General features: G+C 35.8%; 1 protein-coding gene across 1 annotated transcript; it reads right to left on the bottom strand.

The window, feature by feature from the left end:
* Nucleotides 1-34,345: 34,345 nt before the first annotated feature.
* SPACA1 (sperm acrosome associated 1) lies at nt 34,346-52,982 on the bottom strand (the record flags this gene model as incomplete). Its single annotated transcript, XM_081295007.1, has 7 exons — nt 34,346-34,502; nt 35,067-35,187; nt 39,482-39,617; nt 40,386-40,492; nt 41,217-41,318; nt 46,337-46,393; nt 52,658-52,982. 7 exons carry the CDS (start codon nt 52,980-52,982, stop codon nt 34,346-34,348), a joined length of 1,005 nt encoding a protein of 334 aa, XP_081151133.1.
* Nucleotides 52,983-72,089: the final 19,107 nt, after the last annotated feature.

Raw genomic sequence — 72,089 nt, 5'->3', positions numbered from 1 at the left:
TTACTACCCCTCATCTTTTCAAATAGTTAATTCACCAAATGGATTAATGTACAGATTAGTTTATGGTTATTATAATCTAATCATCACAACTATGAACATTCCTGCATTGTCTGTCATAGTTTGTTGGGGGACATCTCATATTTTATCTTCAAATGACAGATTCTTTAGCTCTTGCTACTTTTAAGCCCTGCAGGGAGAGTCAGGGGCTAGAGGACATGAAGCTAGGTGTTGTAGAGAGCAAAGTACAATGATTCACTCTCCCAATAGATGCATAATGATATCTAATAGCAGATGTCGGGGTGACTGGTGAGCAGTTGACCAAAGTGGCACAAGAAAAGTAAGGGAAGTCAGCGGACTAAATTTGGGACTATGAGTGTCTGAAGTTAGAAATGAGCATGGGAATGAAAGCAGTAAGAAAAATCAAGGGAAGAGAGAGGCTAGGACCTGATTGGTCCCTTCTACTTGGCTTCCTCTTTCCCTCTACACTGCTTCAACCTTCAAAACCAGTTGTAAGACTGTTTAGCTCAAAGAGACATCTCAGCACATTCCAAAAGTCAGAATTCCAAGGCCAACATTTTTATTTCACAGATAAAAGATTTAGCCTGCAGGGAGATTTAGCCTGAATGAGAGGGTCAAGGAAATCAGTAATGCAATATCCGTCCTTGTGTGGACAGAACAGTGTCTGGAAGTCTGAGGGACACTGATAATGGCCTGTAGAGGAGGCAAGTGGTTAGGAGAGATATGGGGATGGGGGTGGGGGGATAAAAGTGACAGAAACTGAAGTTGAACTTGTATTCTGTTAATTAACCAAACTGTGCATGGACTCATAACAGATTCTTAAGTCAGCCACAAACATTGTTCCTGGAAAACTATGAAAACACCAGGGTCAGAGCAGCACTGTTGTAGAGCAGCCAGGCAAGGGCTCATGTACGTGGAGCAGAAGGAGCCCCAAGAGATGGGTGGGAAGCAGGAGGCAAGGGATGGCCAAAGTGATGTGGAGGCACAGAGACATTGACCCCAAATTCCCCTTCTCCTCATTTTTTAACCTTCCAGTTCCTAATTACAAAGTATTTCAATGGGATTTCCAAACTGTAATCCAATAATTCCAATATTCCTGCACAAAGAAATATTTTAATGGGGAAAGTATTTAAAAGGGAAATATTTAAAAGGGAAAAGTCAAAGATGAAACTCTTTTACTTTATGTATTTCTATTATTTGAACTGTTATCATTTACATTTATATCTACTAAATTTAAATATGTAGACTAGATTTCATTTTCTCTCCTCTCAAGCATAGTGATTATGTAGCCTTCTACAGTACCTTCTAGCATACCACCAACTATTGATGTGAGGCTCATTTTTTAAAATAATGAATAATAACCAGAAAATGAGTTCAACTTGTTTTTGCCTTCATGTGAACATTACTGCAGTACATTTTAACATATTAATCACAAAGAAAAATCTAATTATTTAGTATTTGCCAGAAGCAACCAAAAGCATTTATGATCCTATTTTTCAAATCTCTCTTCGTTTTTTGTTCTATCTATATTTTTGTCAGGATTTTAAAGGAGTCAGACTTACATAGGTGCTTTTTAAATGATGCATAATTATGGTTCCCACATATTCTTATATTTTTTCTGGAGAAAAATCTACCAAGTTTGCAAAAAAATATTTCCTATATTGTTTACTTTGTATTGATTTATATGAGAACTATACTCTTCAAGGATTTAAAAAAATACAGTGTTTCTGCATTGAGATATACTTTTTTATTTGTTGTTTTTAGACATACATGACTGTAGAGTGTATTTCATCAATACATTATGATGATGTCTTTATATGTGGTCATTTACAATGTTCATATTCATATAGAAAAAAATGATAAGAATCACAGAAAAATATTCAAATGAATAATAAATTTTCAATGTCCTTTAAAAAGAATACCTAAATATGATGCATGGGTCACAAATAAAAATCAATGAGAATTATCAGGAGACATTAAAAAGAAAATTCATAAGCCAAATTAATGACAATATTTTCAATAATTCTTATCAGATATTTAAACATAATTCAATTTTATTGTATGTTTTTCAAGGTCCCTAATACTATGGAGACCACAGAAAGTATAACATATATATTTTTTTTGCTCCTAATACTTACTATATCTTTAGAGAAACAAACCTAACAAGAAATAAGTCAAAGAACACATAACACTGAATTCCATGCTATTAGGTCTATTCATCAACATAAGATTAAATGACTTTCAGAGACAGTTTAAAAAAAAAGACATAAAAATAATAATTTTCTCCTAAGAAACTGAATAAACCCTCAGAACTCTTCCAATAGATCTCCAGTCTTGTGTTCCAGAGGCACATCTGCTGGGTTGTTGTCTGCATCAACTGTGCATCCCATTTTTATCTCCTCTTCAATTTTTAAATGAGAAACATAAAATAAAAGAATCACAATAACATTAAAAATAAGAAATTTAAGTGCTATTATAGATCTAAGGTTGATTAACAAAGAAGTTCCATTAGAATTAATTTTAGTTCCATGTAACAGATTCAAAGTAACAATATTTTTCTAAAAATAGAAGTTTGTTTCACTCTAAACCTAAATCCCAAAGATTTAAGAGCTTATGAATCTGCTCTATATGATTTTCAGAGGCCCAGGCTATCTCCAGTTTGCAGCCTACCATCTCCATGGGGGACTCTGTCCCCATGGTTCAAGCAGTCACAAGTCTAGGGAATCTCAAGGGGTTTGAGAAAGAGATCCCACCTCCTGGTGGGTAGATTGACAAATAATTTAGGTATCTTTAATCTTCGACACTGTAAAGAAGGCTAATATTGAAATTAGTTGAGACTTGTAGGCATTATTTATGAAAACCCAAGACTTTTTAAAAGTTTTACTTGGAGCAAGAAGACAAAGGAAGACACTATTTGATTGATTTGGATTAATGGCATGAATTAGTATGAATGACAGAAAGAAAGTAAAATATTTCAAATCCTATTTTGCTTCCATCTTCCCTGTCAAGAAGAAATGCTAATTTTGGAGGCAAAATTAACAGTGATTTGAGGGAACTGCAGCCCAAGTTAAGCAAACAGACACAGAGAGGAAGAATTTAACTGCTTTGAATGACATTTCCCCTATCTTGAATTACTCAACTTTTAAGGCTTTGTATGCAACCAACCAACATTTATTTAGCACATTATATGTGTTAAATAGACACTAGGGGTTTGTTAGAGAGAGAGGGAGAAAGAGAAAGGGAGGAGAGGAAGTGTGTTGTCTCAGACCTCAGGGATCTTACAGGTTAATAGATACAGAGAGAACATGCAAATTTCCTAAGCAGTCAGTATATTTGATGTCTGAGGATCACACATAATAGAAACCAGGCTTAGCTGGATTGTTTAGAGATCAAGTTGATCCCAACAGAAATAGAAATTATATGGTCCACTTAGGAGAATGAAATTTCATAGTAATAAGTAGGTTTTAAAAGCACAAATACAGGATATAAAAAAATTACTAAATAACTACCTGTGTGGGAAAGGGTAAAGGGTTTTAGCTTATTTCAAGTGCAGTTTGATTCATGAAATAATAGAAGCAGAAAAAACAAGGAATGAATTCCTAAATTACATTTAGATGTAAATAGAATCTGGAAATGGAAGAAGACTTTCCTCCTCTTCTTGAATATGATCAGAACAGCCATAACATAGTATTCAATTTCAAAGCCTCACATTAAGTTCATTGCCCATATCCTGGACAGATCTTTTGGAGGTGAACATAGGAAAAGATGATAAGTTCAGAAAAGCACTACTTAAGAAGGGGATAATCTTTTTAGTCTGGGGGAAAGACACTTTCCATCAGCCATGTTTATTATCTTCAAAGCTTAAAAATTTTTATGAATTTGACTAACATTAGGAGGAACTTTCTAATATTTAGAGCTATTTGATAAATAAATGTATTATTTTTTTATTTTTTTATTGTTGGTCATTCAAAACATTACATAGTTCTTAATATATCATATTTCACAGTTTGATTCAAGTGGGTTATGAACTCCCATTTTTACTCCGTATACAGATTGCTGTATCACATCAGTTACACTTCCATTGATTTACATATTGCCATTCTAGTGTCTGATGTATTCTGCTGTCTATCCTATTCTCTACTATCCCCCCTCCCCTCCCCTCCCCTCCCCTCCCCTCCCCTCCCCTCTTCTCTCTCTACCCCCTCTACTGTAAATCATTTCTTCCACTTATATTATTCTTCTCTTACCCCTCATTTACTCTTATATGCAATTTTGTATAACCCTGAGGATCACCTTCCATTTCCATGCGATTTCCCTTCTTTCTCCCTTTCCCTCCCACCTCTCATCCCTGTTTAATGTTGATCTTCTTCTCAAGCTCTTTGTCCCTACCCTGTCCTTGGTTACTCCCCTTATATCAAAAAAGTCATTTGGCATTTGTTTTCTAAGGATTGGATAGCTTCACTTACCATAATCTGCTCTAGTGCCATCCATTTCCCTCCAAATTCTATGATTTTGTCATTTTTTAATCCAGAGTAATACTCCATTGTGTATAAATGCCACATTTTTTTATCCATTCATCTATTGAAGGGCATCTAGGTTGGTTCCACAATGTTGCTATCGTGAATTGTGCTGCTATGAACATCGATGTAGCAGTGTCCCTGTAGCATGCTCTTATTAGGTCTTTAGGGAATAGACCGAGAAGGGGAATAGCTGGGTCAAATGGTGGTTCCATTCCCAGCTTTCCAAGAAATCTCCATACTGCTTTCCAAATTGGCTGCACCAATTTGCAGTCCCACCAACAATGAACAAGTGTACCCTTTTCCCCGCATCCTCGCCAGCACTTGTTGTTGTTGGTCTTCATAATGGCTGCCAATCTTACTGGAGTGAGATGGTATCTTAGGGTGGTTTTGATTTGCATTTCTCTGACTGCTAGCCATGGTGAGCATTTTTTCATGTACTTATTGATTCATTGTATGTCCTCCTCTGAGAAGTGTCTGTTCAGGTCCTTGGCCCATTTGTTGATTGGGTTATTTGTTATCTTATTGTCTAATTTTTTGAGTTCTTTGTATACTCTGGATATTAGGGCTCTATCTGAAGTGTGTGGAGTAAGATTTGTTCCCATGATGTAGGCTCCCTGTTTACCTCTCTTATTATTTCTTTTGCTGAGAAAAAACTTTTTAGTTTGAGTAAGTCCCAATTGTTGATTCTAGTTATTAACTCTTGTGCTATGGGTGTCCTATTGAGGAATTTGGAGCCCGACCCCACAGTATGTAGATCATAGCCAACTTTTTCTTCTACCAGATGCCGTGTCTCTGATTTAATATCAAGCTCCTTGATCCATTTTGAGTTAAGTTTTGTGCATGGCAAGAGAAAGGGATTCAGTTTCATTTTGATGCAAATGGATTTCCAATTTTCCCAGCACCATTTGTTGAAGATGCTATCCTTCCTCCATTGCATGCTTTTAGCCCCTTTATCAAATATAAGATAGTTGTAGTTTTGTGGATGGGTTACTGTGTCCTCTATTCTGTACCATTGGTCCACCCGCCTGTTTTGGTACAAGTACCATGCTGTTTTTGTTACTATTGCTCTGTAGTATAGTTTGAAGTCTGGTATTGCTATACCGCCTGATTCACACTTCCTGCTTAGCATTGTTTTTGCTATTCTGGTTCTTTTATTATTCCATATAAATTTCATGATTGTTTTATCTATTTCTACAAGAAATGCTGTTGGGATTTTGATTGGCAATGCATTGAATTTATAGAGAACTTTTGGTAATATCGCCATTTTGATGATGTTAGTTCTGCCTATCCATGAACAGGGTATATTTTTCCATCTTCTAAGGTCTTCTTCTATATCTCTCTTTAGGGTTCTGTAGTTTTCATTGTATAAGTCTTTCACCTCTTTTGTTAGGTTGATTCCCAAGTATTTTATTATTTTTGAGGATATTGTGAATGGAGTGGTTGTCCTCATTTCCATTTCAGAGGATTTGTCGCTGATACACAGGAATGCCTTTGATTTATGCGTGTTGATTTTATATCCTGCCACTTTGCTGAATTCATTTATTAGCTCTAATAGTTTCTTTGTAGACCCTTTTGGGTCTGCTAGGTATAAAATCATGTCATCTGCAAATAGTGATAATTTAAGTTCTTCTTTTCCTATTTTTATGCCTTTAATTTCTTTCGTCTGTCTAATTGCTCTGGCCAGTGTTTCGAGGACTATGTTGAACAGAAGTGGTGAGAGAGGGCATCCCTGTCTTGTTCCAGATTTTAGAGGGAATGCCTTCAATTTTTCTCCATTCAGAATGATGCTGGCCTGTGGCTTATCATAGATTGCTTTTACAATGTTGAGGTATGATCCTGTTATCCCTAATTTTTCTAGAGTTTTGAACATAAAGGGATGCTGTACTTTGTCGAATGCTTTTTCTGTGTCTATCGAGATGATCATATGGTTCTTATTTTTAAGTCTATTGATGTGGTGAATAACATTTATTGATTTCCGTATATTGAACCAGCCTTGCATCCCAGGGATGAATCCTACTTGATCATGGTGTATAATTTTTTTGATATGTTTTTGAATCCGATTCACCAGAATTTTATTGAGGATTTTTGCATCTAGGTTCATTAGAGATACTGGTCTGTAGTTTTCTTTCTTTGAAGTGTCTTTGTCTGGTTTAGGTATCAGGGTGATGTTGGCCTCGTAGAATGTATTTGGAAGTTCTCCCTCTTTTTCTATTTCCTGAAATAGCTTGAAAAGTATTGGTGTTAGTTCCTCTTTAAAGGTTTTGTAAAACTCTGCTGTATACCCATCCGGTCCTGGGCTTTTCTTAGTTGGTAATCTTTTGATGGTTTCTTCTATTTCCTCTATTGTTATTGGTCTGTTTAGATTGTCTATATCCTCCTGACTCAATCTGGGCAGATCATATGACTTAAGAAATTTATGTATGCCTTCACTATCTTCTATTTTATTGGAGTATAAGGATTCAAAATAATTTCTGATTATCTTCTGTATTTCTGACGTGTCTGTTGTGATATTGCCTTTTTCATCCCGTATGCTAGTAATTTGAGTTCTCTCTCTTCTTCTCTTTGTTAGCATGGCTAAGGGTCTGTTGATTTTATTTATTTTTTCAAAGAACCAACTTTTAGTTTTGTCAATTTTTTCAATTGTTTCTTTTGTTAAGATTTCATTAATTTCAGCTCTGATTTTAATTATTTCTTGCCTTCTACTTCTTTTGCTGTTGTTTTGCTCTTCTTTTTCTAGGATTTTGAGATGAAGTATGAGATCATTTATTTGTTGGTTTTTTCTTTTTTAAAGGAATGAACTCCAAGCAATGAATTTTCCTCTTAGAACTGCTTTCAATGTGTCCCATAGATTCCGATATGTTGTGTCTGTGTTTTCATTTAAGTCTAAGAAGTTTTTAATTTCCTCCTTGATGTCTTTTAAAACCCATTGATCATTCAGTAACCTATTGTTCATTCTCCACGTGGTGCATGATTTTTCCTTCCTTCTTTTATCGTTGATTTTCAGTTTCATTCCATTATGATCAGATAAGATGCATGGTATTATCTCTACTCCTTTATATTGTCTAAGAGTTGCCCTGTGACATAATACATGATGTATTTTTGAGAAGGATCCATGTGCTGCTGAGAAAAAAGTGTAACTGCTTGATGTTGGGTGGTATATTCTATATATGTCAATTATGTCTAGGTTGTTAATTGTGTTATTGAGTTCTATAGTTTCCTTATTCAACTTTTGTTTGGAAGATCTGTCCAGTGGTGAGAGAGGTGTGTTGAAGTCTCCCATGATTATTGTATGGTGGTCTATTAGACTCTTGAACTTGAGAAGAGTTTGCTTGATGAACATAGCAGCACCGTTGTTTGGGGCATATATATTTATGATTGTTATGTCTTGTTGTTGTATGGTTCCCTTGAGCAGTATGTAGTGTCCCTCTTTATCCCTTTTGATTAACTTTGGCTTGAAATGTATTTTATTTGATATGAGTATATACACTCCTGCTTGTTTTCGCAGTCCATATGAGTGATATGATTTTTCCCAACCTTTCACCTTCAGTCTATGTATATCTTTTCCTATCAAATGCATCTCCTGTAGGCAGCATATTGTTGGGTCTTGTTTTGTGATCCATTCAACTAGCCTGTGTCTCTTAATTGGTGAGTTTAAGCCATTAACATTTAGGGTTATTATTGAGATATGGTTTGTTCTTCCAGCCATATTTGTTTATTAATGTTACTAAACCTGATTTGTTTTTCTCTTTGATTACTTTCCCCCGTTTACTGTCCTACTTCCCACTGTTGGTTTTCATTGTCATTTTCCATTTCCTCTTCCTGTAATGTTTTGCCAAGGATTTTTTGAAGAGATTGTTTTCTAGCTGCAAATTCTTTTAACTTTTGTTTATCGTGGAAGGTTTTAATTTCATCTTCTATCCTGAAGCTTAATTTTGCCGGATACACGATTCTTGGTTGGAACCCATTTTCTTTCAGTGTTTGAAATATGTTATTCCAGGATCTTCTAGCTTTCAGAGTCTGTATTGAGAGATCAGCTGTTATCCTGATTGGTTTACCCCTAAATGTAATCTGCTTCCTTTCTCTTGTAGCTTTTAAAATTCTCTCCTTATTCTGTATGTTGGGCATCTTCATTATAATGTGTCTAGGTATGGATCTCTTATGATTTTGCACATTCGGCGTCCTGTAGGCTTCTAGGATTTGGGATTCTGTCTCATTCTTCAAGTCTGGGAAGTTTTCTCGTATTATTTCATTGAATAGATTGTTTATTCCTTTGGTTTGGAGCTCTGTGCCTTCCTGTATCCCAATGACTCTTAAGTTTGGTCTTTTAATGTTATCCCATATTTCTTGGATGTTCTGCTCATGGTTTCTTAGCAGTCTTGCTGAGCTGTCTATGTTCTTTTCAAGTTGAAATACTTTGTCTTCATTGTCTGATGTTCTATCTTCTAAGCGATCTACTCTGCTGATAGTATTCTCAATTGAGTTTTTAAGTTGGTTTATCGCTTCCTACATTTCTAGGATTTCTATTTGTTTGCTTTTTATTACCTCTATCTCTCTGTGTAATTGATCTTTTGCTTCCTGGATTTGTTTATGTAGTTCCTTGTCAAAGTGATCTTTCATTGTCTGATTTTGCTGTCTCATGTCTTCCTTGAGACTCCAGATCATCTGAAGCATGTATATCCTGAACTCTTTATGTGACATTCCATCTGTTGCAGCTATTACCTCTTCTAAAGTTGAGTTGACCTGCACTGCTTGTAGTCCTTTCTTTCCTTGTCTTTTCATACTGCTCGCGTTTCTTTCTGCTTGGTGAAACTGTTGTGTTTTTGAAATTTTCCCCCTATTTATTTATATTGCTCTTGTATAGTTGGGAAATCTCCCTTGCAGGGCGGGTAGTGGTTGTGCTCCTCCTCTAATTAGGGTGATCTGTCTACCATGCTGGTCGGTCACAGGTCTGCCCACCCTGCGGGCGCGGGTGGCGGCTCTGCTCTGCCCCCACTCCAATTGTGGTGACGTTTGACGTGTCTACCACGCTGGCAGGCCTCTAGGCCTGTTCCGCCGGTGGGTCACAGGTCTGCCTGCCTTGCGGGCTCAGGCGGCAGTTCTGCTCAGCCCCCACTCCAAATGGGGCTACCTGACTGCCTCTCCAACAGGTTGCTGGGCCTTTTCCGGACACGGGCGGCGGCTCTGCTCCACCCCCACTCCAACCAGTGTGACATGACTGCCTCGGTGCTACGTGTCCACCATGCTGGCAGGCTACCGGACCTGTCCTGCCAGTGGGTCGCAGGTCTGCCTACCTTGCAGGCTCAGACGGCGGTTCTACACAGCCCCTACTCCAAATGGGGTGACTGGGCTACCGCGCCTTTGGGTCGCTGGTCCTGTTCCAGGCGTAGGCGGCTACTCTCTTCGGCCCCAGCTGCAGTTGGGGTGTCGTGATACCACGCCGGCAGGTCACTTGGCCTGTTCTGGGCACAGGCGGCAGCTCCCCTCTGCCCCTCTGGCCCCCACTGCACCCAGCAGGACCCGGACCAAGAAGCAGTTACCGCGGGGTCCCCGTCCCTGGGCCAAAGCCGCTCTGGGAGCCAGAACCCAGCTTCTCCGAGCCCGGTGCACACTCCGCTAGTAGCAGGCTCCAAGGAGCAATCTCCGTGGGTTCCCCAGCCCTAGGCTAAAGCAGCTCCGGGAGCCAGAGCCCGGCCGCTCCAAGCTCTCCGAGCTTGGTGCACGCTCTGCTGGGAGCAGGCTCAAAGACGCAGACCCCACGTGTTCCCCAGCCCTGGGCCAAAACTGTTCTGGGGGTCAGAACCCAGCCGCTTCGAGCTCGATGCACGCTCCTCTAGGAGCTGGCTTCAATACGCAGTCTCCACGGGTTCCCCAGCCCTGGGCCAAAGCAGCTGCGGGAACCAGAACCCGGCCGCTCAGAGCTCGGTGCACGCTTTGCTAGGAGCGAGCCCCAAGGAGTATTCTCCACAGGTTCTCTAGCCCTGAGCCTGAGTGATCTGTCTGCGAGACGCAGGCAAATGCCAGCCTGAAATCACCTGTTCCATAGCTGAATGAGCTGAGATCAGTAGAAAACAGGGATGATTCCATCAGCTCTCCAAGATGGCGGCCGCTGTCCTCCTCCGTGGTCCGACTGGTGTCGAGAACCGAACTGGACCGCTTCTCTCCTCCGTCTCAAAGCCAGAACTCAGCACTAAGCACAGCCATTACGCCGCTGGCAGGAGCCCCCAGAATCCACATCGCTGCACCCCCGCTCCGGCACCTCGCCGCTTCCCAGCGTGCGCTGCAGACTCCAGCCGCAGGGCTATCCGCCCATCAGGCAATTCGACCCTCCGTGCGGAGAAATCGCCCGAGTCCGAGCCCCCGCAGCCGAACCTCGCGCGATGGAAATCCCTCTACTAGATTCTTGAGCACCTCGATTTCGCAGGAATTTCCCAACAAGACAGCCTTCAGCTGTTTCACCTCGTCTTTCTCCCGCACAGTGATGCGGCGCACGGGGGTGATGCACTCCCTTCGCCGCCATCTTCAAACTCCCCTAAATGTATTATTTATTTAAAAAATCTATAGGTTTTAAGTCTCCTGATTAGTTCTCTTGTTGGTTAAACCAGAATAAATTTGACAAGGAGAGAAACAGAGACTAGAAAAAAAATTGTAGAGATAAAACATTTAAAAATTGGTGCACTTCATAAGAACTGCAATGCAGATTGTCAATGCTGAAGACTAGATCAGTGAATCTAAAAACATAAGAATAGAAGCTATTGTAGGGAAAGTGATAAATGAAAACAAACTAACAGTCTATTGATGACCTCTAAGTCAATATCAAAGAGCAAAATATAAATGTAATTGTAATGGAAAAGAGAGAAGGAAGATGGGAATAGAAAAAAAATACTTAAATCAATAATGGCTAAAAATTTTCCAAATGTCTTAAAAAATAGTAAATTCAATCATCATAAGGCCAATGAATGTCAAGCTAAGAAACATGAGAAAGACCATATTATCATAATCATATTTCTAAAAATCAGTGACTTAAACTGACTGGAAAAAAGACACTATGCACAGAGGAAAAAGACAATAGAAGTCTTACTAGGAGCTACTTGAATCAGGAGATGATACAGCAAGACTTTAAGTTTTGAAAAAAAACCAAAAACCCTACTGACTGAGAATTTTACACATACTGAAAAATGTCTTTCAAAAAATGAAAGCAAAATATTTTTTCAGACAAAATCTGAGCAAATACATTGAAACTGAAAACTATGTGTTATCAAAAATTTGGATCTACATAGTAGAATTATAAATGAATGAGTAAATATGAAAATTTCTGCATGTACACTAACATATATAGAAGTAAAATATAACAATAAAAGCACAAAGGATGGGAGGGGAGGTAGAAGTATATTGTTGTAAGGTTCTTAAATTATATTCCTAGTGATATAAAATTACTTGAACATACATTATGCTAAGTTGAATATGTATATCATAAACCCTAAAGCAACAACTCAAAATATTAAAACAGACAGAAATGGATAATTGGCAATTAAGAGATGAAATAAGCTCTGTCTATTTCCCATCTGCCTTGAATGGAGCAGCTTTTCTCCATCAGGCCCTTCTGCCATGATATTCAGCCTTATCACAGGCCCACAGCAGTGGAAATGGCAATCATGGTCTGAACCAATGAAACCATGAGCACAAAATAACACAGAAACTAGTGCTGAGAAGTATGGCTGTTGTTGTGATTAACCTGACCAGAATGAAGAAATGTTGATTTATAAACAGAGCTTAATGGACAATTCTGGTGTGAGCTCAAAAGACCAGAAGGCCAGTAGGGATGCAGACAATAAAGATTACTGATGAGGTTTCAGAGGGAAATGGGGCCCCTGTTGGGAACTGGACTAGATGCCATTATGTTACTTTTGGGTCTACATTTTGCCCATGTACTAAGACTTTGTGTGAGGCTGAATTTAAAAGTGTTGCACTAATTAATCTGATCAAAGAAATTTCAAGGCAGCACAATATTCAGGTGGTGGCGTGGGTATTGCTACTGGATTTTAGCCAGATTTACTGTGAGAATTGGATCTGAAAGAAGAGAAGATTTTTAAAACTTGTAGTTTGATCAGAGAATCACAGGTAAAATCAGGACCAAGGAAGTTGTGGTTGTTGAAAAGATTACTGTCACTAAAGAGAAGCTAAGTGCTTTGCATAAAGACAATAGGAAAAATGTCTTCAGTAATCAACAAGATGACACCCTCTTCAGATTCAAGGGTATAAAAATGGAAGCTCGTTTAAGAGAACTTGGGGGCAGCCTGCTCACCCCAGGAGGCCTGGAAAGTTGTTTTCTCAAGATTATTTCAGCATGTTCAGCTTCCCAGGCACTTAGAGGCCTCTGTAGTTATGGTTCAAAAAGGTCTGGCTGCTGTCTGAGCTGGCAGCATACTTTGGTGTCATCCACATGCTGTCTATCTAGCAATGAGGGATTCTGGAGTTAGGGGATCACAGAGGCTTCCACTAAGATTTCAAAGGAAGGCCCCAGAAGCCAGACAAAGTGTAGCAGGGACAGAATCCCTGTGGACAGCCCCCAAGAGGGAAATGCATGAAACTATGAGAAGGAATCCAAAGTTTCAGTGGAATATCTACTGAGGAAAGTTGCTGGCTGCAGACTGAACCAGTCTAAGAGTCAAGCCATGTGAGCTCTAACCAGCAAAGCCATGGTAGAGTTGGAGGGCTGCCCAAGCCCTTTAGGATGCACATCTCATTGTCATGTGCCCCAGAAACTGTGATGTAGAGCTATAGGACTTGTTTGTCCAGCTGGATTTCAGTCTTCTAATCCTACCTTTTTCTATGCCCCTATTTCTCCCTTTTGAAATAGGAATATTTACTCAGTGTCAATATATGTTGGATATATGTAACTTGAATTTGATTTTTACAGGGGCTTACAGCTAAGAGTTTGCCTTGTATCTGAGATGAGATTTTGGACTTGGACTTTTGGGAAATGCTGGAACTGGTTAAGACTGTGGGGACTCTTGGAGATGGACTAAATGTATTTCACATTGTGAGATGGGCCTGTGGTTGAAGATGGGAGCAGAATGTTATGGATTGGCTATGAGATAACGCGCCCCCCCCAAAATCTCATATGACAATGCAGGTACAGAGGTGAAATGATTAGATTATGAGAACAGTAACCTAATCATTGGATTGATCCATTTGATGGATTAATAATTTGAATGGATTGCTAGGTGGTAACTATAAGCAGATAGGGTGTAGCTGGAGGAAGCAGGCCACTAGAGGTATTCCCTTGTGGACTACATTTTGTCCTTGGCTCTTTGTGCATGCAAACACGAGAGAGTCCACTCTCTCTTCTCTTTTCTCCTCCTCCTCGTCCTCCTCCTCCTCCTCCTCCTCTTCTTCTTCTTCTTCTTCTTCTTCTTCTTCTTCTTCTTTTTCTTTCTCTCTCTCTCTCTCCCCCCCCCTCTCTCTCTCTCTCTCTATCTCCTGGCTGCCTGAGCAGACCAGCTTTCTTCCACCCTGGCTTTATGCCATAATTCTCTGTCTCACCTCAGGTCCACAGCAATACAATCAGACAACCATGGGCTGAAACAATCAAATCATGAACCCCCAAATAAACTTTTCATTCTCTAACTTGTTCTAATCAGGTATTTTGGTCTCATTGATGAATGGCTGATGAACACAAATTTAAAAGTGAAATGAAAGCCCTGCTTATATAATAAGATGTTGCTTAGACTTTATTTGACCATGAACCATTGAGTTCAGAGGTTATTATTATGGTTTCTAATTTTAAACTAGAGTCTGCTTGTTTTATTCTTTATATATGTTTAAAAGGCTTACTTTGATTAAATCAAATAAGAGTTCTAAGTGGGGAAAAAAAGTAAAATAAAATCATAAGAAAAAGTGTTTACTTGATCCAAAAATACCCAGGAAATTAAAAACTTATTAGGTAAAACAAACAAACAAACAAAAACAAATAGCAAGATGGTAGATACAAACCCAACCATAAAATAATTATATTAAATTTAAATGGAATAAAACTCTGATTAAATTAAGGTGATTGATTTAAACTTCGATTAAAAGTCAGAAATCATAACATTAGATAAAAATAAGGTACAGCTATGGGTTGTCTGTAAGAAGTCAACTTATAAAGAGAGATAGAATCAATATAAAAGGGTAGAAAACCATAAAGACACTAATCAAAGCAAAATAGAAATGACTATATTGATATCATCCAAATTAGATTTCAAGAAAAAGACTTATAACTGAGTTAAAGATATTTCATAATGATTAAGGTGTCTATTCACCAAAAGAATATAGCAATTTTGGCCTAAAGCCATGGTAATCAGTTGTAGTTCAAGCAACTGGGGTGACTGAGGCAAAGGATCAGAAATTTGAGACTAGCCTGACCAACTTATTAAAAAATAAAAGAAATAAAAGAAAAAAGAACTCGGGGTGTAACTCATTGGTAGAGTACCTCTGTGTTCAATCTCCAGTAACAGGGAGAGAGAAAAAAAAAGAGGAAGAGAAAGAGAAAAAAATAGAATATAACAATCTCAACTAAGTATAAACCTAATAACAAGAAACTTATATAACAGAAAACTTTACCAACAAAATTAGACATTTTGACACTCTACTCTCAGAATGTATAGAATAGGCAGACAGAAATTTTATTATAATTACAAAAGACCTCAAAAAAACTATCAATGAACCTGACTTAGTCTTTGATTTTTGAATATTAAAACAACTTTGCATTCCTGGGATATGGATTTCTCATGATGTTGATTCCTTTGTATAATTCCTAGATTTGATTTGCTAAACCAAATTTTCTTAAGAATTTCTACTCTACCTGAAAATAGAAATGTATAGATTCTTCTCAAGTGTATGTGGAATACTCACCAAGATAGAACATATTCTGGGGAATAATACAAGTTTCAGTAATTTCAAATGTATTGAAATGTAGGTCAATAAATAAAATTAAACTAAAAATAACAGAAAATACCTTTAAAATACCCCCAAATGTTTGGAAATTAAGCCACATACTTCTAAATAACTCTTAGGTCAAGGAAAACATAAGAAAAGAATTTTAAAATACTGTTTAATTGAATAAAAATTAAAAACAAATGTATTAAAGTTCATGGAATATAGATAAAACAGTGCTCAGAAATAAATGTACACTATTAAATTCTTACATTAGAAAAGAAGACAGACCAAGCTCAAGGAAATAAACTTCTTCCAAAACTAAAATGAAAAGAGCAAATTAACCCCATTGTAAGCAGAAGGAAGAATATAATAAAGGCTAGAAAAAAATCGGTGAATAGAAAACCAAAAAGTAATACAGGAAGTCAGCAAAGATAGAAGATAGATCTTTGGAAAGATAACAGAAATTGCTAATCCTCCAGTTAGAATTGAAAGGGGGGAGAGGGAAGGAGGGAGGAATAGAGAAATTACTAATGTCAGGAATCAAGGAGGGATGTCACTAAAGATTATACAGACATTAAAAGAATAATAAGATGTTATAAACACTCTTGTGTCCATGAAATCAAGACTTCTGAAATAAATAAATACTTAAATTACATGAGCTACAAAAGCTCACTGAAGAAACAGGTAACTTGAATAACTCTCTACATATTGAATAACTTGAATTCATAGTTTAAAAACCTTCCTGTAGAGAAAACTTGAGGTTCAGATGGCTTCCCCAACCAGTCCTATGGAAAGTAGGTTAATGATTGTAGGAACCTGGGGAGATTGTAGGAGACGGACTGTGAACGGTCTAAACCAGAAAAATCTCAAAAATGACTTCTAAAACATAACACTGAAGTTTCACTGCTTTTTTTTTTTTAAGTTTAAATTGAGTTAATTTGGCAGCATCATGGTTCCCAACCTTACCCAGCCACCTGGTTGCTTTGCCAAGTGCATTTTCAAAACCACTAGGCAATATGCTGAATAGTTTAGCAATTATAACTTTAAAATGTAGGTTATAGAGAAACAGAAATACTTTAGACTACAGCTGAGATACAGTATCCCAAGAACATATGTGAGATTCCCAGATGGCCCAGTCCCAAAGGAACATATGTAGACCTACACTTATTATGAACCGTCAGAAAGCCTTAAAGATTAATCAGTTTTCAGACACAGGGAGGGAGGGAGAAAGAGAGGCAGAGAGTGTACTGAGCTCTAACTGTTCAATATGCCCCTTTAAAGCCCTATTTTCTGTATCTTAATGATTACATGAGGATCAAAATTATTTTGCAGATTGTGTTACACTCACTATGTGACTTTAAGGAACTAAAGTTTTTTTGTTTAAGTGGGAGATTGAAGGGAATATTTTCTCTAAAGTTTTGTGTTGAAAGGACTCTGAATTTAAATTCAAGGAATATATAAGCAGATGAGTAAGAAAGACACTTCCGTGATCTTTCTTGATTTACCTTTTCTGATGTAAATATCTTCCCTTATCTCTTGTTTTTTCAGGACTTCCTAAAATTCTTTTTATTTTCATTATTCATCACAGTTTCAGTGATATATAACCTGTAGAAAATCCACTCTCTGAAATCTGAAATTAAAGTTATAAACGTCCATTTTACCAAAAATCTGGTTGAATGATGAGTCTTTGTTTTCTTAATTGATTCATTTTTCATATCTTAGCTACTCAAATAGATTTCATGTTTCTTATATTTCCGCATCATTTAGCACAATGCAGGGAACTGAATTAATTTAATTTAAAAAATCTTTTCCCCACATTTCAACATTTCTGAAATAGAGGTATATCTTACAATTCATATGTTTGTTTCATTTATTGTGATATTTTTAATTTTTTAGAAAAATCTTCAGCATTCTCTCTCTCTCTCTCTCTCTCTCTCTCTCTCTCTCTCTCTCTCTCTCAAAGTACCTGGGGATTGAACCCAGGGTGCTTGAAACAGGGCCTCGCTAAATTGCTTTGGGTCTCCCTAAATTGCTGAGGCTGTCTTGAATTTTCGATTCTTCTGTTTCAGCCTTCCCTGTTGCTGGGGTTATAGGATGTGCCACCATGCCCACCTAATGTAATATTTCTAACATTTTCTGTGAAATCTAACAAAATTGGTGAACATCTTAGAATCGAATAAAGAGTATTTTCTGACTATATTTGCCATTCTCAGCAGAAAATGTACAGTTCATCCTATATAGAGTCAAAAACTTTATATTCATGTTCTTTGCTAAGAAGACATTAGTAGGAATGACATATAAAAATAGTAGTAGCAAACAGGCACATTCCCATTGTACTAAGCAAGTTTTCTTCTCCATTCCTAACTTTCCATCTTTTCTGTACCTGGTGTCACTAAATGCCATAGCCAGACTATGTCTGATTTTTTTTCTGTGGGGTTGGAAACCCCCAGATGATTGCCTGTCCAATTACCCACCCCAGTGATTATACAAGGGGGGACAAACTGAGAAGTTATTTTCTTGGCAAATTAAAATATTCTAAGGCTGTCATAAATAATAAGTAAAAAAGATACAGAGCTCATATTTCACAAATTTCTGATATCCTCCTGAGTACCATAATATGTCATAAATATATGTTGTCAGTGACACTAGTGTGGGCTAACTATATTACTTCAGGACTAGAAGGATCTTAATCAAAACTGAATATGCAGTGAATGAATCTCATGTTTATAAAGCCAGGGTATTTGCAACAATGACTTGTCATGTCCAATGCAACAACTTAAGGACAGCAGATTTTGAGTCCATCAAACTGTCTCTGTGTGTATTTAATTACACTTTGCATGCTATATAACTGGAAAACTTTATACAAGACAGAACAAAATCATACAAATGCCTGGGGAAAAATGTTATTCAATATTAAAAAGAAATCAGGTTTGTCTAATTATCCATCATGTTGCCAGAATCACACTGTGCAAATATATACTTAAGAATTCAAAGTTTATTTCTTACTCTTCCCTGTCAGGTCTTTTTTTTTTTTTAACACTTCAGTTTTATTTAATATCCAAACAAATTCCACTGAAGTCTGTAGGCTAACCCAGAGTATAACCTACTGTGATACTTCCCAGAGTATCTCGAGGAAAAACAAATAAACTAACTGAGGAAGACTCGGAGATTTGCCCTAAAAACCTCCACCAAAGTGTTTTATGACTCAAAGAATAATTTTTTCCACTATCTGTATTTTCCCCTTCATACGAAGCCCCAGTGGCATTTTTTGAGCAGTCCTGTGTGGATGCCTCATTCCTACTCTTTGCATTTGTAATGGGCAAAAATGTCAAGAAGCAATGCATAAAAAACAAAACAACAACAACAACAACAACAAAAAACCTCACCAGCGGAGACTGAATAGTTAGCAATACCCAATTTGCAGATGACTCCCATCCTGCTTTCTATGTAATTAGGACCTGTTACTTTTTTCTCTAGCTTTTCCCCCTTATGTTCCTCCCCTTGGTAGCGTTAGAGAGGGGAATAAGACAGAGGGCTGTCTTCTGAGTATCCAATTAAGTACAGTATGTTGCATTTTGAAGATATTCCTGTCTGCTTTTATCCAAAGTAAACATTAATCCAATTTAAGGAAATGAACAGTTACGTAATTTTTTTAAAAAAACAGGTGTAACTGTTGAGATAATAAATGCCTTATAGGGATTTTTCTACCTGGAATGTTTTGGAAATAACTCATTGAAATACTAATGGATTCCGAGGAAATGAAAAGAGGGAAAAGAGCAGAGGAGATTTCCAGGTACCCCGTGGGGCCAGATGAAAACAATTTACTAGTCCTCTGATGAGAAAGGCAGCAGCTTCTGTAGACATGGCAGGATATAGCTGGAGGCAGAGACCGACTCCAACACAGGGGCAGAGGAAGGATAGACATATCAGAAATAGAAGCCTTCAGGGAACCGTCATCACCCCCATAGAAACGGGGGTTAGCACGGTCACCTCTTGGTCGGGGATCTGGTGGGACCTCTGCTCCAGGATGAGAAATGGACACACTGAGTAATGGAACATCTATGGAAACAAGAATTTGAAATGGAAAACTGAAGCTTAAGGTAGCTGGCAGGTTGTCCTTGGTGGTGACAGGAGAATGAAAGCTTCCATAGTGTCAATGGCTTTCATGGATGGGGAGTCCCCTGTTTTAAGGCTGCTTGTTTTAACATTGTCTTAGGAGGGAAAGTTATTAAGGAAAAATTAAACAGCTTTTGAATTTTTCACCCATTTTTTTCTGAGAAATATTTGGCATTTTCAGAAGGTTACAGTCATGTGAAGATTTCATGCCTAATTTTTCACCATTACTAGAAATGAGGCTCCTTTTCCTGTTTCCATTTCCCTTTTTGCCTGTGACCCTACACACCTGAAAAAGAAAAAGAGTCCCCAGAATATCCTGGCAGGGGTTGAAGATGGTTGATAAAGAGGAAGTATAGTGGCCAAAATAGTGTGTGAAGGCTGTGGTCTATTTAACCTGGGACCTTAAAAGTACAGTGGAAAATGCTTGGACCCAAGAATCTACCTGCTTTTGTTTTTCTTCATGCTCAGAGTAGAGCTCTTGCTAGAAATGGTGATGCACAAAAGCTAAGCTATGCAACAAACCTAAGTGCCCTCCAAAAGATGAATGGATAAAGAAAATGTGATATATATACATAATGAAATATTACTCAGCCATAAAAAATAAACTTATGAATTTTGCTGATAAATGGATGAATCTGAGACTATCATGCTAGATGAAATAAGCCAATTTCAAAAAAATAAAGATGAAATGTTCTCTCAGATATATAGATGTCAACACACAGCAAGGGGGAAAAGGGAAGAATAGAAATTCAGTGGAGTAGACAAAGGGGAATGAAGGGAAGGGAGGAAAAATAGGGAAAGACAGTAGAATGAAACAGACATAACTTTCCTATGTTCATATGTGAATACGCAACCAGCGAAACTCCACATCATGTACAACCATAATAAGGGAATATTAATTACAATAAGTTATACTCCATGTGTGTATAATATGCCAAAATACACTCTACTATCATGTATGTCTAAAAAACACAAATAAAAAGAAAAAAATTGTGATGCAGAGACACATGGATGCGAGTAGACTGGACCATGTATGTGTCACTGACTATAAGTAGTTGCTAGTCTTTAGCATCAGAGAACTTCAAGGAAAACCCAGGCACAGACTAAATATCCCATCCCATCAGGCTTGCTTTTTTGTCATTATCTTGTCTTCCTTCTCCAGAGTGGAACCATTGAGCTCTTCCTCTATCCATTCTACCTTTCTCCTGTGTCTCCCATCTGACTCAGCCCTTGCCACTGAATTTAAGACAAGAAGAATTTTGCAACCTAAACGTTTACCTCTCCATGGGCTAATGGCTCACCCAGGGACACTTCAGTGTGGGGCCACTCTGTGAAATCCCTGGACCGACACAGTCTCCCACATTAGATCTCCTCTCCTTCCTTTGGCGCCAAGTCACAGAGCTGGATCCAACTGAGACAGATATTTAGTTTGTACCCAAAAGCTGATTAAGAGGGTTTTTTTTTTAAAAAAAAAGGAAAATAATTCAAGAGCTATTCTCATTCTTCCCTAGTACTCAAAACTCTGTGAGTGGGTGAATGAAGACAGGTCCTAGGGAGGCTGACTACTTGGCTGTCCACTAATTCTCAAGCCTATTCACAGAAACACGTTTCCCAAGCATCATTCTGATATGACACTTTGGTCTTTTCTTTGTTTATGTCCCACCTATTTCTAAAAATAATTTGAGTTGGTCATAAAAATGTTAATTACAAAAAACTGACAAAATGGAAACCAAAAGAGAGTCCTGGGCTACAAGGTGCAAAGCAAATACAAAAGCCTCTACCATGGCTGAGAAAGAATATAAAATCCAGCTTTAAGTTTCCCAGCAGCAAAGACAAAGAAAGAAATATAATAGTTGGAAGAAAAAGGCATACCAAATCTTCATAAGAGATAAAGTTGATCTTCCTGTCATACAGAGGAAAATTTTGTTCCTAGACATTGACTAAGAGGCAGGGAGTGGGTCAACAGATAATATCCTTAGCCAAAGCTTTGCAGAAAGGTTGAAGGGGCTCAGAAAATCATTCGCATAGTAACTTTTGGTAAAAATTCTGCAGAAGGCAAGAAGAAAAGAGCATTGAAGTAGAGTAGACGTAACTCCAACATTAGTGCCAAGTGAAATTTGACCAGGTAAAAAGGAGAGAACATGGATCATCTTGAAGCAAAAATATAAGATTCTGAAAGACAATTTTATTTTTATATCCTAGGAAGCACCAAGAGTGTGACAATATTGGACTAGGACATAGAGAGCATAAGGAAAGAGAGTAGCGAGGACCAGGACGCACATCTTAGGTCCCCTGTCCTTTGGTAGACTCTCTCCAAGTGTGTGTAAACCATGAACAGTGGTGTCTGTGACTCTTCCAGTAGATTTTTCTTCACTACTTCTAAGTCTTTGCTCAAATCTAAAGCCAACTCTGAGCAGCATGAGTCTTCTCGTGGGCTCCGCTCAGTGCCAAATGGAGACATTCTTTGATTTGTATTCCCCAATTTTTCAGATAAATTCCTGGTTTTCTTTGGTCTCTATGTCAAAAGATTGATGAGAAAGAGGACAACTGTTAATAAAATTGAGTTCCCTAGGGACACAGACAGCCACTCTAACAGCACAGCAGGGATTCTCAAAGACAACCTGACTTGAGATGCTGAACTTGACATAAATGGCTCCAGTGTGACTTGTCTCTTGAGATGATTTGAACCAGACATTGGAAGCTGGGGAGCACTGGTCTGAAAATCAGACAACGTGTTTTATGTGGCTACAAGTTACAAGACCATCTTCACTAATGACCTAACAGAATGGACACGGCTTGTGTCAGAATTTTTATGAGGGAAATGGACTACCTTTAACAGCATCCTCTGTGTGGTTTTGTGATTAAAGTTAGTTCTGGATACGCCCAGTATCATTAAGAATCTGAAAAGCACATCCATTAGAAAAAAATAGGAAATACATCATCAGATTAGATCCCATCCTCATTAAGGCTTCCTCTCTGCTTATACTTAATTTTACAGAAACCAAGAAGGATGCAAGACTGTGAGCTCAGTCACAAAGAAGGCAATTTCAGCACTCCCATGAAAGTATTCCTGGGTTATCCTGAGCTTTCCTTTTCCATTCCTTTTGTGAGCTTTCATTTTCAATATAAAAATCCTGGGCTAGAATTGAAAATTCAATAACAGCATGCAATCATCTAAAAAGGCTTGAAATTGTGACTGGTGAACGATGGCTCTGACTACTTCTCCAGGGTGAAATTCCCACAAAACACTTATTGATGAATCAATTGCCCAAATGCCAGTTACCATTACAAGATGTTACCAAGAGATATGCTAATTCCTCTCCAGAACACTAGTGCTTTATGTCCACTGCTAATCATGGAAGGGAAAGCTGTGCAAATTTCTTAGATAAAAATAATCCCAAAGCTAGACATATAATAATCCTTGCCCTATAAATTCCATTCTAACAGTCACTTGTGTTCATGATAATAGAGCTTGAAGACATATTTCAACCTGTCAAAGAGAATTCCAAACCACATGCATAAATATGAACTAAATATTCTGAGCTGTTTCCTGAATATGTCAGAAACCTTTGAAGCAGAATTAATACTTTTAGAACTGCTGTGTCTGAATACAATGGTGCAGACTTAATGTAATGACTGGTGCTTGAGTAATCTGAAGAAATGATTGTGTCCTCCAAATTTATCCAAAGGTTGAGAAAAGTTTTGCAATAGGAAACTCCATTTTAGCAGATAACATCTGTTAATAAAAGCCTAATTCAAACCATGCTTATATCCATAGGCTAAAAATAAATACAAATGTCTTTGTCTAGTCTTAAGTATACTTGGACAGAGAAAGCCGCTCTCTGCATCATATTATTTGAGGGTTGTTTTCTTTTAAATTATTCACTATCTGAAATTGCCGAGAACTAAAACATGATATCCAGGAAATTCTTACGGATACATATCCTTGGGAGAGTGAACATTTATAAAGTATTAACATATGAGCATAAATTAGTTTGCAGAATAGTTACACTTTCATCTTTGGGTTCTTAACAATGTTATTGCCTGCATTGGCTTCTAAGTGATTGTGTTTTGTGTGGGTCTGTGTGTAGAAGCTAGGAACTCCTCAAAGACTTCGAATGTCTTTATTTATCCCCTTGTCCTCTGTTCCTATCTCCTCTTGACCCCCTAGAGTGTGACAAAATGGAAAGCAAGTGGTGCTTAAGGGGTAGCTATTGAGCAAAAGAACTAATAAATAAATGTAGCAATAGAATTTGTTGGTTCAAAAATTTAGGGGTAAAACTATGAGAGAGGTTTTTTTTCTTTTTATAATTGAAAATATCAACTTTATTTTAAAATAAATTATTTCAGTATAAAATTATCCCTCAATGAAAGGTTAGGTTGTAATGGAAAATAACTTATTGGAATGATCACAGAAGAGTTTATGAAGTTTTATTCTAGTCATATGTGGTCCCTCCTGCCACTCTTCATCCATTCTACAATCCCCAGATATCTCCATTGTATACCATCTCTGCATTGAACATTTCCAGAAGGAAAACAAGAACTACATTTAGTCATTGCTTTGTACTTTAATATGATAGCTAGCCCTGTTTCTGGAAATATTACTTTTCTTAGGATAATCACAGTTATCTCTAGACTTACAGAGGTAGAGCCAAAAAAATCCTTTAATATATGATTACTGGTTTGTTGTTGTCATAATGAAAAGAAAAAAATTTCTCTGGGATGTTTCAGTGTCCATATTACGGTCCAAGCCATCCAAAGATAAACTCTTAAGTTTGTTGCCACTGTGGTTATACAAACTGTTTTGACATGTTTCTAAGTGAATATACTACCGAGGTGAAACCAATGTATGTCTGGTTGAGGAAGGACAAGAAACTGTACTGCGAACTAGGATGGTTTAAATCTATGTAAGTAGTGGAATGTGTTTAAACAGTAAGAAATGTGCTGGCAGTGGTTAGAATAAATGATAGTTCAGAAGCAGGGAAGATTGAAGATTGGCATAACTTAGTGGATCCACTCTCTTTGCTCTTTGATTTCTTGTTTCTGAATATATCATGTTAGCCTCAACCTTAAGTAAAATCGAGGTGACCATAGCATTTCATATCTGTGCAGGACAATTACAGGGGATAGCTGGATTCTTTCCTGAGATAAAGAAAATATATTTCCCAGAAGTTTTTCAAACTTTATGTGCTTACTCCTGAACCAATCTCATACTTTGGAATATTCCATGCCCCCAAATTGAGGTCATCCACAGTCCTGGGGATTCCTGACATGAAATAGGCATCAAGGAGACAGCTCTCATTTACAACCACACCATCAGTGTGCCAGCACAATATAGCAAACTATTAAAAAGGTTACAGTACTTTCCTATGCAACTTCCCCCGGATTATAAATCTCTGCTTGCCCTCTTGAATGGAGGAACCACAGCAAAGGAAAGCTCAGTGGTTATATTGGATTAGGGATTAGGGTGAAGAGGTCACTTGACCTCAGAAGTTGTAGCCTTCCAAGTGTCTGCAGTGACCAAAGGAAATCCACCAGTTCCAGGGAAAGATACTTCACGTTGCAGAGAAGGAGATGACAGTCTGACTCCAGCCAAAGCCTGAATGAAATCCTTTGTTTAGACAGAAAAGAAAAAAGGAAAAGGATGAAGGATGAACTATCTCAAGAAATGTGTGAACCAATCAGCAGTAACAAGGAATTATTAATATTTATTACATTGGGGCTGATATTGATATGTGAAGTTTTGATAGAAAGGCAAAGTCTGACGTTTTTTTAATCAAAATTTTAACTGAGCTGTCACTCTTCCCTGTTTCACTGATGGTACTTCTTTTCAAGGCCTGCACAGCTTTGCCTCAAACTCCCCAACCACTTGATTAGAGGATTCCAGCCCTTGACAAGGCTTCCCTCATTGATTATTTCTGGAACCCACAAGGAATGCTTACAAGTTCCATAAGTTGTCCTGGCTGCCCCCTATGTCCTCCTGGCCCCTCACCTGCTCCCCTGTCTTCTCATACTGCTACCCTCTTGTTCTCACCACTTCCTTTAAGTGTGAACACAGAATATTATTTTTAGAGAAAATTTATATAATTTTTGTTTAAAATATTTTTTATATTCTTATGTAATCATACAAGCCTGGATGGAATATATTCCAATATTCCAAAGCCTAGACAAAATCAGACAGTTATATTGACCCAATTCTTACTGTCAACCTAGGAATCACAAAAGGGAATTCAAGTATACAAAAGTTTTTAAAAATTATATGAGGCTAGACCATGGTCCCCAGCTTATGCCCCACAGGGTTCCATATGGTGTCTCTCTATACAGGTCATTTTCTTTTTCCCAATGCCAGCTCCAGCCTGACCTTATCTCTACTACCTGGTCCAAGCTCCGTCACAACCCTCAGAGTCTCCTCTCTTCCCCCCAGGTTCAGAACTGCTTCTGCTAGGATATAGCTCTTCTCAAAAGGGAACAAATTTGTGACTGAGCTATGAAACTCATTGCCTCTTATACTTACCACTTCACAAATTTTGGGCTTTATTTTTGTTTAGTCATAAAACTAAAATAGATGTTTTCCCAATACAAAAGGAGGTGGGGGGACAATTTTCTCTAAAAATAAAACTCTAACAGAAGTTTGAGAATTTTATTCCCAACCTGTCGAAGATCATAGGGGGTGTGTGTGTGTGGGGTTAGCACCTTGCCAAATGAGGTAGAAATAATACATTATTGACATTACCATAAATGTTATCATTACCATTGTTGAAACAAAAAAAATAGTTGATCCTGTATATCAGATTTAAATAAAATGATGGTGTACTTCTCCCAGTATTCTCCTTTCTGGAAAGAAAAACCTCTGTGGGAGGGAATGTTGAATTTGTGATGATATTATGGAGTTCATAAGGGCAATTTTTCCCCTAACAAAAACATTAAAGCATGCTGTAAACCCTGCTTGATCATAGAGTGGTCAGAGTTTTTTTGGTTCGACCAACACAGCAGAGGAATTGGGACCCAGTTGCTTTCTAAGGGAAATCAGCACCACTTGAAACCAAAGACTTTTGTTTAAAATTGTTACCTTGAAAACCTTTTGTCACCCAGCCTCATCTGACCTCTCTATTTTGCCCTTTAAATTATTAAGCAATCAAAGACAGTGGAATGAAACCAAATAGTTTTCCTATGTACTTATATGAATCCCATCATCATGAATAATTACATCCATAAGAATAGGATCTTAGGGCTGGGGATGTGGCTCAAGCGGTAGCGCGCTCGCCTGGCATGCATGCGGCCAGGGTTCGATTCTCAGCACCACATACAAACAAAGATGTTGTGTCCGCCAATAACTAAAAAATAAATATTAAAATTAAAAAAAAGAAGAATAGGATCTTAACTAGAATAAGATATATTCCAACCACGCTTGTATGATTATATAAAAATGAATTCTACTGTCATGTATAATAAAAACAACCTATTTAAAAAAGAATATTTTATCTGACTAAACCAAAGAAACAAGTAAAAATAATAAGAAAAATTAAAATCTTTTCCCATACTCTTTAATATATATATCTTTGTGAGACATCTTTTTCAAGTGTAGAAAATGGATACCAATAAATAGTACTATTATGGTCTTTAGACTAATTGTAACATTATGTTGTTTATAGATGGAGATTCATTTAGAAATGTTAGTCTAAAGACCATTATAATACTATTTATTTGTATGGATTTTTTAAATTGTAATTTTATTTCTCAAATAGATAATTTTTATATATTAGTAACATTTGTATGTTGTAATTGATATTTTATCTTGTAATATTTTCAAAGGTACAGCACACTTACATGTTTAATGAATTGTCTATTGACAGTAAATCTTTGTAAAAACTTAAATAAATAAGCAATTATTTCTGTACCTCATGTTTCTTTTACTTTTTTAATGAAATGAGCTTGGAGCTGGTTTTGCCAATTTCATTCATGTGATTGTGTTTATTAATGACATAAGTGACATCTTAGCCATCAGTAGTAAGTTATTTTCTCATGCTCCTAGGTTCCATTTCCCTTGTTGAGAAGGTCCTTTCTTTGTATTTACGTAACTCCTTCCACATACACCCTGACCTTTCTCTGTGGGGCTTTGCATCCCAACCTAGTCCCTCACAGCAAGGGTCACAGACCCCTGACTATTCACATAATCCCTTCTTTATTTTTTGTGATATCCTCCCACCCTCCTCCTGCTTCCATGGTCACCTCACACTGCTTATTGTAACTATTCAGAGAGCTGAGAGTGTCAACATAGCCAGCAGACAGTGTGTCTGTAGCAATACAGCATCCAGAGCCATGACCTTCAGACTTTTGAAGTAATGAGAGGGTTTTACTTCATTTTTATTAAAATGCTACAGAACGGCTTTCATTAGGTCTCTCACCCAATTTCTAACCTTAGCTGCACATTTGGCACACAATCTCATTGGGTTCAATGTATTTGCCTTTTAAATTCTGTCTTCTCATTTCAAAACATCACCCTTACTTAAGTTCAAAATTTTTATTCATTTTATTGCCATCTTAAATGTAGCATCCTCCTACATTGTGTTGGGTAAGAAGGGAACTGAGCTTAAAGTCAGAAAATCAGGGTTAAATAATATTGTGAGGGTTAAAATAATATTGTGAGGGTGAGTTGTTCAATTCACCTCCAAATCTGTTTCCCCATCTTCAGAAGAAGGCTAGTACTGACCTCATGCAGACATGGTAAAGATTCAATGAAATCGTTAGCCAAACATATAAACTCCTCAGGTCTGTTGATTATACTTGGGCATATCTCATATGGCACTAGAAAGGTTTGTCAAAGCACTTTTTAGGTTAAAAATTTAATATGTGTTCAAGCAATAGCACATCCAACTCTTCAGCTGTCTCAGAGTTTGTAACACTCCTCCCACCAAGTCTTCATGTACCATTCAGTTCTTCTTGCTCATACAGTTTGTGCTACAAATTCCAACCGTGTTCAAATCTAAAAGCACCGTCATCATCATTTGTGAGGATCATAATATTTATACATCCACTATGTGCCAGGTATTGAGCTTGGTGCAGTTGGAGTCAAGGAGTTTATATTTTAGGTGGAAACATAAGCAAAGAAACATAAATGCAATGTCAGAAACCAGTGGAGAAGATTAAGGGCAGTAGAGATTGCTGTGGGGTTTGGTGATTGGGGAACAGAGTGCCAATTCCCCCTCCATCCCCAATACCAAAATTTCCCCTTCTTCCTTTCAGTATTAAGACTTCTCAGCTCCCTGGCATGTAGGTGTGGGCGTGTACATACTGCCCAACCAGACATGTTCTGGGCCAAGTGTAACTTTCAAATTGTATCCTTTGGAGAAAGCTGCTTTTTTCTCAGCTTTCTCTTTTACTCTACTGCAGTGAAATGTGGACCTGCACATTTTGCCAATATTGGTGTTCTCACTACGAAAACAGAGTGTCAGGATAGATTATCTGAGTTCTCTCTTAAGTAAGAGTAGCTAGCCTACCTATCCCAGACTGCCTGCCTACCTGTAGACCATTACACAGTAGAAAATAGGTCTCTGTCTTATATGAGTCTCTAAATACTTTGGTCTCTTTAGTGTAGTGGCTTGGTCTGTACAGTGGTAAAAGGGAAACTTCACGAAGAAATACCTTGAAGCATGTGTTATAATCTGACTCTAATCAATGTAGAGTATAGATACATTAATAAGCAGAATAAGTAAATTAGGGTAATAGAAATAAGTACTATGAGACGAGTAATGTTAAACTGCCCTAGTAATAAGTTAGAAGTAAGCATAAGAAATAGCAGGATAATCATATAACTGTAAGACATAGAATATAAGCTACAGGAAATAAGATATAAAACAATGTGAGGTGATAAGTATAAGTCAGTAGGCTAGTATAGTTATAGATAAATATAGGCTAGTAGGTTAATATAGAGATGAATAAGGTTAAATCAATATAGCTTGGTATAACCATAGTGACTCCATTTTAATGACTCCTATGTGAAACTGACATATATTTTTAAGATGTTAAAAAAAATGTTTTTCTGTACTTTATATGCCCATGGAGGTATTCAAACCCAGGATGTAGACCCACAAATATGCTGTAACCCAGGATGTGGTTGTCCGCTTTTGCTCTGCTAACTGCTTTCTCAGTCCTTGTATCCTGCTTGCTTGCAACTTGCAGATTCCATAGGATATGGTTTTCTTCCTTAAATACTCTGGCTACAGACAATTCGGGGCTGTTCTCCCATAGGGTCATTGGACTCTGTGAAGGACAGACTCTGGCCAGATAATAAAAATTCTTAAATTGGCTAATTCGAACTTGAGTGTTTTCTGAGTGGCTGCCCCGTAACATGTGGCTAGGATTGAGATTCAACAGAAAATGAAGAGTGAGAGTTAGAAGGAAAAAGAAAATTAGAATTCCCACTTAAAGAAAAAATAAAAGCAAAGATGCAGGCATAGCACATATGCTTGAAGGGGAATTGGATTGATTTTGTTGAAACTTAAGATACATGAGGGTCTAAAAAGACAAAATCCAAGTTGAGTTTGGGCTACTACACTATGTGTTATGGTTTAGATGTGCAGTATCCCCCAAAAGCTCATGTGTGAGACAATGCAAGAAAGTTTAGAGGTGTAATGACTGGATTATCAGGTTTTAAACCTAATTAGTAAATTAATGCCAATAGGGATTAACTGAGTGGTAACTATAGGCAAGGTAGGGTATGGCTGGAGGAAATACGTTCCTAGGGGTGTGGCTTTGGGGCTTATATTTTGTCCTTGGTGAACATAGCTCTCTCATTTCTGGCATAATGTGCTGAACTGCTTTCCTCCACCACACTCTTCGGCCATGATTTTCTGCCTTACCTCAGGCCCGTCAAATGGAGTTGTCCATCTATAGACTGAGCCCCCAAATGTACTTTTCTTCCTCTAATTGTTCTTGTCAGGTCTTTTGTTTATATCAAAAACAACAACAAAAAGCTAAAACACTATCAATCTGTCAAAGAATAAAAGCAGCATTGAATGAAAGCTAAGTAAATGCGTGCGGCCCGGGTTCAATCCTCAGCACCACATACCAACAAAGATGTTGTGTCCGCTGAGAACTAAAAAATAAATATTAAAAAAAATTCTCTTCTCTCTCTCTCTCTCTCTCTCCTCTCTCACTCTCTCTTAAAAAAAAAAGAAAATGGAAACAATGTTTTCACCAATGTTAAAATCTGTATTCAGGGGCACTGAATAGCCAGAGGCAGCTGGCAGAGATACCATCTATGATGGTTAAGGACAGGTGAGCCCAAACTGGGATGGAAAGAATGGATTCTGGGGAGAACTTGCTGGCCTTGGTGATTACTTGCATACATAAGGATGAGGTTTTGAGCGTGAATAATGGAGTGGGTACTATTTATTTATACTTAAAGGAAATTTCCATTTTATATATTCTGAGAGGATAGCTGTGCAACCATGAGGAAATATCCATTCAGCAGAAAACCAAAATTAAAGCTCTGAGGATCTGTTCAGATTGGAGATATATAATTAGAGGCATCCAAAGGAAAGATTGAAACCATAGGAAAAGAGACATAGGTAGAAAACAGTGCTACTGAAGGTAAAAGAAGGATCTTCGATAAAATAGATGCTACTTGACATGGAAGTTGGTGAGAAGAGTTTTACTTGGCTGTGGGGTTCGTGTTCTCTGTGCGTGCATATCCTCATATCTAGCTTTACTTAAAATATTTTTTCCCTTAAATCTGTTTTTAATTTCTTTCTGCTGCCAAGACACTCATCACATCCTGCCTTGATTTACACAAAACCTTTTTCACTGGCCTCTTTCTCATCAGTTCTCAACTCTAGTCTTTGCCAAATGCTACTGCCAAGTCCATCTTCCTTTCCTGCTGTTCAGTCTATGTTTCTCCCACTCTGCTGTGGCTTCTCTTCACCTTCCAGGATCCCACGACTCTGCATCTGCCTATAACTCTTCCACACCCTTCCCACAGCCCCCATCCCACAGCCCATCCCCCTCTTCCTCTGACCCCCACTCCCCCATCACTTCTGTCATCATTAACCACCAAATTCAGGCTCTCAAAACTTCAGGCCAACACCCCACGTCATCCTCCCCTGCAGGACTCTCAACTGATGCACATCGACGCGCTCCTAGTCCTGCAGCAAAGAAACCCAATGTATTTGCTTCCTTTATGAAGGCATGTTAGTTCCAATGACTGTGAGCTGCATGTTGCTTTCCTCCAGAGTTTACAAAAGAGTATCACTTGCATTGTACTCTTTCTTGTCCCTAATACCTCTAGGGCCTTAAATTGTTTGTTCTGGAAGAACATGATTTTATTACTGTCAGATGATTTCTATTCCTTGTAAAGCACATATTCAAGTTACCTTGGGGTACTGCATAAATAATACAAATTTTACAATGCCTCTCTGATGAGAGGACTTAACCCCAACCGGTTTGTCTAACAGTACCTTGAGTTTTGTCTCAGTAATGCCTGGAAGAAAACCATATCTCCCAGAAAAGGTAGAAAATTAATGTACAGAAGGAGAGCGGTGATGTTTCTATTATCCTCAACAAACAATGCTCGTGGAGAAAAAAAAAAGAATGTATTTGAGTGAATAAGAAATCAGTGAGCATTATAGGTAGCTCTACACAAACTCCTTTCCAGCTAAGGAACATTCTCAAGGACATATTCTACTGTCATCATAGAAGGCAATAGTTTGCATTTCCACCTCTGAATCTTTTCTCATCCTAGATTCATTTAGCAAATTAGTATAATGTACTTCATTTTTTAGTGAAAATACACATTAGAGAGCCAAAATGATTGATTTCAGGATAGTTATAAAGAGGTACAAAGAATAATAAACTCATATGTATGTCTCTAAGAGCATGATTTAAATAAACGTTGCTTAATTTTAACTTCTCAATAAGCAAAAATACTTGAATACCTACCATTTATTTAAATACACTTGATATTTTCACAAAATGTTAAAGTTGAGTATCAGAGAAAGGTTTCCTTTTTCATTTTATTTCCTTTAAATGTTAATAAAACTTGATATTCTGCAACCAAGTTTTATTTTCAACAAGAATCAGAAAACTGTCAAAGACAAACTGTTTTCCATCATACAAACGACGTGATCACAGATAATAAAATTGCACAAACCTCAAAGCTTAAATAACCATGTAAATGGATTCTATGTTTTTTGAGACAGATGGTGGATCACAACAGTGATGGGTTATGAATTCCAAAAAGATTGTCCTCCAGAATGAAACAAAAATGTCTGAAGAAGCAGATTTAAAATATAAAGTGAAACCAAAATAGAAAAATGACATCAATTTTTAAAAGACCAAGAAGACAGAAACAGAGAACATATAGATTATATAGAAGCACTCTGGAGAGAAAATCATTTTGAATTGAAACATTATCATTATGTTAATAGAAGGAAATCTGAATGCATTTCAATAAGGTCAGTAATGTTGTCTGGTTCATTCTACACCACATCCAAGACTACAGAAAACTGCAACCTGTGTCTATCAACCACCTTATCACCTGATGTTGGCGCCTAAGGTATGCTCACCAATCTTGGTCATTGTTGGGAACTCTTGACTTCTTTATATAGTTCTTGGCTGCATAACATTAGAGTGAATTAACAACCATTATGGAAGAGAATTAAGTTCTCAATGATGGGTAATTTCCTTACACATACTATTTCTATAATATAGGAGGGAGGTGTAACATAAATGCCCACTTAAAATATCTTCTGCATAGGTGTGCAAAGAGTTAATGGTAGCATCCTATAAATCTCATAATAATATCAATGATGTTGGCATGGAACTCATCTAAACAGAAAAAATTAAATCATTTTATGCTACTATCACAGCCTCTGAAAAGCAATTTCTGAAGTCTACTGAATCAAATTATTTAGTATCTGGGTATCTTATGTAATAGTTGATCAAGACTTTGTCAGCACAAAAAGGCAGTTATCATGTTCTAAAATAAGTATCATGGCTCTGAGATGTTATCAACCATACTAAGGGCAATGAAGGTACTTATCAGCAGTCATTCAATAGTCCTTAATTCACTGTTCCTGTGAGAAATACAGGTTGTTAAATTCATATTATTTCCTTAGCTACTTCCAAGTTCCTCTCTGTTCTTTCTTAGATATTTCCTTTATACAACCATAATTAAATTATCTAATATTTACATAAAATGCCTTGAGCAATGCTTGGCACGTAATAGTCAGTGCCTCAGTTGTCATTACCATTATTTCATGTCTTACAAGTGATGCTTTGTATATGTCAAATGCAGAGACTCTAAGGTGTGATTTGCTTTAGCAAGTTCAATCCAGTGCACCCAAGGAGGAAAAACTCTAATATCCAAGGCATGTTTTATATTACAATTCTCTTATTTAGGATAGAAGGGCAAATAATTTAAAAAATGATCAAAGTGATTGAAAATATACATGTGTGTATATATATATATATATTTATTTATATATATATATATATATATATATATATATATATACACACACACACCTCTAGATAAACATCCCCAAAGCTATTACCTGAAATTGCAAATATTGAGAACAAATTAAAAGTAACTTTTGATAACTGTACCACAAATAAGTGTGCCACTGATTAAAGAGCCTATCCTCACATTGAATTAGTTCCAGACTGTGGTAAATTTGTTGCAACGTTATTGAAGTATTTCAGTATATATTTTATTTTTATAATAATAAATCTGATATTCTCTAAGATCCTCTGGTTTGTCATATGTCATCCATGCATCATTCATTCCATTCACTTAAAGCATCATCTTCGTGTCCATGTATTTCTGCTGGTGACTGGTCAAGAGAAGTTGAGTCTTTGTATCTCATAGAACTCAGCTCTGAGTGTATCTCAGTTGTAGAGGCTTTCGCCCCCCAGAAAGCTTTCACTGCTGCCCTAAGGGGAAAAAACAAGAACGAAACAAAAACCATAATATGAAGTGAAAACAAAAACTAAATGAGACTCCTATTTACATTTTCTATATATAGATGTGTCTTTTATTCACAGTTCAGTTTTAGTTTGTAATGCACCAGCTGCATTGGGCTAGTAGATGAATGCTTGTACTTACCAGGGTGTAATGCTCATACAGACATTAGATATATTTTCATATAAATGAATTAGTAGATTACAATAATCAAGTTTTAAAGTTGTGAGAACTACAATTGAACAACACAAATATTCATTAAATAGTTTTTTAAGGAATTGCCTTATAAATTCCTAAGAATTGCATTTAAATGCTCTCTCATGGCTGGGAAGAAAGTCATAAGATCATTTTTAGAAGCATCCACATAAGAGATGGGATAGCCTGAACTAGCATTGTCACAGGAGGAATGAAGGGAGCTGGACAATTTCAAGACACATGCTGGAGACATCATGGCCAGGATTTTTCACTAGATGAGGGAAAGGGAGATGAGGAGGATGTCAATCAAAGGTGACAATGCATCCTGGGCATTCGCCTACCAATTAATAATTATGAAGATCAATACGAAGATCACAAATACACAGATAATGACTCCTATGGTCAGCACAAAAACTAGGACTGCATCAGTGTCTGGTCGGCTTGATCTTCTCATCTGCAATTCTAAAGAAAACATACACACCTGATGATTATTTCTACAGGAAACAAAAAAAAAAGGAAATGAAAATCTAAATGGAAACTTTATATTTGAAAAAAAAACAACTCTAAGAAAATACAAAAAGAATTAGTAGGAAGAAAATTGTTCATGAACTTTATTTGGCATGTCTGAAATATGCATGTTTAAACATATAAAAAAGTTTGAAAGAACATACCAACAAACACCTATATTACCACCACCTAAATAGTTTCAATAATATTTTTACTATTCCTTCATTCATTCATCCATCCATCCCACTATTAATCCATTAACTCATCTTACATTTTCATGTATTTTAATGTAATTTGCAGGCATCAGCACAATTTCCCCCCAAATTCTGTAGGTGGCCTATCAATAGCTAGAATTCAACATTTGCTTATATTTTTTTCTTTGACATAAAATTTATGTGTAATGAATTGCACAAAGATCTTAAATGTACATTTGCTTAGATTTGGAAAAGGCAAACACACTTATGTAATCAAATGCTGATGGAGACAAAGAATGCTCCTATATCCCAGAAAGTTCCCTCAAGCCCCTTTGGGTTAATTCCTGCCCCTGCCCCAGAAGCAAACAGTATTGCATCTGATCTTGTTTTCCACCAAGATTAGTTCTGTCTTTTCTATAACTTCATATGAATGGGCACATACACTGTATAAAGCTTCTTTTCACTCAGCACAGTGTTAAGAGATTCACCCCCACTGTTACATATGATGATGGTTTTTCTTTTTTATACAGAGTAGTCCTCCAATTTATTTATCCTGCCTCTAGTGAATACTTAGACTGCTCCAGTTTGAAGCCTTATATAGTCCTGTGAACATTCTTGTAGAAGTCATTTTGTGAATATATATCAGTTCTGTTGGAAACCAAAGAATGGAATTGCTGGGTCATATAGGGTAGATGTATACTTAGTTTTCTAAGAAACAGTAAGGACTTTCTCAAACTGATTGTATTGGCTGTCCATGTCTTATATGAGTTTCTCCCAGATTTTAGCTTGGCTACTCAATCTCCAAATGATTTTCTTTAAGTGAGCTCAAGTTTTTAAATTTTAATGAAGTCTTAATACATTCATTATTTCCTTTTACTGTGATCATTCTGTGAATCATGTCTAAGAAACTTTTCCTACTACTGAATCACACAGATTTCCCTCTATGTTTTCTTCTTAAAGATTTATGGGTTTAGTTTTATGCTTAGGATTATGATACATCTCTAATTTTTAATATTTTAAAAATATAAAACTGAGGTTGAGGCTCATTGCTTTCTATACAAATATCCACACACCACTCTTAAATTAAGCCTTCTCTCCCATATGTGTCTGCTCTATCTGCAAATAAGGCTACTAAAGAAACAAAGCTAGTTTACAGTATGTGTGGGAGCACTGCTACATTGTAAACTGGTGAAAAGCCAATTTATATCAAGGATTACTTGTTTTGTGAATTAAATCACTTTCTTATGGCTATTTCTGTTCACCAAATTCTAGAATCATTGAAAAAAAAAAGCTAAAAAGGACCATAGAAACCATCAGACCCAAATATCATTTTATACAGTTCAAGTAAAGCAAGGTCCAGAGAGATGTAATGTTTGCAAATGTTTGTTTTGACTATTTTGGTAAGTGCCAGTGTATCAGAAGTAGTCTCCTCTATGGAAAATCTCAATTATTTTTCTGAATATTTTTTTCTGACCTTTAAACACCATGGATTATAACTCCCCATTTTCCCTAGTAATTCTAGAGTATAAACTCAATACAGTGATATTAAATAGCTCCAAGTATAATGGAAAAAATACATCCATGTTTGTATCCCAATTTTGGTAGATTTAAAAATCTTTTTATCATGAAATAATGTTAGATATACATAGTGAGGTTTTTAAAAAAAAAAAACTTAAAGTTAAAAAAACCTTGAGAACTAAAACCTGAGGAGAAATGCAAAAATTAGTTTCCATTTATGTACTATCCTGTAACATTAGCCGAGAGAGAAGGTAGAGAATGATGCATATAAAGATTTTAGTTCATTACAACAGTAATCTTCTCTCAAGGGTTACCTAGACTGCTTACATCTATTGAAATTTTCTAATGGAAAATAGGTCAAATTTCAATTCATTCACTTTTTAGATATAAACAAAGCTTACGTATGTGTTAATATCTTCGGGACACCATAACAAAGTACCACAAACTATGTGACTTAAAAACAACAGAAATTTATTGTTTCATAGGTCTGGAGGCAAAAAAAAAAAAAAATAAGGGGGGAATTGTGATGGTAGGACCATGATCCCTCTGAAGGGTCTAAGGGAGGATCCTGTGTTGCCTCTTCCAGCTTCTGGGAGCCCCGGATGTTCCTTGGTCTGTGGTAGCATAGGTCCAATCTCTGTCTGTTTTCACGTGCCCGTCTCCTCATATGCCTATGTCTTCACACGGCATTCCTCTGCCTTTGTCTCTCTCCCCTCTTCAAATTCCCCTCTTCTTACAAGGAGACCAGTCACATTGGGTTAAGGCCTATCCTACTCTACTAGGATCTCATCTTAACTAATTACATCTACAATGATGGTCTTTCCAATTATGGCCACATTCTGAGTACTGGGAAAGGCAAGACTTCAAAGTCTCTTTTCTGGGGAAAGGGCACACAAACCAAGCCATAACAAGGCCTATTTATGAAAGACAGCTCTTGTGGGAGTGAAAAATGTGATATATAAAATGGAAGCCAATACAATACTATGTGGACATTTCTAACCCAAACATTTGTTTGATGTCTAAACAGTCAAAAGGGTCTTTTACAGTGGTGTACCCAAATTGTAATTTTTGAAAGAATCTAATCGTGTTCTGAGAACATTTTGTTGTTCAACTACTGCATGCACTAAGACAACAAAGCTACCCCACCACCCCTAGGCTGCAAAGTTAACTTCATCTCAATAAAGGACAGGCACATTTTGAGTTCTGTTCTCCAGCCCTTAACTTGCATCCTAGCAAATGCATTCTCCTTTCTAATCATGAGAGGAGTATGTAGCATCTTGCAACATTAGCCAAGAGAAGGTGGAGAGTAGTTTAAACTACTCACTACTAACCAGTTCTCCCAGGACCCAGGAAGTGAGGACAAGGGCCAAGAATGGTCCAGCGGCTTTTATAATATCATAAACTAAGGCTAGCTGAGATATTTTTTAGTTTGCTACTTTGGTCCTCTCTTCTGTCGTTTTTTAGTACTTTATTGAAATTATCCTCTTAGTGTTATTAGCTTTAACCATGAAGATTTTTTAAGTTGCTAAATAGCACATCAAAGGAAGTTTAAATAGTAAATAGTTTATTTTTTAGAATCACCCCCAAAACGCTTTACCCTGTTCTCATTTGAATAAAGATACCACATTACATTATGTTTGGTATCTCTAGACAATAGCGGAAGCCATTTACCTGGGGTACAAAAATAGCTTCAGGAAATCCATAAGCTCTCTTAAAATTACATATAACTTTTGCCATGTTTGTGTATTGAACATTTTTCTCTGAAGAAGATCCAGAGCCTTGATTGGATTCTCAAAAGAACTTGTGATCAAGTCCCCCACGCCTCTAACAAAAATGACAATATTATAAATGGTTAAGAGCACCTACATAAAAGGAAATGATTACCTGGATACAAAAGACATCATAGATTAAACTGAAAGGACATGAATGCAGATCCATCTCACAAGGGAAACAATGTACAACATGTAAAATTATGTTCAGGACAAGATTTGCCTTTTGTGACACAGAGACATGCATTACTGCATTATCAAAAAATATTTTCTTCAAATAGATAATTTTTAAAGAAAAGTGCTCTGACTTCGTGTTTCTTAATTTTTTAAATTAATTTTATTATTTTTATGTGCTAAGAGTTTTGTAAGCATTCATGAGAATTCCATTAATCCACTTTCACTTTTATGATGGAAGTAAATGCAAAAATATATATATTTCAAGTTAAAAGCCTGGTCTTAAAGGACCAGTTTCCCAAAGTGAGCCACATTTAATGCTACTTTGTGAAAAAGAAGTTAATTATTATCTGGTAGAAAAGCTTCAATGATATAAACCAGTGTTTCTCAGCACTGTAGACACCAGCAGCAACAGCATCACCTGGGAACTTGTCAGAAAGGCAAATTTGCATGCCATTTCTAGTCCAGACCTACTCAAACAGAAGCTCTGATTTGGGCTGGATAGAGACTTGTGTCTTAACAAGCTCTCCAGGTGATTTTGATGCTTTTTGAAGTGTAAGATATAAGCAAACCAAAATATTGCTGTGCACTTACCATTAGATGTATAGACTGTGAATTTAATAGATGCTACCATTTCAGAATTATCCATGGTGTCACACTGGAAAGCCAAGGGGCGGATATCTCTTTGTACATCCAGGATTGCTGAATCATTTGCAAGTATAACAGGTTGCTATTAAAACAAAACAAAACAAACAAACAAAAAACAAAGTATCAATGTTCTTCCCTACACTTAAGGTCAGAAAACCATTACTTCAAAAAAAGAAGAGTCACTGACTCTTGGAGCCTAGTATGCTAATTAATTGTGCACATGGATTTTGGAGTCAGAACATCCAGACTTCAAATCTCAAAGCTACCACTTCCTATCTGTATGACTGTAGACAAGTTATTCTCTACACATCAGTTACTCATCTATACAATGGTATAGCAACCATAGGGTTGTTACATGCTTAAGAAGAGCGCGTTGGTGCATGTTTGTAGTTCCAGCTACTAAAGGGGCTGAGGCAGGAAAATAACAAGTTGGAGGCCAGCCTCAGTGACATGGCAAGACCCTGAGCAACTTAGTGAAACCCTGTCTCAAAATAAAAAATACAAAGGGCTGGGGATGTGGCTCAGGGGTTAAGCTACTCTGGCAAAATTCTTTAACTAGTGTTAGCTACTGCCATTAATATACAACTCCTTTAAAAATAAATAAAAACCTTACTTACAAAATAAAAATAGTTCATATTATATGGATGTTTAAAAGTTCTATTTCTAGTTGACTTTAAGACATATAGAATGTCTTAAATCTCACTGAATAGTGAAAAAAAATTGAATTCCAATAATATTTTCCTCTTTTGCAAAATGCTTTTAAAGAGAGTTTTCTGAGAGTTATCTAAACTGGGATACAAATTTTATCACTCACTAGGAAAGCACCAGATTACATATGTTCATTACTTACTTGGTCTGCCCTTAGAAGTTTCCACATATATTTGTAACGATTTACAGGAGATGTATGAACACATGCCAATCTAACACTTTCAAGACTTTCTGAAATTGGTTTACCCCCTGAACAAAAGAAAAATCAAATACATAAATATCATTGGGCATTGTAAGTTGCTTTACATATGTCATTACTTTTAAAAGTCACTCCCAGTCATAAAAATCAATTAGATATTGCAAGTTACCAAATCTTAAAATTGGGAGCTGGAATGTAGTGGGGTAAGGGAAGAGTGATGAGGACAACAATAAAGTCACCAAAAAAAGCAAGGGAGGAGACACAATGTCTCTCAGTTTTTTAATGCAGAATAAATTCTAGAGAAGAGGTAAGGGCAATCAGTGATCTGTTACACTGAACTTTGAGGTCTGCTAGTGGCTTCCAATTTACTGGTTAGGAAACCTCATTAGAGATATTAAAATGTCAGAATAGCATAACTGGATGCAAAACAGACCTCAAAGTTCCCAATTTAAGATTTATCAACCCACTGATAAAATGCCATGACCAAAACATCAAAAGTGTTCCACTTGAGGACAGACTCAACCATAGACCCCAAGTATAGAGAGAGGGTCCAGTATACAGCAGATAATATATCTTTAAATTTTAGATGTCACTGAAAAATGTAAAGCAAAAGCAGAAAGTTACTCACAGTTATAAGTGTCTAGAGAATGGAAATTAAATTGTAGATTTCCTTTCAACGAATCCACTGGCTGTCTCCTTGTATTCAGTGGCAATCTGAGGTAAGGGTATTTCCCTGAGGTGAACTCTTCCCCTCTGTCACCCGCAAATACTTACAGCCACAATCTGCTGGTCCACGGCATTCTTCTACTCGAACAATACACTTGGATTCGCCTCCAGGGCATCCATTTGTTAATATAACTTCTCTAACACCAACACCTTAGATAGAAAGAAATGGGCAAATGTTAAGAAAAAAATGAATTGAAGAAGGTCTTTACTTTCTCACCCAGGTCTGGCTTATCTTTTCTTGCTTCCTTTTTAAAATTTATTAATTGTTTAAACTTTTCTCTTAATTTCAGAAAGTTAACTCCTAAATTCGCAGTGATAACATTTAGAATTTTCTTCAGCTCCTTGTTCGCAATAATTTCATAAAACAGTATTTTCTCAAATTAATTACATAAAACACTAGTCATTCTACAATCATCTATGCATTTGAAAATGGTACATTAAATAAAATGAAAAGGACCTCTTTTTTCTTTTTCTATCTTATTGGCACATTATAATCATACATAGTAGTAGTTGGGTTCATTCTGACAAAACCATACATATGTGGAATTTGATTTCAGTTCCCATTCCCCAGATTTTCCCTCCCCTCCTTTCTCTCCATATAATCCTCCTTTCTCTTCTCTACTGATCTTCCTTTGTCTCATTTACTTATTTATTTTTGATTGGTTCTTTCTACTTATATGTAAAGGTGAAATTCCATGTGCTGTGTTTATATATGCACCTAACGTGATTTTGTTAAATTCATTTCACATTTCCTTCCTTTTTTATTGTCCCTCCTCCCTCCCTTTTGATCTTCTTCTACTCCATGGACTTTGTCTATATCTTTATAATATCCAATTCCCCACTCCTTCTTTCCCTTGTTTTGTTCTAGCTTCTATCTATGAGAGAAATATTTAAATCTTGATTTTGTGAGAATGGCTAAGCACAATGTTCTTCATTTCCATCCATTTACCAGACAATGCCATAATTTCATTCTTCTTCATAGCTGAGTAAGACTTCATTGTGTATAGATACTACATTTTCTTTACCATTCATCTGCTGATGGATACCTGGGTTGATTCCATAAGTTGGCTATTGTGAATTGTGCTGCTATAAACATCAAGGTGGCTATATCACTATAGTATGCTGATTTTAATTCTTTTCAGTAAACACCAAGAAGTGGGATAGCTAAGTCATATGGTGGTTCCATTCCTAGTTTTTTGAGAAATCTCCATATTGCTTTCCAGAACGGTTGTATTCATCTATAGTTCTACCAACAATATACAGTGTACTTTTTCCCCACGTCTTTGCCATCATTTATTATTTTTTGTGTTCTTGATAACTGGCATTTTGACTGGTTTGAGATGAATTCTCAATGTAGTTTTGATTTGTATTGCCCTGATTGCTAGAGACGTTGAACATTTTATCATATATTTATTGGCTCTTTGTGCATCTTTTGAGAAATGTCTATGTAGTTCTTTTGCTGGTTTATTGATTGGGATATTTGTTCTTTTTTCTTAATTTTTTTTTGTAGTTGTAGATGGATAGCACAGCCTTATTTTGTTTATTTTTATGTGGTGCTGAGGATCAAACCCAGTGCCTCTCACATGAGAGGCAAGCGTTCTGCCACTGAGCTACAGTCCCAGCCAAGGATATTTGTTGTTTGTTTGTTGGGTGTTAGGTGGTTTTAGTTGTGCATATGTTTTGGATAGCAATCCCCAGTCAGAGGAACAGCTGAAAAAGATTTCCTCCCACTCTGTACACTGTCTCTCTTCATGTGATGTCTTTACTACAGAAGTTTTTAGAAACTTTTAATATGCTAATAAATTAGTATGCTATTATGTATAAATTCTTGTTAATCTAAGATGCAAAGATTTTACATGTTAACATCTTTGAAATCAGAATACATTAATATAACTGTGGTATGACAGCATTTTTTCTTTTTAGAATACATAAAATGTGCTTCTTACAGCAAATAAAATTAGGTAGGTTTGATGAAACACAGTAGTACACAGAATTTTCCAAACTTATTTGACTGTGAACCTTTTCAGAGTGGGGGCATGGAACTTCTGGAGAAAAATCCAAAATCATATTTTACCATAAATGATACTTTTTAATATTTAGATTGATAGTCTCAGTGTTAAATATAGACAAGATAACTTATTAATAACCAAATCTCCATTTCCAACAAGATAATTTTTGTTACAAGAAACCAAATCTTTTACTAACCAATCCTAGAATTCTGAGTCAAGCTTTAATTGCAATAATTGAGGGAGATGATAAATTCTGGATCAGCAACACTGCTGAATACATTTGGTGTTAAGACTACAAGGTCACAAGCTAAGCAAGATTCCTTGATTTCCTTGTCTACCAGATTACCTCTTTCAGCCTCTACAAGGTATTAATCATAAACCCATTCTCAAGGGATAGAAAAGTTGAAGATTAGAACAGTGGCTTACAATAGTGCTTCTCAAATTTAAGAGTACATGCAAATCACATGGAGTTCTTACTAAAATGCGAATTTTGATTCAGTCTGTCTTGAGTATGTCTAAGATTATGCATTTTTAACAAGCTCCTTGGTGATGCTAATGTAGCCATTTTATGGACCACAGTCTGAGTAATGAGAGAGGACTTCCTATGGGACAGGAGGATGGAAGGTGAAAGTGTCTTTTGATTAGGAGGGAGCTGAATCAGGCACGGTGGTGCATGCCTGTAATCCCAGAATCTTGGGAGGCTGAGGCAAGAGGATCATCAATTCAAGGCCAGCTTCAGCAATTTAGTGAGACTCTGCCTTTTAAAAAAAAATAAATAAATAAGGCTGGGGATGTAGCTTAGTAGCAGAACACTTGTCCAGCATGTATGAAACTTTAGGTTCAATCCCTAGTAATGGCAAAATAAATAAACAAATTAATTAAAAGAGATGGCTGAGAATGGCTTTCGTATGGCTACACTTGAATTTATAATAGGTGCTTCTTTAGAGGCACAGTCTTATTCTGAAATGCACAAATATTTTCCAATCAGGTATTTTATATACTTATTTAAACACAGCTCACTGAGATATGTGGTAGGTATGCGATTTTCCAAGTAACACCTAAATATCTGCCAAAATATTGGAAAAAAGTGTTTAAGCGTTAAAATATTTTTTAGGAGTTAAATAGAATTTTCACTAAAACCTTTTTCTTTTCTATGTAGTTAATATAAACTGACAATACTTTTAACATTTTAGATCTGAAATATTACATTTTTGGTTTATTTTTTCTTTAGAACTTATAACCACCTAGTTTATCACTAACATATTATTTGTCTTGTCCTACTAAAATATACATTCTTTGAAGGTAAAAAGTTTTGTTTTGTTTTGTTTTTCACTATTTTATCCATAGCCCCTATAACAATGCCTGATACATAGTAACCAAAAAAAAAAAAAAAAAACTTGATTTAAAAAAATCAATTTTTGAGAGAATAAATATACAATTTTTAAAGCATGCCTTTAACAAATAAAAAACATTAATTATTGGAGCTGTCATAAAAAAATAATTTTTTTACCTGAAAAAAATTTCAAGCAAGTAGCAAGAGAAAGATATAAGCTACAAATGAATAATCATATGTTTATTACATAGATTCCCCTAATTTTGACTCTTACTTATATAAAGTAAAAACCAGGTTTAAAACTACTTTAAGAGATTGAAAGAAGAGTAGTTGCCAGGAACTGGAAGAAGTAGAAAGTTAGTTTAAATGGGTGTGGGATTTTAGTTCATGGTGTTGACAAAGTTCAAAATGGATAGTGGTGATGGTTGTACAATAATATGAATATGCTTAAGGCCACTAGATTTTATATATATAAATGGTTAAAATAGTAAATTTTATTTTGGATGTATTTTATCATAATTTTTTTAAAAAGCTGCCTCAAATAAAAACAATTCAGGTATAATTTTTGACCAAAAGTTTGCTCCCAAAAATTCTGATCAAGATCTGCATGAATTCTTCTGTCTTCTTATCCTCTAGTTATTGTTCTCCCTTTCTTCTGGTCACTGTCACTTTGTCTACAGCAGACCACTTAAGATGAACTTAATTTCATTGTTAATTATCTAATGTTTCTCAGTGCCCTCATTTATGGCAGGGGTTATCAAAGGGTAGTCCTCTATTCAGCCATAAAGAGTGAAATTATGTCATTTGCAGGAAAATGGATGAAACTGAGGGCATTGTGTTAAGTAAAATAAGGCAAATTCAGAAAGTCAAGGGTTCTTATTTTTTCTCTCATTTGAAGAAACTAGGAAGAAAAATAAACAAATAAAGGTCGGGGTGGGGATCTCACGAAAACAGAAGGGGACCAGAAGGAAGGAAAAAAGGAGGAAATGGAGAAGAACTAGATAATGAGTTAATCAAATTATATTGTTTTATTGTATATATGTATAAACATTAAACAACAAATCCCACTATTATGTATAATTATAATGTGTGAATGAAAATACCTAGAAAAAATTAAAAGATGGACCTTTAACCATCAGGCTGAGCTTCATTGTCAGCTGAAATGCAAATTCTTAGGCCCACAGGTCTAGGGAGTTGGAAACTATTGAGTAGGCCCCACAAACTGTTTTAATAAGCCTTTTAGGCACTTGGAATAGATGTTTGAGAAACATTGACCTATAATTGCATATAAACCTTAATCCTACCCCTGTGTTAAGAGATTTTGTGTCCAATTTCCGTCCATAGAATGATCAACATAAGTCTTATTCTTTTAACATCATCTTTCCCACAAAGCCAATACTTTTTTCCCCCCAAAAAACATGACGTATAAGTTGGAGAAATTGGAATAGATGATTACAAATAAGCATATTTCTTGATAGATTTGCCAGCACATTATGTGGGAAGACATCTGTGAGATGCATTGGAAAATCTTTCATCTTATGAACATCTGTGAAATGGAGAAGATTTCACTTTGGTGAAGACAGTTTATGTGCCAAAAAAATAATAGGGAGTTAGCTTAAAATAAAACTTGGGGGTTGCAAACTGGAAATATCTTGCGTTTTGAAGCAAATCAGCTGAGTGTTGTGTGTAAATTATAGTTGTTAGACATAGAAAGCAATGAGAGATGAATGAAAGTACACAAATTACAAGTAAACAATTACCACATTATCTGTTTTTACCTTCCCTCCCCCCAAAATTAGATTATTCGCCTGCTCTTTTCTACTTACCACACGTGACTGTGCACATTCCAAATTCAACTTCTTTGACTATTGTTTTATTCGGACCTAAATATAAAGTATAAAGATACAGTATTTAATCATATGAAGACTTTTCTCAGTGAAAAACCTCTTACTTGGGATGGGGGATACAAATACTTAACATATGGGCAGCAGGTAATTTAAAAAAAAAAATACTATTAAACCAGAGAAGCAAAGCCATTTCTCATGCATTTACTATTATCTAAATCAAAAGAAGCCTGAACTTTTAAGGAAGTTCATGAAACTAGGGAATAACCTGCGAAGAAGGTTTATATTTAAAACTTGTATATAACTTAAGGGTTTTTTTTTCATCAGTTAATACATGGTGAGTTAAAAGTCTATTGAAAATCACAAAAATACAAAAGGCCTTAGAATTTTAAGAAATGAGAACAATTTTTTCTAATTAAAAGAAATAAAATTTTTTTTCAAAAATTCACAAAAAACAGTGCATAATTTTCATCCAAAAAGAAGTCTTATGCCAATTGTTCATTAAAGTTATAAGTGATGGATTGGTTTTACTCACTTTCCAGATTAAAATGGAAAATTTCAATAGTTCTAAGAACATATTTCAATGCTTTATTTAGCAGGATAATCACAGAGTATACAACTTTGAGAAGCTAAAAATTCTTGGTTCTAAATCACGTTCTCTTTTTCTAATCATTTGAAGAAGTTGGCATGAATTCCACTAAATATCTTATATAACCAATTCTTCATAGCTCAGATTAGGACTGAAATCTCTCTATAAAAAAACAAATAAGGTATAAGAAAAAAAATTATAAAAGGCAATGTATCTCGGGGCAACAAATCACATAGAAAAGTAGATTGAATTTCAAGTCCAAAAATCTACTTCTAACACTAACAAGCTCTTTGAATTTGGGCAAATTAATTAAATTCTGTCATACCTAGTTAGCCTTTGTTACATTTGGAAAGGAAACCCTATCTGATTTGATATTGTAGGAATTAAATAAGATAATGCATACAAAATAATTCTATAAATTGTTTAGCACTACAAACATGCCAAAGTTGTCATAATTATGCAAATTAAACTTGTTTTGTAGTTATTAATATCACATGGTATTGATATTTTTCCTATTTTGAATTATTGTAAAACCTCAATAGTTCCATAAGCTTTTCATTCTGTACTCACAAGCATCAAATATAGTTACTTTGAATGCACAGTAGGTACTCAATACATATAAGTAAATCAGTTATTGACCTTGTTAAATAAATGATTTAGACTATCATAACTTATTAATTTTGAACCGACTTTTTATGCTTGAAATGCTTAAATACTTTCAACTGGCACATAATAAGAAATAAGTTAAAAGCTTAAGCCTGAACATAAAAAACATAGGTAAGAGAATGAGTGAGTACTAGACTACTCACAGCTTCTTTTCACAATCCATTACTCAATTAGCTCTACTATTTACCACCTATATTGCTTTGAGAAATTATTCAATTTCTTCTAACTTGAGCTTCTTTATAGGAAAAAAAATGAGATTGAATCAGAAGCCTCTAAAGTCCTTTTTAGCTTTAATGTTCTTTGATGTATTAAATGTCCATTAGGTCACTTCAATGGTGTTTTTTTTTTTTTGTAACTATATGTATCTGGACTTCAGTGTGACATTTGTAAAAATTTCCCATTATACACCAATGAATAAAAAGGGAAAATATGATCTGAATGTCAGCAATATATAATTGGCCAAACAGGATGATGCACAGATGCAAATTCGTCAGTTGGCGGGAATGTGGTAGAAGTGATGTGTCATGGGGCTCTGTCCTGTTCAACATTTTTTTTTCTTTTTCTTTTCTTTTTTTTTTTTTATTGGTTGTTCAAAACATTACATAGTTCTTGATATATCATATTTCACACTTTGATTCAAGTGGGTTATGAACTCCCATTTTTACCCCGTATACAGATTGCAGAGTCACATCAGTTACACTTCCACTGATTTACATATTGACATACTCATGTCTGTTGTATTCTGCTGCCTTTCCTATCCTCTACTATCCCCCCTCCCCTCCCCTCTTCTCTCTCTACCCCCTCTACTGTAATTCATTTCTCCCCCTTGTATTATTTTTCCCTTTCCCCTCACTTCCTCTTGTATGTAATTTTGTATAACCCTAAGGGTCTCCTTCCATTTCCAAGCAATTTCCCTTCTCTCTCCCTGTCCCTCCCACCTCTCATCCCTGTTAAATGTTAGTCATCTTCTCATGCTCTTCTTCCCTACTCTGTTCTTAGTTACTCTCCTTATATCAAAGAAGACATTTGGCATTTGTTTTTTAGGGATTGGCTAGCTTCACTTAGCATAATCTGCTCTAATGCCATCCATTTCCCTCCAGATTCTATAATTTTGTCATTTTTTAATGCAGAGTAATACTCCATTGTGTATAAATGCCACATTTTTTTTATCCATTCGTCTATTGAAGGGCATCTAGGTTGCTTCCACAGTCTTGCTATTGTGAATTGTACTGCTATGAACATCGATGTAGCAGTGTCCCTGTAGCATGCTCTTTTTAGGTCTTTAGGGAATAGACCCAGAAGGGGAATAGCTGGATCAAATGGTGGTTCCATTCCCAGCTTTCCAAGAAATCTCCATACTGCTTTCCAAATTGGTTGCACCAATTTGCAGTCCCACCAACAATGTACAAGTGTACACTTTTCCCCACATCCTCGCCAGCACTTGTTGTTGTCTGACTTCATAATGGCTGCCAATCTTACTGGAGTGAGATGATAATGACCTGAAAAAAAAGAACCTTGATATCATGCTGACTGAATCCAGAATTCTGCAAAGCTATGAGGATAGCAAATGTGTTCAAATGTAAATCTGTATCTAAAAATGAAAGGGTAAAGAATGGGCAAATGCCAAAAAAAGAAATCTTAGGAGAATAAAAAGTCCTATACCTAGAGCTCAAAAGTTAAGTATCAGAAATATTGTATGGATTGTCTTAATTTGATAGAAAAAAAGGTAAAAAAATGAATAGAATCCAACAGTTAGTTCAAAAAGAGGCAAGAATGTGGTGAGGCTTCTCCACTAACCACTGACCCACATCCTTATCCCTTTTTTATTTTTAATTTTGAGACAAGAGTTTTGCTAATTTGCTTAGGGCTTCACCAAGTTGCTGAGGATGAATTTGAATTTGTGATCCTCCTGCCTCAGCCTCCCAAGTGCTGAGATTATAGGCATGTCCCACTGTGCCCAGATTTTTAAAGATATATAAAAGGATAAAAGGCATAAGGATACAAACCTAATATCTTCATAATTTTCCTTTATTTTGAAACATTTTATTATTTTATCATCTGTAATGATGTTATTTTATCATCACTCATTAATTATTCACAACTATTTTTTAAAAAGACTAAAATAATAAAATTGAAGAAGGATTGGCATTGCCTAAAAAGATGATGTAATTATGAAGTAAATCATAGCTATTGCATCAGTTTTCTTATTGCTTTGCCCAAAGCATCACGTTACCCCAGGAATATATGAAACAAGTCTAAAGACACTTTTCATGTAGGCTATTTCTGGTTTTCATTAAATAAAATACAAACTTTAGAATTTTTCATTTTTTGACCATAATGGTAGAGAAGAAAATTGATGGAGAAAAACATTTCTAAATTATTGAATGAGTCAGAAGATGAACACAGATAGCAGAACTTTAGATGAAAATGGTGATGGTGAAATTGATTTTTTTTTTTTGTATAAACAGAATCTCAGTGAGAGATGATAGTATCTTAGGTGACTATCCTGGATAATTTAAAAAAAAAAAAAACAAGGAGTAAGCATTGTATTTCTAAGAATGAAAGAAAATATGGTGTTCTCATCCGGTTATATTTTTGATAGGAAGAATTTGATCTTGAAATATTTTGTGACAACAAGACCATACTGTTTTCTAAAAGGATGTGGACAGTATTCTTTTTTTTTTTTTTTTGCACGATGTTTATGCACAAAGATTTACTTGACAAGATTTGAAAATGGACAAACTATGATGACACGTATAAATAAAGGTGACTGGAAGGAAATAAATGGGTTAGAAATGAATAAAACTCATTGAAGGGAGAGGGAGCATGGGAGGAATTGATGAACTCTAGGTAGGGCAGAGGGGTGGAAGGGGAAGGGTGGGGTCAGGGGGTTAGCAATGATGGAGGAATGTGATGGACATCATTATCTAAAGTACATCTATGTAGACATGAGTTGGTGTGAACATACTTTATATACAAAGATATCAAAACTTGTTCTATGAATGTAATAAGAATTGTGATGCATTCCACTGTCATGTATTTAAAAAATAAAACCAACAAAAAAGATAATGATCATGTGTTATACTAAATTAGTTTTGTTAAATAAAATTTTGCTAGTTTAAAAATAAAAAAAACTCATTGAATTAATCATTTCAATTGCTGTTTATAAACTGAAAATGAAAGTGTTCTGCAATTATGCAGCAAAATGATGGCATTCATCTCTTTAACAAAATATGTACCGTCAAAGTTTTCAAAGTATTGTGCTTTGACAATATAAGTGCAAAAAGAACCAGAGTAATAATAATCCAGACTTTATGAGAGATGTACTTGAAATTTGGAATCAGTATTTATATGATGGATATATTACAGGTTCATGGCTTAACAGTTTGAGCATTTAGTTTTATTCAAACTTCTTTCAAGTTAAGTTATGAATACCTTCAAAACTAAGATACAAGGAATAAAAATTGGGGTTTTTGGTGTGTTTATATTTTTATTAAAATTTCTAACAAAGTTGTTTTCACTAACCCTTATTCTTGCTTTGGAAATTATTTGTAAAATTATTTAAAAGTGAAAAACATAATAGTTCACTGGATAGTAATGGTGATGCCTGATTTTACTGGTCCTCCAGAATTAGAAGAGCTGTGCAAATTTTAACAAGAGTCCTGAAAACTTTCTGGTTGTTTATAGTTCTAGATTCTCAATCTACCCAGATAAAACACCCATGCATGAAATTATACATCTCTCAAGTCCACAGATGAGGAAACTTAGACACTGAGAGAATAAGTAACTTACTTACACTTGAGTTTGAATGTAAGGCATTGTATCTTCATCACCTGGGTTTAACTTAATAATATTTATCATTTTACAGCTAGAAGTATCCCTTCATTAGTTTAACACTAAAATCGTTCACTCAATTTTTTTGAAAAATATACTGAAGCAATAGCTACACTGCTTTAAAACATATGCTGCCCTTCTCATCTTTCTTTTTCACATTTCCAAAGTCAAGGACCTTTTCAAACTCTCTATAATGTAATCAAGGCAGTTCAAGCCTGGATCCCACTATTAAACTCAGATAGTCAATTTCTTTCCATGCTGAGGGTCACTATCTATCATTGGGAAATAAAACAAAGGCTGATAGACACAGCACCCACTCCGTACATATAGATTGAAGAGACAAAAGAATGCTAAGGATACTAAAAGAATTTAGCATCAGCCTGGTCATTTATGGGGAAAGGGAATCATCCTTTTGAAGACTGCAAACCTGCAACTGACCTTTTACCCACCAGCATGTGAGTTACTAATCAATATAACATGCACAGCAGCTTGTCAAGTTTTATTACTTAATGAGCCAACAGTATAAGGCAAATTTATGTACCAAGCACAGGCTCATTCTCCCTTGGTTAATACGTTATCATCTAACAATGCCATTAGTTGAATCCCCTGATAAATGTTTTCTACTGCCACCATTCCTTTGTTGAAACTAAACATACAAATAAAACACTACAACAGTGTGGAAGTGCTCAGTGGTAAGGGGCTGCACAAAGGTGACATGGCCTATACATGGGCAGTTTTGTGGGCTATCTAGATGTGTCACAGTAAAGGGAATTATAAATTCCATTGAGTTCCCACCCTAAGGAGAAATGTGGAAAGAAAGAGGGCTACCAGCAATTTCTAACTTTAAAAACAACAACAAAAACTACAATGGGGAGGGGAAATTACTGCAACAAGAGTCAAAACCAAGATTTCCTCTTGGTAGGAAGCTACCTTCACCCCTTTAAAAAAAAGTTTTTCTTTCTCCAAAGCAATATTGAAAACTATTTCTTAAGTGGCTTCTACATATGCTTATTTGGTTATCTTGCTTGGACAATCAGCACATCCTTCTTCAAAGCTATAAGATGCACAAAATGGATAAACACAGGGCTGTTATATGCAAGAAAGCTCTACAAATGGTAACAAAGGTGATTCTCATTATTATTCGGCAAATAAAGTCAGCTTTTTGCCCTCAACAGGTGCCTCTGGGCGCCTGTCAAGGAGCCTCCTGCTCTCACCAGCTTCCTCCTTATCAGGCAGAGGGCCCTCGTTGTTGTCCCCTTCGCTTTCGTTGTTGTCACCGGTGTCCTCCTCGCTGTCGCTGTCGCTCTCGCTATCGCCTTCGCTTTCGCCCTCGTGGGGCTCGTGGGCCTCGGGGCCCTCGTGAGGATCGTGGGCCTCGTGGACCTCGTGGATCTCGTGGACCTCGTGGGCCTCGTGGACCAAGGGGGGTTCCTGGATGGCGGTGACATTGGTCCCACACGAGGACTGGAAGCCCGCCAGGAGCAGCCAGCCCACGGTCAGTAGCAGCCCTGCGGAGCAGCCCGCGCCCCCGGGGCTCATGGTTCTCGGCCCCGACGGCCGCCCAATGCACGCTCACAGCCCCGGCTCCAAAGGAGAGGCGCTTCGAAGAGACCTGCCACGCCGCACTCGACTACGAACCCCTGCGTCGCGCCCAGGCAACCATTGAGTCGTCACAGCTCGTCACCGCCATCCCGGTGGGGCCGCGCCGGGGCAGACGCCTGGAACCGCGCAGAGCCATGCGGTGCAGCTGGTCACCCGAGGGCCCTTGCTGCCATCCTCTTCGCACAGCTTGCTTGCTTGCTTCTAAGACATTCCCTTTGTGTGCTTCCTATGTTTACTCTCTCCAAACTGGACTCCTTAGACCCTCAAGCACTATTCATGTGATGTGGCTGCAAAATTACCTATCCAAAATCTCCAACTAGGGACGACGTGACAAGAAGGATTCGCCACAGCCTTATTAAGTATGGTGCCCTTAACTAGATCCATAACTGCAGGTGAGGTTCGCTTTGTAGAAAATATAAGGGAGCATTTTGTTTCTTCGATTTGTGCACTATTGTGACTGCAATGCAATCACGTATTCACCTTTTAAGATTTTGTGCAGCACCATCAGCTCCATGTAGAACGTCATTGAGTGAGACCGGGATGATGGGGAGGTGCTCATGCAAGTTTTCAAGCAATTTTGTCCTCATTCTTTTTATTGGTGGGGAGTAGGTGATAAGTTTGGGGTACCAAGTGTGAGGCATAGGATTTAACCTTCATTCCTGGTAACTTCCATCTTCTTGGTTTGGATTTTGTGGGTTGTTGGTTTGGTTTGGTTGATTGGTTGGTTTTTATTTGATTGGCTTTTTTTTTTTAATTCATTGAGAGATTCTTTCAAATCCTCCTGATTCTTAATTCTGTTGTCTTAACCCATTAAATATGCTTCCTAAGTTTGATTTGGAAAATATGTCTCCTTCCGTTCACTGTCAAAAATGTTAAAAGTTCAACAGGTCAAGGATAGAGCCTTGTGAGGCTACGCTCTGATATATGTTCCACTAATTTGTATGTTGGTTTAAACCAAGACTCTCTTCTTTTTACCAAAAAGGAATTATATCTTTTACTAAGGTTGAATCAGGCTAGAAGAAAGAATACCTTAATACCTTAGCATTTCCATTTGAATCAGTAGGAAATCTTAAAGCTTAGGTGTAACTCCCCACTGCCTTATTCAGTATCAATATGTCCAATTATGTTATAGAAAGAAAGGAAATTTAGTTAAGTTCCCTCTATTGAAAGTGTGAATTTCAATGGTCTAATTAATTCAGATTTTTTCTTTAGGAATAGAATCATAGCATTGAGTCAAACAAGCTTAGATATCATCTAAATGCTTCAAACCTCTTATTATTAAATGAGATAGAGAACTGGAGAGAGTAAATGACAGACCCAAGATTATTCAGCAAATTATTTGCAAAGCTGGATCTCATAACCAGATCGCCTGACTGCTCATTCAGTGCATAGTGATTCTTACAATGCAAAGTTGACAATGAATATGTATTTAGTGGAGTGATTGGGAGTCAAGAGTTCAGGAACTAAAAAAAGCAAGTTAAGATTAACTTTTTAAAAATTTTGTTATTGCAAATTTGATTTTAATGTGGTAGTTTGTGATTTTTATGATTGTTTTTAAAAAGACATAGAGGGTGTCATCCTTTAAGACTCAGTGTTTAAATTCCTATGATATCCAGGATGGGCAGTCACACTACAAGCTGAACTTGAGGCATAAACTCTGGCCTTTGGAGCATTTGTTTATCCAGTCTCAGCAGAGTAACTGGTAAGCTGATAACTCAAATTCTTCAGGACCATTTATTTGTAACAAAAGTAGATTATGTGAAGCAAAAGTAGACTTTTTTTTTTTTTTGCATTTTTCTCTCACAAAGTCTTCTAGTATTGAAAAGACAAGAACTGCAAAAAAAGTGATCAGCATTAAAATTTGAGTTGGTATTGGTAGGCAGTCTCTGGGAATATTTTATATGAATTCAAAAACCCTAAAGTACTGTGGCATCTGACAAGATCATGAGGGACATTAAAATGAGAAATTTTTTATTCTTGGCAAGAATAAAAAAATAATTTTTTTGAATGCTGAGAATAAGTAAAAAAAATCATGCTTTCAAACATGAACTTTAAAAAGAAGTTCTGAATTACTGTCAAGGGCAAATTTTTTATTGAGCGTTTTTAGGGCCTCTATTCCTATATAGTACCCTTTTGAGTAGAGGAAGTTCCATAAACCCTAAATAATACAATTGAATTCAAGGAAACTTAATGACCTAATATATAAGCAGCTCCAAAGGGCATTCAAATGGATCTTGAAGGGGAACTGAAATATATGACTCTGAAATAATGAAATAGAATTATATCTACAATATCAACAAAACAAATATGCCTTTTTATAATAATTTGTATAAGGAAAAACTTAGTATATGTCCTCAAGAAACTTATACACTGTCTAGGTGAAGCCACAGTAAGTGAAAAGAAAATTTTTAGCCAAGGTATCCAAGACCCTGCTCTGACCTGGGGATACCAAGGAACAGGAATTACAGCTTCAGTCCTCCTTTCCCTTGGGTCACTAAGTATCTCTGCTCTGTTCCAGTTTCTAAGAGGCAGAGAGGAGAGCCACTCCACCCATCCCACCCCCTCCATCCTGAGCTGCCTTGCTGGCACTCACTTGATATGCCTAGGGGCAGGAAAGTCATCCCTTTCTCCTGTCTCCACTCTACCTACACAGGAGGACTCCATGCTCTGAAAAGGAAGAACAGGTTGAAGTTTTTATAATATGCACACAAGACAATCAAGGCCTGATTATAGGATCACCATAAAAATTTTAAAAGGAAAAAATATGAGAAAAATTACAAAGGAATGATTGATAAAGTGGAGTAACTGGCTGTCTTAGTGAGATGGAGGAGAGGAGCAAATGAAGGGAATTGCAAAAGTTGGTAAATATTTTGGTTAATGGGGTTAAGTTACAGGTGTAAACAGAAGTCAAGTGGTAATATCCAACAGACAGCACACATAGAATCAGAAAATGAAACCATTGACACATCTAAACTCATAAAAATAATATGTGTACATCGAGTTAATAGAATGTTCTAAGTCCTATTGTAATATTAGAAACTTTATAGCAGTGTTTATGAAAATAGCTGCCCAGGAGAGAAAACTTATTTAGGCTTTAATATGCTTAACCTAGTCCAAATCATTCCCCATAGTCATCACCATTGAGAAGGCTCTCACACTACTTTTGTGATATATCCACATTTTAGAGAAAAATAATTTTTTCTTCTCAGGAGCAGGATTTCTCCTGTCTATACTTCTCCTCCTCCCCACCCCACTCCTATTTCTCCCCCTTCCCCTTGGCACTCTTATCCCAGGTGGGTCTTCTCTATCCATTCTCTGTCAGTTAAAACCATTGCTATACAATGGAAGAATTTTGTGATAGAAATTAGGAAATCTCCAGGTTTTTTTTTAATGTAAGAATAGTAGTTTCAAAGAGTCATAGTATATCCTCTTCATCCATTTCATGTTCAGTAGCTTCTTGCTCTTATTCTAGCCCTATCCTCTCCTACCCTTGTATTTTCTCATCTAATGCAGCTACCCACAAAGGCTGTCCTCTCTGTAGGCATTCTTAGGACTATAAGAATTTACTAAGTGTTAAAGAAAGAACATATTAAACTCTCTATTAAAACTTCTATTTTAATAGGAAGAGTTGAAAAGCCATCAAAATTAAATAATATTCTAGAGAAATATGGTCAGCATTTTGTAACCGCAATAAATAGCACGTTGTGCATGAGTTTTGATAGAAGGCACATAGCATTCTCAAATTCCTCTATTCACAGGGTGGTATAAACCATATTTTTTACGTTTGAATAAGGTACCCTATCTGTGGTTATGCAAGTTATAAACGCCCAGCCTCACTCAGCTACATGTGCTGAGTGAGATTGGTATGTAAAACAAAATTTAGTATTTATGCAGGTCATTGGGTTTCCCCTAAAATTTTTGTGATCCTAATTTACTTATTTTATCTTTGACTCTATAATAAGCATACCAAATAAATACTCTTATTTTCTTGGTTACTAAGGAACAAGTACAAAGTCCCATTCCAGTACTTCTCTACCCACAACCACTCCAAACCCAACTTAACTGTTTTCTTCTTTCATTCATCTGATTTCCCCCAAACAGGTGTGCCCCTCACCCTGCTTTCTAAACATGAATTCACAGGAAATAACTCTATTGCTATCCTAATTTCTGAATCCAGTTACTTCTGAAATCTCCAGTTTCTTTATAACTCTCTTTCTAATTCTACTCCCTGCCACCATCACTATCTAACCCTGCAGATGTGACAACTCACATGGTTTCAGGATATATGTTAATAACATGGCTACATAAAAGTATACTATCTTTTGATATATTTAAGCCCAGTTATCTTTTCCCATAGGAATATATGTTCTTTCTTTAACACTTGGTAAATTCTTATAGCCCTAAGGTTGAGAATCAAAGAACTGGATATCTTTAGTCTTTAGGAAATCTTCCCTGGTACCACTAAACATCATAAATACCTAAAATAACCTCAGATTTCCACTTTACTTTCAACTAGCTAAAAGCACAAGATAGGCATTCTGAAGAAGAGTGCTTCAGATGTAGGTAAAAATAAAAACCTTGCACTCCCCCAAACTCATACTCACTTTTAAAATATTCTGGGTGCTTTGATATGCAAGTAAAGATTTGTGCCCCCAAATGAGATTTTTTTAAAAGTTAGCATTATTGAGATACAGTGTCATACAAGAAATTGCACATATCTAAAGTGTGCATTTTGGGAAGTTTTGACATGCAAGTGTGCACCTGTGAAACATCACCACAATCAATAACAATGAACATGTCCATCACTGCAGGAAGTTTGCTCGCCCTTTTTTTCTGAAACCACTGATCTCTGTCACCGACAGATTAATTTTTTTTTGAGTACCAGAGATTGAACTCAGGGGCACTCAACCATTGAGTCTTTTACATTTTGTCTACTCTAATAGGCACAATGGTGTGTAGAAGGTATACGGAAGTATCTTAGTACAGTTTTAACCTGCACTGTTCTAATGCCTAATGATGTTGAGCATCTTCTCATGTGCCTATCTGCCATTTGTATACTTCTATGCAATGTGTGTTCAAGTCTCTTGCCCAATTTTTCTTGCCCATTTTTAATTGTCTCCATCTGTATTTTGGTTCTTTATTCTTCTAATGTTGTCTTTTCTAGAGCAAAGATTTTACATTTCTGTTTTAGTCCACTTTGTCCATTTGTTCTTTTATGGGTCGGCTTGGGTTTTTTGTCCTATCTACAAGATCCTTGTGAGGTTGTTAAGATTTTCTCATGTTTCCTTCTAGAAATTTAAGGATTTATATTTAGGTTTATGATCCATGTTGAGTTAATTTTTGTATATTGGCAGAGATACGGATTGAGGTTAATTTTTAGACATGGATATTTAGCTATCCCAGCATTTGTTGAAGAATAATTTCTCCACTGACATGCCCTTGCACCATTAACACAAATCAATTGTTCAGATATTTGTGTCTGTTTCAGGACTCTATTCTGTCCCATTAATCTAATTTTATTCTTTTATTTTATTGTTTTGATTCATGTAGCTTTATTATATATCTTGAAATCAGGTAGTTTACGTCCCATCTTTGCTCTGATTCTCAAAATTATTTTGGCAATTCTAAGTCTTTGCATTTCCACGAGTCTTAGAGTCTATATGTCAGTTCTGAGGAAAAAAAAAAAAAAGAAAGAAAGTCTCCTGACATTTTGAAGGGGTTTTCATGAGTTTATAGGTTAATTTAAGAACAGTAGACTTATCTGTACTAGCAAGTGTTTGGACTCAAAGGTAAATACCTTTAGGTATTATTTAATACTTCTCAGCAAATATTGTCATTTTTAGCACACAGATCCTTTACAGCTTTTGTCAAAATTATCCCCTAAGTAGTTCACACATAGTAGTTTGATCATTGGTATTGTTTTTATACAAATATCTGACTATTTGTTGCTACTATATAAAACAGGGTAAACTTTTGTATATAGTGTATCCTGCAATTTTGTTAAAAATATTTATTAGCTCTAATAGGTTTTTTGATAACTTTTTAATTGTCTCCATAGATAATAAGTGTCATCTGTGAATAAAGAAGTTTTTACTTCTCTTTCAGTGAGGATGCAGTTTATTTTTCTTTACTTACTACAATGACCAAAACTCCCTGGTGGGTGGGTGAGGGCACTGTCTTTTTTTCTTATCTAAGAGGGAAAGCAGTCACTCTTTCACCATTAAGTACATTAACTTTAGGTATTTTGTAGTTGCCCTTTATCTGACTGAGGATTTCTGTTTCATTCCTAGTTTGCTAGGGGAAAAAAATAATCAGAAATAGATGTTGGATTCTGTCAAACATCAATAATGTGATACATTTTATTGATTGATTTTCTGATGCTAACTCAACTTTACATTCCTAAGGGGAAAAATCCACTTACTTCTGATGTATTATATGCTGTTGTATTCAACTGAATATTGTGTGTAGAATTTTCATATCTGTATCCATAAAGAATATTGGTTTGTAGTTTTCTTTTCTTGTAATATCTTTGTCTGGTTTAGGTATCGCTGCAATGCTGGCCTCACAGAATTAGTTGAGGGTTACTTTTTCTTGTGTTTTGGAAAAGTTTGTATAGAATTGACATTATTGCTTCTTTAAGTGTTTGGTAAAATTTTCCTATGAATTATTGTCCTGGATTTTTCTTCATGGGAAGAGTTTTGATTATAAATGCCATTTCTTTAATAGATATAATGCTGTTCAGGTATCTCTTTCTTCTAGAGTGAGCTTTGATAGTTTGCATTTTCCATAGGATTTGTCCACTTCAGGGAAATTGTAAGAGGCACAGGGAAAACAGTGTCCATACTATTTCCTTATTATCCATTTAATATATGTAATATCCATAGTGAAGTCACCTTTATTATTTCTAATATTGGTAATTTTTGCATTTTCTCCTAGACTAGCTGTAAGTTTATCAATGTTACAGATATACTCTCAAAGAACCAGTTTGTGGTGTCAATAACTGTATTGCTTTTATGTTTTCTAGTTCATTGATATCTGCTTTAATTTTTATTTTCTTTCTTCAACCTACTTTTTTTTTACTTGTTCTTTTTGTTATGCGTGACAGTAGAATGTATTTTGGCAGATTATTCATACATAGCATGTAACGTATTTAATTTAGGATTTCACCCCGTAGTTGTATGTGATGTGGAGTTACCCTGGTCATGTATATAAATACAAGGCTAGGAAAGTTATGACTGATTAATTCTCCTGTATTTGCTATTCTCCTACCCCCTCCCTTTCCTTCATTTCCCTTTGTCTAATCCAATGGATTTCTATTTTTCCCCTTACCAACCTCCCTTGTTTTGGATTAGCATCCACAAATCAGAGAGAATATTTGGCCTTTGGTTTTTGTGGGTTTGGCTTATTTCACTTAGCATGATAGTCTCCAGCAAATGCCTTAATTTCATTCTTCTTTATGGCTGAATAATGTTCCATTGTGTCTTTATCCATTCATCCATTGAAGGATATTGAAGGATACCTAGGTTTTTTCCATAGCTTGGCTATTGTTAATTAAGTTGCTATAAACATGGCTGCATCACTGTAATATGCCATTTTTAAGTTCTTTGGGTATATGTACCGAGGAGTGGGGATAACTGGGTCAAATGGTCATTCCATTACAGATGTTATAAGGAATCTCCATATTGCTTTCCATAGTGGTTGCACCAATTTGCAGCCCCACCAACAATGTATGAGAGTATCTTTATCCCCACATCCTCGCCAACATTTACTGTTACTTGTATTCTTTATAATTGCCATTCTTACTTTTGTTCTACCTACTTTAGACTTAACTTTCTCTTCTTTTTCTAATGCCTTAGAAGATGAAGTCGTGACTTGAGATCTTCTTATTTTTTCAATGTGGTCATTCAATATTATAAATTTCAACCTAAATATTGCTCTAGCTCCAGCCCACAGTTTCTGATATATGTGATTTCATTTTCACCTGCACAAATAATTTCTAATTTTCATTTTGATTTCTTCTTTGATTCAGATTGTTTAAAAATATAGCATTTACTTTCCAAGTATTTGGGAATTTTTTTGATCATTAAGTTTCTAATTTAATTGTATTATTGTCAGAAAACATACTTTATATGAGTTGTATTCTTTTAAATCTATTGAAATTAATTTTATGGCCTAGAACATGGCTTAAATTGGTAAGTATTCCATGTGCATTGAAAACAATATAATTTTGCTCTTGTTGAGCAAAAGGTTCTATAAATACCAGTTAGGTCAAGTTGGTTGATAAAATTCATTAAGTCAACTGTATCTTACTGATTGTATTTTCCCTTGTTCTATCAATTTTTGAACTAAGGGTACTGAAATCTCTAACTATAATTGTGGATTTGTCTTTTGCTCCTTCCAGCTCTATCAATTTTTACTTCATGTATCTTGAAACTCTGTTATTAGGGGCATAAATATTCAGGATTTTTATGTTCTCAAGATTAATGAGCCTTCTGTCTTCTTTTTTTAAGAATTTTTTTTAAGAAAGAGAGAAGAGAGAGAGAGAATTTTTTAGTATTTATTTTTCAGTTTTTGGTGGACACCACATCTTTATTATATTTTTATGTGGTGCTGAGGATCAAACCCAGTGCCCCGCACATGCCAGGTGAGTGCGTTACTGCCTGAGCCACATGCCCAGCCCAAGAAACTTCTGTCTTCTTAAATAACCTTTTTTATCCTTGGTAATAATCCTTTCTCTGAAATCTAATATCTGGGATTAGAATAGCCAATCCAACTTCCTTTATGGTTTGGTAGGCAACACGTAGTTGTTATTTATTAAGTTAAACTTTTTATTCTGAGACAACTGTAGCTATAGTTGTAAGAAGTAGTACAGAGAAGTCTTCTGTGCCCTTTTCCTGGTTTTCTCCAATGGTATCATCATGAAAAAATATAATAATATATCATACAGGCTGGATATGGTGGTGCATACCTGTAATCCTAGTGACTTCAGAGGATGATGCAGGAGGATGACAAATTTAAAGCCAGCCTAATCAACTTAATGAGACCCCCATCTCAAAAAAAAAAAAAAAAGGACAGAGAATGCAATTCAGCACTAGAATATGCCTGGGTTAAATCACTAGTGACACAAAGAAAGAAAAGGAGGGAAGAAGGGAGGCAGGAAAGAAGGAGTCATCCAGGATCTTGACACTGGAATAACCAAGATACAGAGCCTTTGTGTTCCTTGCCCTTTTATAGCCACACCCACTTGTTTGCTGCTTCAGCCTCTTCCCCAAACTCTGGCAACCACCAATCTATTGTCCATAGATATTACTTTGTCAATTCAAGAATGCTGTATTAATGGAATCATATAGTATGTAACCTTTTGGGATTAGTTTTTCTTTTTCTTTTCTTTAACTCTGTGCCGTTCTCAGTGTAATGTGTGTATCCATAGGTTTTTTTATTTTTATTGCTGAGTAGTATTCCATAGTATGAATGTAGTAGAGTTTGTTTAACATCCACATGTTGAAGCACATTTGATTCGTTTCAATTTCCAGTTGTTAGAAGTCAAGTTGCTGTGAACATATACAGATTTTTGAGTGAACATACATTTTTATTCTTCCCAGATAAATGTTAGGAGCACAACAACTGGCTTATGTGATAAGTGCATCTTTAGTTTTTAAAGAAACTGCCAAACTCTTTTCTAGAGTAGCTGTACCATTTTACATTCCTATCATCAATGTATATGTGATCCAGTTTCTCTACATCCTTACCAAGTATTTTTTTTTATTTTTACTCATTCTGGTGGTTATGTTTTATATGCTAAGTACTAGTCCTTTATCAGACTTGCAGTTGGCAAATATTTTCTCCCACATTGCATCTTGTATTTTCAGCCTCTTTACAGGTCCTTCACAGGCCTCTGAAATGTGTTGGGAAGTGTTTCCCTTCTCTGTTTTTTTTGGAAGGGATGATGTAGAATTGGTATTAATTCTTCAAATATTTAAAATTCTCCAGTGAAATCATTTGGACCTGAATATGTCTTTTGGAAAAACTTTTAAATTTCATAGTGAATTTCCTAAGTAATTATAGAGCTATTCAAATGCTCCATCCATGATGGGTGCTTTATGATAGTTCACATTTTTTGAGGGATTGGTCCATTTTGTATATTGTTAATTTTATGGATATGGAGTTCTTTTGTAGCACATCTTTATTATCTTTTGATATCTGCAGCATTTTTAGCGACATCCCCTTTCATTGCTGATATTGATAATTTGTGTCTTCTTCTTTTTTGTCAGCCTTGCTGGAGATTTCTCAATTTTTAAAATCTTTTCAGAGTGTGATTTTTGTTTCATTGATTTTCTATTTTCAGTTTCTTTGAATTCCACTCTTGATTATTTCTTTCCTTCATCTTGCTTTGCATTTATTTTACTCTTTTTCCTTCTATGTTCTTAAAGTGGGAGCTTAGATTCTTGATTTTTGAGACTTTCTCTTTCCTAGTGTATTTAGTGCTATAAATATCCCTTTCAGAGATACTTAAGGTGTGTCCCTTAGATTTTGACATGTTATATTTTCCATTTCATTTAGTTCAAAGTATTTTTATTTCCTTTGAGATTTGCTCTTTGACTCATGGATCAGGGTCTGTTTAGTTTTCATGGGTTTGGAGAAATTTTCCCTAGTTCTGTTATTGAGTTACAGCCTGAGTCCATTGTGGTCAGAGAACACACTCTTCATGATTTCAGTTTTCTTAAATTTATTAAGATTTGTATTATGGTCCAGAATATGATATGCCTTTGTACATGTTCCACTGACACTTGGAAAGAAACTGTATTCTGCTGTTGCTGGGTTGCATATTTAATAGATATCAATTAGATACTATTGGTTGATGGTGCTGTTGAGTTCTTTTATATCCTTGCTGTGTTTTACTCTAGTGATTCTGTCTATTGCTGAGAAAGCAATGTTGAAGGCTCCAACTTTAACTTAAGATTGTCTATTTCTCCTTTTAGTTCTTTAAGTTTTTACTTCATGTATTTTACAACTCTGTTGTTTAATCCATACACATTTAATATTGCTATATCTTCTTGGTGGGTGGATATGTTTATCATCACATAATGTCAACTCTGTCCCCTCAACTCAGAAAATCTACCATATGCTTCCTGGCTTCACCTTCCCTACACAACCTGGAAACTATCAAGGGAATATGTGGAGGCACTTATAGGTTCACCTCATTTGTTTTCTGCTTCTTAGAGATCACTGTACTTCATTGCAAACTGTTATTACATACCTTCTTTTCTTGCTTTTTTTTTTGGGGGGGGGGGAGGGCAGGAGGGCAAGTTGCTAGCCATGCAGGGTAAAACCAGTTCCTTTTCTTCCATCTTTGACATAAGCCAAAGTCTCCATATGGGTATTCAATGGTATTCAATGTAATGGACTCTTTTCCTGTGCTCCTGTTTTCATAAATGAAAATCTAGAAAATTCAGATCTTCAGAAAGATCCAGTTGAATAGCACGGATAGAGAGTTAGTCTAACTTTGTGTGTTATGAAATGATGAGGTTAGAGCTCATGGACAAGACACTGGAACATTCTTTTAAGGACCAAGTTTTGCAGCTGCTCTAAGTCCACATTTTCTACACCTCAAATACAACTTTTGATTCAGTGACTAGAATCTTTCTGAACATTTATCATTAATATATTAGTAGGTAGAGTAGGTAGAATATTTTCCTTTTAGGACCCAAGGTTTTAGGAGGAAGTACCTAATAGATACTATAGCTAGAGATTATTATTAGATACCATTAATAAACATTAGATGACCTTCCCAAGGGCTCAGAAATAGATGGGAAAAATCTGTACATTTCATTCAATGTTTCTGTAAATCTGAAACTACTCCCCAAATAAAGTATATTAACTTTTAAAGGGTTTAGTTGTTATTTTGTTTATTTGTTTGGTGCTGAAGATCAAACTCAGGGCCTTTTCTATGCTAGGAATGTACTGTGATTTTTAAGCAAACAGTACACAGAGTTTCCATATACTCTATACACCCTGTCCCACCCTTCCAGCTCTCCCTTGTTTGAGTCAGGTGTTTTTTTGTTTGTTTGTTTGGTTGGTTTTTGCCACTGTGACCAAAAGACCTGACAAGAACAGTTTTAGAGGAAGAAACATTGATTTGGTACTCACTGTTTTAGAAGTCTCAGTCCATGGACGGCTAAATCCATTGCTCTGTGTCCAAGTAAGGCAAAATATCATGGTAGAAGGTTGTGACAGAGGAAAGCAATTTATGCAAATAAGGATCTATATGCAGTATATGCAAATAAGGAAGCAGAGAGACCTCTGCTAACCAGGAACAACATGTCTATTCCATGGGCACGCCCACAGTGACCTGCCTCTCCAACCACACTCTACAGTTACCATCCAGTTAATGCATCAAGGTGGATTCATGCGCTGATTAGGTCAAGGCTGTCATAACCCAGTCATTACACCTCTAAACTTTTCTTGCATTGTCTCACACATTAGCTTTTGGGGGACCTCTTATATCTAAACCTTAACACCCCTATTATTAACATCTTGCATTTGTGTGATCAATTTTTTACAACTGATGAGCTACTATGGGTATATTACTATTAACTAAAGTCTATAGTTTACATTCAAATTCACTCTGTCTTGTACTAATGATCCCATATATCCAACATTATAGTATTATACAAAATAATTTTACTGTCCCAAAAATCACCTATACTCTACTTATTGATCCTTCCCTTGCCATCCTCTCCTGAGTCCCTGGAAACCAGTGGTCTTTTACCATCTCCACATTTTTGCCTTTTCCAGAGTATCATATAGATGTAACCACATAGTGTATATGGTTTCAGATTGGCTTCTCTGACTTACAAATTTTCTACACATTTTTTCATAGCTTGATAGTTCATTTCTTTTTTTATTGCTGAGTAATATTTCAGTGCATGGATGTATGACAGTTCATCCATTCATCTTTATTGGATGATTTCAAATTTTGGCCATTATGAGGAACATGCTGTGAACATTTGCGTGCAGGTTTTTGTGATACATAGTTTTAAACTTTTTTGAGGAATACAACTTCTTAATCATATAATAAGAGTATATTTAGCTTTGTAAATATTGCCAAACTATTTTCCAAAATGGCCATGTCATTTTTCACTTCTGCCAACAATGGTTGAGCGTTTCTGTTGCTCCACATCCTCACCAACATTTGGTGTTCCAGTATTTTGAATTTAATGTGTATTGTAGTATATCATTGTTGTTTTAATTTGTAATTAGCTAATGATATGTTGTTGATCATCTTTTCATATGTTCATTTGCCATCTGCAAATATTCTTTGATGAGGTGTCTGTTCAGAACTTTTGCCCATTTTTAAGTTGTTTGTTTCCTATTGTTGAGTTTTAAGTTTTTTGTTGAGTTCTTTCAATACAGTTCTTTATCAGATATGTGTTTTGCAAATATTTTCTCATAGTCTATGTCTTATCTTTCCATTTTCTTAGTAATATCTTTTGGAGGCCAGAAGTTTTTAATTTTAATGAAACCTACCTTATCAGGGTATTTTCTTTCTTTCTTTCTTTTGCTATCATATCATGTCTAAGAAATCATCACCAAAGCCAAGATCCTAGATTTTCTCCAATTTTATCTTATAGGAGTTTTGTAGGTTTGCATTCTACATTTGGGTCTATCATCTATTTTTAATCAATATTTGTGAAATACAAAAAGCCTGAGTCTAGATTTTTTTTTTTTTGCATATAGATGAGCATTTGTTCAAAAGACTTTTTTTTTCTCTATTAGATTGTCTTTGCCTCTCTGTCAAAGATCAGTTAACTATATTTGCTTGAGTCTATTTATGGGCTTTTTTCTGTTCAATTGAATTATTTGTCTGTTTTTTCATAGTGCCTTGATTACTGTAGCTTTATATTAAATCTTAATTTCAGGTAGTATCAGTCCCTGACTGTTATTTTCCTTTAAATACTTTGTTTGCTATTCTGAGTCTGTTGTCTTTACATGTAACTATAAAATCACTTATCAATATCTATAAAGTAATTTTCAGGGATTCCTATTGGGATTGCATTGAATCTACATATAAATTTGATAAACATTGACTTCTTGAAAACACCAAGTTTTTCTGTCTCTATAAATGGAATCTTTCCATGTATTTAGATATTCATTGAGTTCTTTCATCAGTCTTATTTGGTTTTCTTCATATAGATCTCGCATATATTTCATTAAATTTATATTTATTGCTTTTTTCTTACCGCTAATACAAATTACATTGTTTTTATATTAAATTTTAATTTTTCATTGCTTGTATATAAGGAAGCACTGTTCTATATATTAACCTTGTATCATGCAACTTTATAATGACTTTTGTGTTCCAGGGCTTATTGTAGTTGTTGATTATTTGAAATTTTCTACATACACAATCATGTTTTTTCTATGAACAAAGGTAGTTTTATGTCTTCCTTCAATGTATGTATACCATTTATTTTCTTATCTTATTGTACTAAGATTTCTAGAACCATGTTGTGTAGGGGCAGTAAGAGCAGACATCCTTCCCTTGTTTCTATCTGATCCATTAAGTATACACCACACAAATGAAACATGTTAATATTAATAATAGTGGAAACAAGGCAGTGGATTGGGGTTAAAGGACTATGTGGGAACTCTGTTCTTTTGGCTCAATTTTTCTGTAAATCTAAATATTAAGTATATTAATTTTAAAAGAAGTGTGTTAGGATTAATTTTAGGCTTACAGCAAAATTGAGCAATAGGTACACATATTTCTGATATGTATTATACCCCACACATGTATAGCATCCCCCACTAGAGTGCATTTATTACAATTGATGAATCTGCATTGACACATAATTGTTTCTCAGAGTCCACAGATTTCATTAGGAGTTAGCATGAGTGGTATACAGTCAATGGATTTGGCTACAGTGACATGTATATAGCCTTACACTTTCAAACAGAGTATTTTCTAAGCCCTAAACTTTTTAAAATAATTTAAATTAAATTTATTTTTCCACTGATATATTAAAAAAGCAAAAATTGTACATATTAATGGGATGCCATGTGATTCAATACATGTATACATTATACAATGTTTAAATCAGATTTGGTTAAACACATCTATCTCTTCAAACATTTATCATTTCTTTATAATGCAAGCATTCATAATCCTTTTTCCTGTTTTTTGAAACACTCAGGACATTTTTGTTATCTGTAGACATCCTACTGTACAATAGTACATCAAAACATCTTGCTCCTATCTAACTGTAACTCAGTGCCCATCAATAAATGTTTTCCTGTTCCTTCATCCCTAGCCTACAAATTTTAATGAATCTTTTTTCAAAAAAGAAAGCCAAAGTACTGAAAATAGTGATTCTAAGCCTGCCCCCAAATTTACTGACCTATTCATGGTGGAGAGTGACCATCTAGAAGCTACTAGAAGACCATGGAATGCAACGTCTCAGTACCTCAGCTGCCAACTTGCAAACTAGGCAACAGAAGATCTCTTGGGAAATTTTGCTTTGAAAAAGTGCATTTTAATTATAGTTTCAATTATTTCTCATTATGTAAAAGTCATAAGCTATATACTGATGAATTAATAAATTTGGAAATAATCATTTATATTGCAAGATGTGATGAAACCAGAATTCTCTTAATGTAAGATCCAGAATTAATCTGAAACACCTTATCCATAATTTTTCATATACTTATATGTGCACTGTGAAAACAATTCCCTCTACTTCAATGCAATAATTCTGTTAATTGGTAAATTTTGCTATAGAAATGAATTTAATAGATTAAACTATTGTGCAAAAATATTTATTACTACATTATTTATAATGGCAAAACATGAAAACAATCTAAATATATAATAGCAAAATGATTAAATAATATTTGTGCAGCAACACAATGAGATTTGATGCAGCTACTACAAATCATGATTAGGAAGTTTGATTGTAGTTGGAATTATTGTTACTAGTTAATCATGATTATAGTGAGCTCAATATGGCACTTTCCAAAAAAAGAATGAATATAAAAGCTTCAAACATCACATGCTTCCCATCTAACTTCCACAGCTTTGTCCATCCTCACCCCTTAACTTGGAATAAATGAATCAGTGTACAAATAGAACTATTTAAATGTTTGACCATTTCAATGGTGGGGCATTGAAGTTGAAAGCCATATGATGGGATTTAAGATTTTATTTTATTTATTTTTATTTATTTTATTTTTTTAGTTTTACTCAGTTTATTTAAATAATAAGACTACTTAAAAGACTTTTACATACAAAAATGTACATAACAAGGTCAAACTTTTCTGTACTGAATTACAAAACTTGCACAAGCATTTAATAAAAGAGCACACTTAAAAACATTTTGACCATTTGGTAGCCTCTAAAAATTACTGATGCTGATGGTTCAAGGACCATATTTAACTAACAAATTTGAGTAATCCATTTATCTAGTGAGTCCAGATTATTCATATGCTAATATGCTTGTGTAAACATATATAATTCATATATCTACATGTGTATATATGTAATTAATATATATATGTATACATATAAGTGTATTTATATGGACACTTTACATATATATACATATATACACACATATAAGTGTATGTATATATGAATACTAAATATATATAAAGTGTTCTGTCAGGTTTGGCCATCAAGTTGAAACAACTTCTGGAAAATGCCCAGTTTACACTGCAACTTGTGCTATATAGTCTAGTTTCCTTAGTTTTCTCATTTTTTGAAACACAGATAATAAACAGTAGTTAACTTACCTATCATTTCTCGATTCTGTGGGGAAAAAAGCAAAGAAATGAAATGTTGTTGAGTAAGGTCATGCTTCGCAGAGGCTTGGCTTATTGAGCAATAAAAGCACAATCTGGTTGTAAATGTTTTAAAAGCATCCATAAACTCTAGTAACTCTTGCTGATAGAATTGACAACAAGCAGCCTTCTTTCTCTTAGACTATGCTCAGTAAATATTTGCTCTGTAAATGCCACATGAACAAATTCATGAACACCTACAACCACATCTTAGTAATGTAACCTATGCAGCAATTTCAGCTACTGGCTAAAAATATTCTTTTTTTTACATTGTTTTTTTTTTTCAAATGGTAACCTGATTGACTCCAAGTATGATTAAAGTATTCATTTTTGTGGAAAGTCTTAAATCAAGGAGATGCTATTTTATCTGGCATAGTATTTGAATAGATGATATCTTCCGGAGTCAGTGAGTAACTCTCAACAGATTTTTATTTTCCAGACATTGTCCTCTGCAAAAATAATGCTGAGAGGTCAGTGCACATCTGTCTGCAAGGTATAAAAAGCATTATCTGAAATACTCTTTTCTTACATCTTTCTTTGCATAGATAATGCATTTCTTTCCCCCACTGAATGGGGACTGTTGCCATAGTAATGTTTTAAGAATACTAATAGATCAATGTTAGAACTGTAGAAAGTATCTGAGATATTCTATGCAATTTGTGAGTCTAATGCTATACCCCCACTGTTGTTTATTTGCTCAACTGTAGAATAAAGCTTCCAGCAATGCCTTACAACTGGGCAGTTCTGGACTGTGAAGAATTAGTCAATCAACCAACAAGTTCCCTGTGACTTCTTTCCAGCCAAAGACTATGCTAGACACTAAACAATAACAACAATGTCAAATGCAGATACTGTGTGTCTGCCAATCTGGAAAGAAGTGCAGTGCTGAATGCACCCGGGTGCCAGGATCCCAGCTGTCTCTTGAAATCTGCACTCTGCTTTTTTTCCATATTATACCCCCAAAGTTTACCTAAGAAAATTAAATAGCTCTCTCCTTTCGTTATCCTATTCATCTTGGTCTTCCCATCATAATTCCCAACTTACCCATATAAATAGTATCTCAGTACTACACACACCCTGCACAAAATATGAGAAATGAGTTGCAATTTCCTCCATTACAGAATAATTAGAAACAATTCAGATGGTTTTGAATCAAAATCTAGAGGGAAAACAAAGATATATATAAAAAGATGTGTATGTGTGTGTGTATACCAATTATTTGTCTGCTTCCTTCTGTAACAAAGCCACACACTCACAGGTAGTGCTTATTATGCCTAGATATAAACATTTATTCCAAGAGAGCCCATTATCTTCAAGCGCTGTTGCACAGGGCTCTTCAAGTTATCCCAATAATCAGCTTACTTTTTCTGAGGAGCTGGGTGAGGAGAGGCCTGGGTTCCAGCTGCTGCTCTGCTTCGATCTGCAGGTCCCTGAGCAAGTCATTTCACCTTTCCTGAGTCTGGTTTCACATGTGTGAAAAAGACAGGGCTGTACTTGACCGATGCGTTTTCATCTGACTATGAAACCACATGGATCCATGAAATAGAACTAAAGTAAGGGATTCTTTCATTTCTCTTTAGTCTTTAGTTCCCCTTTTATATCCCTTGCTGATATCGTGCAGTACTCTTATCTCTTCTCCCTGAACTTGCCAGTAAACACATCTTGTCGTCAAAAATATTTAACCGTGTTTTCCCAGTCATGAATATTATTAGAAATGGATTCAAGGATTCTGGGAGGCTGAGGATAGACTTATTATTTCATATTCAAATATACGTATATATAAATATGTTAGATAACTAAAAGATGAGCTTTACCAATCATTGGTCCAGTTGCCATAATATTTCAAACATCCACATTTAGAAATAAAATAATACTCTGATATAAATGGCTTCTATCTATGTGTCCTAAGTTCTTCCTCCATTGTGACCTTGACTGAAATTACATGAATTAGTCCATTGACTGTTAAATCATATTTGGCCTTTAAATTGCATACTATTCCCAGTGTAAATAATTCTTTCTTTTAACTAGTTGTAATGATCATTTTAGTAATATGAAAGGTGCTAAAAGTGTGGATTCAGAATGCTAAATTATAATTTAAATTTAAACATTATTTGGCACACAGTTGACTCTTACTTGGTATATTCCTGATTATCTGTATTATTGCAAAGTGCCATGTGCTCAAATGACTGAAAATTAACTCTTATTTTC

The sequence above is a fragment of the Spermophilus citellus genome, assembly GCF_964194105.1.
Source record: "Spermophilus citellus genome assembly, chromosome: 5".
Lineage (NCBI taxonomy): Eukaryota > Metazoa > Chordata > Mammalia > Rodentia > Sciuridae > Spermophilus > Spermophilus citellus.
The sequence above is the reverse complement of the archived record's forward strand: the minus strand, read 5'-3'. Positions and strand labels throughout refer to the sequence as shown.